Source organism: Nuphar pumila, chromosome 12 (assembly GCF_984573655.1).
Source record: "Nuphar pumila chromosome 12, dmNupPumi1.hap1.1, whole genome shotgun sequence".
Taxonomy (NCBI): Eukaryota; Viridiplantae; Streptophyta; class Magnoliopsida; order Nymphaeales; family Nymphaeaceae; genus Nuphar; species Nuphar pumila.
This window is the reverse complement of record NC_143260.1, coordinates 31891999-31964087: the sequence shown is the minus strand read 5'-3', so window position 1 is coordinate 31964087 and position 72089 is coordinate 31891999. Positions and strand designations below refer to the sequence as shown.

The 72089-nt window shown below is 38.8% G+C and overlaps 4 protein-coding genes across 4 annotated transcripts; 3 read left to right on the top strand and 1 right to left on the bottom strand.

Annotated features, from left to right (window-relative positions):
• The first annotated feature begins 16008 nt into the window (after nucleotides 1–16008).
• LOC149820554 (fanconi anemia group I-like protein) lies at nucleotides 16009–36616 on the top strand. The gene is made up of 13 exons (XM_089981820.1): nucleotides 16009–16952; nucleotides 17149–17230; nucleotides 17353–17535; nucleotides 17624–17688; nucleotides 31757–31916; nucleotides 32000–32245; nucleotides 32349–32471; nucleotides 32713–32907; nucleotides 33490–33571; nucleotides 33654–34618; nucleotides 35012–35471; nucleotides 35556–35746; nucleotides 36164–36616. The coding sequence occupies exons 1-13, from the start codon at nucleotides 16009–16011 to the stop codon at nucleotides 36614–36616; spliced, it is 4149 nt and encodes a 1382-aa protein (XP_089837946.1).
• Nucleotides 36617–40819: 4203 nt separating this feature from the next.
• LOC149820553 (uncharacterized) lies at nucleotides 40820–45271 on the top strand. The gene is made up of 3 exons (XM_089982919.1): nucleotides 40820–41078; nucleotides 41297–41402; nucleotides 44973–45271. Exons 1-3 carry the CDS (start codon nucleotides 40917–40919, stop codon nucleotides 45053–45055), a joined length of 351 nt encoding a protein of 116 aa, XP_089839045.1. The 5' UTR covers nucleotides 40820–40916; the 3' UTR covers nucleotides 45056–45271.
• A 2354-nt stretch (nucleotides 45272–47625) lies between these two features.
• Nucleotides 47626–64837, top strand: LOC149820552 (uncharacterized). The gene is made up of 8 exons (XM_089983270.1): nucleotides 47626–47731; nucleotides 49467–49548; nucleotides 49630–49697; nucleotides 50626–50723; nucleotides 50957–51093; nucleotides 51242–51309; nucleotides 63917–63980; nucleotides 64598–64837. Exons 1-8 carry the CDS (start codon nucleotides 47721–47723, stop codon nucleotides 64610–64612), a joined length of 543 nt encoding a protein of 180 aa, XP_089839396.1. The 5' UTR covers nucleotides 47626–47720; the 3' UTR covers nucleotides 64613–64837.
• A 2966-nt stretch (nucleotides 64838–67803) lies between these two features.
• On the bottom strand, nucleotides 67804–70221 carry LOC149820551 (MATE efflux family protein). Its single transcript, XM_089981819.1, has 3 exons — nucleotides 69571–70221; nucleotides 69403–69459; nucleotides 67804–68574 (listed from the first exon to the last, which is right to left on the bottom strand). Exons 1-3 carry the CDS (start codon nucleotides 70219–70221, stop codon nucleotides 67804–67806), a joined length of 1479 nt encoding a protein of 492 aa, XP_089837945.1.
• Nucleotides 70222–72089: the final 1868 nt, after the last annotated feature.

Here is a 72089-nt window from a genome sequence, read left to right as displayed (position 1 = left end):
CCATTTTCCAAACTCATTACATGGTCACCTGCTTGCAAATCGTCTCTCTAAAACCTAAAGCCTATAGTTCTACCAGATACCCTCTACCACTCATTTTCCTTATGGAGTTGTTTCAAGATCCTTAACCCATATGCTTCACAAAGACCCACAAAGACCCTCTTTGACGTCAGGCCATGACTGATGAATTTAATGCACTTTTACAAAATGTTGCCTGGAGTCTTATTCCTCCAAAACCCAATTCAAACACCATAGGGTGTAAATGGATCTTCAAAATCAAATGACGTATGGATGGTTCCTTGGAATGCTATAAAGCTTATTTGCTTACCAAAGTACTCCCACTGTATGGTCTGTCTTCACCATTGTTGTCTCTCTGTAATGGTCCATTTGTCAACTTGATGTTCATAATGCATTCTTACATGGAATTTTGAACGAGAAAGTGTACATGACACAACAACAAGGTTTTGCGGACTCTAGATTCCTTGATCATGTGTATAAATTGCATAAAGCTCATTATGGACTCAAAGAGGCGCCTCAGGCCTGGTTCCAACATCTTAGCTTGTTTTTCCTTAGCATTGGTTTTGTTGGATCTCTAGTACACACTTCATTATTTGTTCCTTATAATGACGTTCTTATGGTATATGTCCTGATTTATATGGATGGCATTATTATTGCAGAAAGTTTTTCTGGTTATTTGACTCACATTATTGAGAGATTGGGATCTAAATTTGCTCTAAAAAACATAAGTGAACTATGTTTTTTTTTTCTCGTCATCGAGTCCACTGCTTACTCCTTTGGTCTGTTCTTATCTCAACAAAAGTACATGGTAGATTTGTTGGACCAAACCAATATGACTAGGGTCAAGCTAGTCACAACCCCTCTAGCAACAAAGTTTGGTAGTCTGTCAGTGATGACCCCACCAAACTGACTCATGATGATGGTGAACCTCTGGCTGATGTGACCTAGTATCGCCAAGTGGTGGGTGAATCATAGCACCTGACTCTGACCAGACCAAACCTTGCATATGTAGTCAACAAAGTTTGCCAATATATGCATCAGCCCACTAGTGTTCATTGGATAGTGGTTAAACGAATACTGCAGTATATCAAGCATACTGTGGGCTATGGCTCGCTCATCCCTAAATGCACCAAATTGCAAATTTTTGCCTTCTCTAATGTTGATTGGGCTTGCAATATATATGTTTGAGAGTTGACATGGGGGATTTGTTGTTGTTTTCAATCCACTGTGGTTTGCTCCAGTATAGAAGCTGAATATAGTTTTTTGTCAAATATTGTTGCAGAGGTCATGTGGCTCACGTTTTTACTAAAGGACCTTCACCTTCCTTGCATGGTCCCACCTGTCCTCTGGTGTGATAATATTGGTGTCTCTTATATGCCTGCCAACCCTGTCTTCCATTATCATACCAAGCATATTGATATCGACATGCTTTTCATTCAGGATCGCATTGCCAATAATCGTTTACAGGTCAAGTATATCTCTTCTGTTAATCAGCTGGTAAACCTCATGACTAAATCACTTTTCAGCTCCAGGTTTGCATTGCTCCGGGACAAGCTCAACACCCTACTCAGGCCGTTGAGCTTGAGGGGGGCTATTAAGGTAGATAATGATCTACTTCATATCCAAATGAATCCATGTCAAAACCAAATGAATCTAGTAGTGCAAGTTTACATATTGAATCCAACTACTCAGATGACTCAAGACACCCAAGAAAACAAGACTCTCAAAACTAATGGACTCTGCGAGATAGCTAATGGAGACGAGGTCAGGGTGGACATAGTCCTACCTGAAGAAAGCAATCCTAATGAGATTAAGAAGTATATACTCCTACCTAGAGATCCTTTTAAGGATGGGATGCCCCGTGCTAGAAGGTTCCAAGATGAGCATGATTATCGCTCATTAAGGAGACCCGGTCTCCTAAATTCTTGTAACTAATAATTTATTTAAAGGGAACCTCCTCATCTCTGCTAGGTGTGTAAAGAGTATTCATGGACATAGACCACATTGGGCTAACCATGCTAAATCTGGTGTTCTTGTGTGTGTGTGAGAGAGTGTGTTAAATCAATTTAACAACCTCAATCCGTATTAGGTTTAGTGTTTCCAAATTTTCTTTATTATTTGCTATACATATTCTTTGCAACGAAGATAAGATGAGCTTGTGAATGATTATAAATGATTTTTAGTTATTTTTCTTGCAATTTCAGTTATTTTTCATTAAATTTTGTTTTCGTAGGCAATTCAATTTTTAGCTATGTATTAATTTTGCAAGGCACATGGGCAGTCCTCCTAATCACTACATCATCTTACTAACCCTAATACACCACATCCCATCATAAAGCAGAAGTTAGACATGCTTTGGTGAGAGTACCGGGATCAGTGAGCTCTTGAGAAGTCATCGTATTGCACCTTTTTTAGGCATATAAAGGCTCCACACACTTGACTAGGTGGATTTGGGTCGACTTAAGGCATCAAATCTAAAGGAAGTTGAGACTTGAGAGTTTGATACTTGGGACGTGTGATCAAGGGGTTTCGGGTTCAAATCCCAGATCAAGTTCAAATCCCCCGTGAGTTGTCTCACGCTTGCCCAATAGAAAAATGATAGACTCGTGTAGAACAACTGGTTGAAGTACTTGGCTTGCAATTGTAGGTTTAGAGTTAAAGCCCTATTATTGCTTCTAGCTTTGAAACCATATATTTCTGCCATTGTCACAAATGTGGGTCATTTTTTGAAAATCTTGTGAATTTATCACAAGATTTTGAAAACCAATATAATATTAAAATCATATATTTTCAGAATATTGTCTATTTTGAAAATATAGTGTTTTTTATCATGATATTATTGTGCTATTAACTTGATATTTATTTGTTGATCTATTTTATATTTTTAATGTATCTTCTTATATTTTATATAGTTTCTTGTATACTTTTAAAATTTAAATATAGTGATATTTTCTCAAGAATTTCTCAAAGAAAACAATTTTTTATTTATTGCAAGATTTTTACTTTTGCCAAAAAAAATCCAGACAAGAGACTTGTCTTGCCTATCAACCAAATAAAAAATAAACAGGAAAAGAAACCCAAAGACTCGCGCAATATCCCACTTTATCCCATATTCAACCTTGTAAAGGGGTAAAAAGCCAATAAGTCAACATCCTGAACATGCAAATATCCACTTTATCCCATTAACTAAGATTCCTTCCCTAAAACACCCATTCACTGTTTTTTTTTTTTTCAAGCTGGGGGATTAAGGCAGATCCCCAAACAGTTAATATTCAACGTACACCACTGGAGTTTGAACCTGCAACATCGCACCACTGATAGCTCCTGCCCATCACGCGGAGCCCCCGTTGGTTAAAATACACCCGCCACTATTGATATGAACAAAAACAAACTCCAACTTAGACAACAAACACTCCCCAAAAAATAATTAGCTACATTTACCCCTGTATTAACCTTCACCCAAAACAAACTTCTCCATCGGTTCAGTGTCAAGGCAAAATTTCTTCCAGGGCATTTTAGTCATATGAAAACTATCACAGAGTATCCAACGTCTCATTGCGTTTCATTGACTACCAATAGGGAATGACCACGTGTCATCTGAAAGGTAGGCCCCCTGCCCCCCTCTTTATTTCACACTCTCGTCCTTTAACTCAAAATAGTTCTTTGCATGCATGGTGTGACAACAATAAAATCCCTCCTCATTTGCAAAATTCATTCACCTCTATTTGTCACTAACACCATTTCCATCATCATCAACACCACCACCACCACCACCACCACCAGCAGCAAGAAGAAGAATGGCATCCCAAGGCAACCAGGAGGTAGACATGAAGCATGACGGAGTATGCGCCGAGCTGAGCGAACTCGTCCCAACCGAGGCCAACAAGCCGAGGGTCGTTAGATCGAAAAGGACACCCCGGCCTGCGCGGCAGGGCAAATTTCTGCATGCATGTCTCCTGTGCAACAAGCGACTTGTGCCCAGAAAAGATGATGTGTTCATGTACCTGGGAGAGCACGCATTCTGCAGCCCAGAGTGCAGGAGCATCCACATCTGCTGGCACGCAAAAGATAACAAGCTAGCATGATAAAGATGATGCTTGAATGGTTTTCTTTGCACTTCTATTTCAGATGTTGGTCAGGGCTTAATAGATAAGATGAACAGATAAAACCACATATTTATAAGAAAATATTTCTTGCATATTGCTTTTCCTTTCTCCTTTTTTTTCATTTCTTATATATTTTCTAATTTCTAAAAGAAGATGATAGTAGATATGATACAGTGATATAGTAGAGTCTTATAACCTGATCAATCCTGCTTGGCGCCATCTTGAGTTTTATCTTACTCTAGACAAGTTGAAACCATGCATCCAGCTCTCTCTCTCTCTCTCTCTCTCTCTCTCTCTCTATATATATATATATATATATATATATATATATATATATATTTCAGAGAGAGAGAGAAACACATGCAACAGCAGGTTTGGTATGAATGAAATTGCTGTGTTTGACAGTCCTGTATTGAATGTGCTTACTTTGTTTTGGGTCTGGTTATGGTTTGCAAGCTAAATCCAGTTAGACCCTTTTTACATGTAGGTTTATAATTGATAATGGTGGGGGTTTACGGTTATGTATATGGTATCCCCAAGTCAGTCATAGTCTATATCCATCACTGCTGCATTACACTAGATTGGATATTTGTTTATACATAGACCAGAATCAAATCGAACACATTTATGTTCACGAAGAATAATAGCACAAGATTCGACAAATGCAATTGTCAGTATTTATAATAGACATGGATCGAACTAATGAGAACATTTAGTTGAGTAGGAAGCTTGAATTTATTTTTCCTTCTTTGGAAGGTGATCTTGGGGCCCAGTAGTTCAATTCGAACCGAGCTACGTGTATGGAATCGCGGAGATTGCGTCCGATGCATCTGATTTGTTTTCGTCGATGACGTGGAAGGACGACAAACATATGGGTTGTCCATGCAGCTCTGCTTCATGCATGATTAGGGCGTTCATTATGGAATGAGACATATCATAAGATTTCATGTAATCAATTTATCATACAGATTGCTGTAGACATGAATTAACATTTGCAATTATAGAATTCCAAAATCGTTATTGGCTGAAGGTGTTGTTAGTATGGTTTAATAAATCAGTACATAAGATTTCATGTTAACAATCAGATTGTTGTATCCTTAGGCATGTACCTGCATTTGCAGTTATATATAGAATCCTAAGTCATTATTGGCTAGATATATATATGCTTAGTGCATATAAAAAAAAGCGATGCTTGGTATGGTAAAATAAACTATCACTATGATGAAAACTCTGGTTTTCTTAATGTTGTTTATATTGGAAAAACTGGTTTTCTGAATACCTGGTTTTGGATATATGGCTTTGGATTCATAATTTGAAATTAAATGCAAAACACACAATTCTCGTGTCTGGGATAAGCACTGTTTAGTGTAAGGGCCCTTGTCCTATTTGTGTCTGGCTGCTTTAAATTTACACCTTTATGAAAATGTCCTAAAGCTATTTATGATTCATTAAAAGCAAAACGGTCCCTGCTGCAAAAGACCAGAAATGAATCAAATGATTGGAGGGTGCATGGACTAGACTGCCCAACTCTGAAAATGGGTGTAGACCCACTTGGAAGGTGCAGAGTCTAGGGGCTGTTAGAGTCTAGACAAATGAACCCAAAATTTTGGTCAAATCAGATTTACTGAGCTTAGTGCGTGCCATGTAGCAAACATGAGCATCTCTCTAGAAAAAATCCTTATTAAACTAAAGATACCCCAAATAAGTTTTCCCAACGCACCCTTCTACAAGGGCAGGTCATATGGTATATAATGGGTCATCTATTATATTCAATCCCCAACCACACATCTCACCTGCAAACTGTGAGAGTGGGCCCACATATACCTTTATCCAGAGAGATGTACAGTGGGGATGAATATAACCAATGAATCGGTTGTGTACAATATGACCTGATCCCTTCTCTCCTTCTAGATAGTGAGTTCCCAACAAGAACTTCCCCAAACACAAACCCTCAATTAAGGGTGGGCATCAACGGCCCGGCCCATTTACTTTTGGGGCGGGTTTTGGCCCGATTTTCCAATGTGAAGCAGACCAGGTTCGGGCAGGCCCAAATAAGATGATTCTTACACAAAACAATCATAACCAAATGTGTGTGCAATTAATGTGATTTGGTGTAATTAATTATTTTTTCTTAAAATTAATATAATTAATTAAGTAATTAAAAGTAATTAACAAATTCTCATGTACTTAAATTACTATGTAATTTTTAGTTTCTATAAAAATTAATTTAAAATTTTTTTTTTTATAACTCAAGCCCATCGGGCTGGCCCGGGCTCGGGCCACTGCCCAGGCCTAAAATCGTGGCCCAAACACGAACAAGTTGCTTAAAAGGAAATTAAGCCCCAATGATTCAATGGGGGAGAAGAAAATATGGAAATAATCATATGCACTTCTCTCTGTCTCCCCCTCCTTATCTTACGTCTGCATGCGTTTCAGGTAACACCAATGGAAAATTGCCACCTCACACTGCAGGTGGTAGGGCCCACACCCTCCTTGAATTCACCCAGGTCCTTTTAACTCAAAATTGTTTCTCCATGCATGTTGATAGTAATGAGTCCCTCTTTTTGTCGCTCTACATTGCCACATTCATTCACCGTTTCATTGTATCACCATCACCAACGCACAAGGAGAGGGTTCCGAGGAAGACAGGAAGGAGGAAATGGAGCACACAGTAGGCCGTGCTATGCCGAGCACCGTCTCTCTGCCCGACGATGACAAACCACAAATCAACGAGCCTGTGGAGACGCATCGGTATTTTCAGCCATTGTCAGCGTCCCGCGTCGTCGATAGGTACTTTTTGTACACATGTTTACTGTGCAACAAGCAGCTACTGCCCGGAAAAGATGACTTGTTCATGTACATGGGCAACCGCCCATTCTGCAGCACAATGTGCAGGAGCATCTTCATATATTTTGACACCAAAAGAGATAACAATCATGTTGAAAGTGATGGTTGATTTATGTTAAAGAGCAAATACATGAAACAAGGCATAATCATGTGCAGAAGTCTTATTCTCCCTTTGTCTTTTTTTTCTCTTTGCATTGTTTGGATGAAATTGTGGTAGACTCGGACAATGTTTGCTAGTGGGAAAGGTGTGAGAACATTCTGTAAGAAGCGAGGACAAAGAAATATCTTCCCATGTACTTCAGACAGTTTTTTTCTGATATATGAAAGATTTTCTTGTCCTAGTGCGGTTTTGCCAACTGCACGTATGAAAAGCTTCTCTACCTAAGGAAGTGGAGAAATGACGGAGAAATTCTTCATAGTGGTGAATCACATCCTTTTCAAATGATATGACTAATCAATTTTCCTAGGAAAAGTTTTACCACCTCCAAACACAGGACCTATGCTTGTTGTTGCAGCAGGCCTAGATGGTTCCCAAAAAAGTGGCTGAGATTTACTCAATCAGCACAAAAGGTTGGACCATGAGTTTATCTGGAATTCCATATACTTGGTTTAACTCAATATTATTCACGGGTCAGGTATGTGAACACAGGGCCTAGATATCCAGATAAAGTTCGTTCGGTCAAGTTTTGCCACCCATATCAGATTCCTTTAGGTATTTAATTGACAGGTTTTCAAAACTCAGTCCAATTAGACTAAACATACAGGGGATAATTGAGTTCATATTATGTAGAGAGCCAGCAAACCTAATTCCAATTCAGAGTAACTTGTAAGAGCATGTTCGGTTCGTTCCAACATGATAGCTTTCTCAGGGAAACCTGAGAAAGCGATTCTACAAGCCCTGAAATCTCATGTTCTTCCAAATATGAGATTTCAGGCAGCCACTGATTCGAAATCACAGCAACCCATGAGATTTCAAATCTTACGGGTTGCCCTGGGATTTGGAATCATAAATATAAGAAATCATTCTGATTCCAAATCCCGTCCAAGTTGAGGCACACGAACATACCCCAAGTTTATGGGATGTCATGAGTTCGAAACACACGGTTGCACGTCCTTCACCATGAGGGCTAAAGCTGGGTGTAGTCTCTGTGCAGCAAGGATGACATGAAGTTCTATGTGAATGAACTTGGTGAACGAAGCAGTTTTTCGCTAGTTATCCAAAAAACCTAAATCAACCCGTTCCCTGGTTTACAGCGGGGCGGGCTCCGGTTGGTTTGTTACGAGCAGCTATTTCAAGTCACCTTGTGTTGGGACGTTGCAAGTTCAAATCCCAATGGTATCGTTGTATAACTGCTAGGAGTCTGCCTACATGCCTTGAGCGCACATTAGGTCCAAGAAACACTAGGTAGAAAACTGTCCAAGGCACCTTAGATGCTATCTATCACCAATATGAATGACACTCAAACCCATTGAAAAAGACTGGCTGCCACCTAGATGGGCTCCGCAAGAATTTTCAGTTATGTTCAATATGTAATTGAATCACATTAAAGGTTGAAGTTGGATGGCCAAAATTCGTGGAGAAATGAAGCCTTTGGCAAGTTTTTGGGTGTGGTTTATCTTGATGATGAATGCCATCCAAGGTGCCTTGAACTGTTTTCTTTTAAAGGCTCTCGGACCTGATGCTCTCGCCTCTCCAATAATTTGATAGAAACCATGTAAGTAATGACTCAACCTTGAAGATTGAATGTTGTACATCTGATTAAGAGGTCTAGATATTGATGAATGCTGTGTGGACTGGTCTAAATTAAAAAAAAAAAAAAAACTTTTTTAATTAATAGGTACAAGGACTCCAAGTTATCTTGTCGGATGACCTGTGAATATCACCAAGTTGACATGGAGTTGGAAACCCATGGGTGGCATCCCTTGCTGCAATGATGAAGATAGGTGTACTACAGTGTTGCCATGGGGACTTCAAGGGTTTTTACCAATTGGAGGCCAGCCAATGTGTGATCAGTGTTTTTGGGGAGTGGGGATATAATACGAACCTAATTCAGTGTCACAAGCCTATTTCTTAAATAAGCCAGTGCGACGCAATGGTCTTTTCTTACCGCCTCAAGTCTTTTTTGGTCGCTCGCTTGCCGTTGTGAAAGCTTTGAATATAGAGAGTACAAGAGTGCGAAAGAGAAAAGATAGAGAAATCACAATCACTTGAAGGTAATCACAACAAGAGTGAACAAAAATAGTTCAATGTATTTGCAGCCATTCACTATTTTGCCCACAGGCTCATTACAGTTTAGATCTACGAGCTAACCCTTTAGGGTATTGATCAACCTGAACCAAAGTACAAGGGTGGTCCGAAGAAAGTTATAAGTGACTCAAGACTTACATCATGACTCAACCAAAGCAAAATAACTCTGGACGCAATTATACAAAGTAGGTCACAAGGAAACATGTTTCTTCCTTCAAATTACGTGCCGCCCTCGGCACCATCTGTTTCATGGTAAGCCTTGACTTAATCTGGATAGCGGCTCTTTATCCAGAATGATGGCTCTCACATCGGTTTCACTGTCTCTTCCCATTGCACAAAATACTTCTTCGTTTTACCCAAGTAGTTGACCTTGTGACGAATGGTCTTGCTGAGACATTTCTTGGCCCGTTGTATTATCGGGGCCCTCTGTAGAATAGGAGCACATTTGTGGTACGCTACATTCTGGATTTTCCTCATTCGCATAAAACAGTTCTAGGTTACACACGTGAAACATCGGGCGCACCTTGAAGTCTGAGGGCAAGTCTAGCTTGTACACTAGGTTGCCCACTTTCTTGGTGATGGTGAATAGATCCTCGTACTTTTTGATAAGTCTACGATGTCATCCATGAAAGATGCTTGTGTGATATGGGTAAAGCTTCACCAACACCTGGTCCCCAACACGGAATTCAGCAAGCCGGCGATGCTTGTCCACCCACTTCTTCATCATCTTTGCCACCTTGTGCAGAAATGCCTTCATAAGCTCGGTCTGCTCATGCCAGTCTCAAACAAATTGATAGGCGAATGATGGCCTTCTCTTCTCCTGTGCGGTTAGAGTATGTTGAGTCAGCAATTGCTACCCCATAGCTATCTCGAACGGGTTGCGGCCAGAATACTCACTCTTCTGAAGATTGTAGTAGAATTGAGCTACATCCAAGAGCTTCACCCAGTCTTTCTAATTGGCACTAACAAAGTGCCAGAGGTACTGCTCCAATAGTTCGTTGATGCACTATGTCTGCTCATCCGTCTGTGGGTGGAAACTTGTTAAAAATAGCATATAAGAGTTGAGTAGCCAAAATACTTCATGTCAAAATTTGCTCATGAAACGAGCATCGCGATCACTCACAATGCTTCTTGGTATACCTCGGTGCTTCACAACATGCTTGACGAATAACTCTACAGTCTTCTCTATAGGGCACTCCTTGAAAGCTGCGATGAAGGTGTCATTATTAGAGAAATGATCCACCACCCCCAGGATGGAGTTAAAGCTATCTACCTTTGTCAAACTAATAATAAAGTTCATAGAAATGCTTTCTCAAAAACGTTCTAGAATAAATAGAGGCTCAAGGAGTCCAGCAGTCTTGTGGTTGGTCCCCTTGTCTTGTAGGCAGATGAGGCATATTCGCACATATCCCTCCACATCGTCTCTCATATGCAACCAATAATAGCTGCATTCAATGAGTGTTAAGGTTTGCTCTTGACCTGGATGATCAGCCCATAATGTATCATGCATGCTTTAAGCAATTCGTAGCGAATGCTTTCACATCGCGACATGAAGATGCGTCCTCCTTTAGTCACAAGGAGGTCATCCTGTAGCCAAAATCATTGAGCATTTCCCGCTTGCACCAGAGTGATAATGTGTTGCACCATTGTACTTTGTTGCATTCTTTCGCGAATGTGATCCAGCAATGCACCCTCAAAGTGAACTTCAGAAGGCTTTGCCTACACAACCGCCAGTTCAGCCTTACCGCTCAGGGTGTCAATAATAACATTGGTCTTCCCCACCTTTTGCTCTAAAGAGAAGTCAAACTCAGGTAGGAATATTTGTCATCGAGCATGCTTGGGTGTCAACTTTTTATGCGTTTGGAAATAGCTCGTGGCGACATTGTTCATCTTGATGATGAACTAGGCACCCAGAAGCTAGTGCTGCCATGTCCTGAGGCAGTGCACGATGGTCGTCATCTCATGCTTGTGCACAGCGTAGAGCCTCTCTCCATCCTTTACCTTTTGACTCTCGTAAGCAATCGGGTGTCCTTTATGCATGATAACTTTGCCGATGGCGAAGTTTGAAGCATCTGTGTGGACTTTAAAGGGTCTTGTGTAGTTCGACTACTACAACACTGGCTCCTACACTAAAGCCTTCTTCAAGCCATCAAAAACATCTTGGCAAGCTCCTGTCCAGAGTCGTATCTGATTCTTCTTCAACAAATCCATGAGGGGTGCAACAATGAGTGAGTAGCCTTCGATGAACTGTCAATAATAGCTTGCCAAGCCAAGGAATAATCATAACTCTGACACTTTGGTTGGTGGACTTTATTCTTGAATGACTCCTGTTTTCTGCCCGTCCATGCACAACACAACACACCCTACAATGTGGCCAAGGAAGTTGATTTCATCTTGGCCAAAGAGACACTTATCTCGCTTGACACAAAGGCCATTCTCTTTCAGCACCTGAAATATTGTTCGCAAGTTCCATACATGATCCTCCATGTTGCTACTGTAAATCACAATGTCATCAAGATAAACTACCACAAACGTGTCAAAGTAAGAATATAGGCTCTTGTTCATCAATATCATGATTGTGGTCAAAGTATTGGTCAACCCGAATTGCATCACCAAAAAATCATAGGCACCATAGCGAGTGACACAAGTTGTCTTTAGCTCATCATCGTTAGCAATCCTCACTTGTCGGTAACCTGATCGCATATCTAGCTTCAAAAAGATACGAGCACTGCCTAGCTGATCAAACAAGTCCGCTATCAATAGCAGCAAATACTTATTTTTCATTGTGACCTTGTTCAACGCATGGTAATCTATACATAGCCTTTTGGAACGATCATGTTTCACCTAAAATAGCATAAGGGAACAAAATGGTGTTTTCAAAGAACGAACGATGTCTGCTTCTAACATCTTGTCCAACTGCCTATACAACTCCTTTAATTCATCTGGTCTCATGTGATAAGGGACCATGGAAAGAGACTTTGCTCCCTGAGTCAACTCTATTTTGTGGTCGACCTCACGTCTCGGCGGCAGACACTTCAGCAATTCTAGGGGCATCACTCATCGAAATTCCACTAACAGTAGGGAAAGGGTCAATGACACTACTGCTTCCATCTTTTCTTTTTCGCTGCCAGAACTACTAGTAATGTCTGCTCTCTCTGCTTGACACCCTTGTTTAATTGCATGGCAGATAGCATTGAAGACTTGCCTTCAATAGTAAGGCATTACACCATATGCAAAGAGTTTTGCCCCATGATCGTCAGCGAGTTAAACTTCGACAACAACATCATATTCTGACTACAAACAAACTTCATACCCGGAATCATTCAAAAATCATTCAGGGTCACCACTAAGAAGTTGGCTTTGTCGGCTTAACTCCTAATTTGGATAGCCACATCCTTTGCTTCTCCATGGATGTGCTTGGCCTCAGAGTTCATCGTCTTGATGGTCCTCTACTTTCGCTTGGGCTTCAAGCCCAACCCCTCCGCCTCTTCTTGCGAGACAAAGTTATGCGTGGTCTCAGAGTCTACCATTACCGTAGTAGATTCTTTGTTTGCAATGACTTATAGTTATAAGATTTCTTTGCTAACCGGTATGCTTTGGATTGCACAACTTCTTACTGCATTAGCTCCCATCTTTGATTGCATGGCCTCGTTGTCGCTATGCTCTGCCTGTACTGCATTGGCTTGTCTGTCATCCTTCATGAGGTGCTTAGGACATTGCCTTGCGATATGCCTATCGCCACAGAATCAATAAGTCACAACCCACCCTTTGTCGTCATTTTTATACTTCTTGTAATTATGCTTTTTGTTGAAGTGGTGTTGGATCGACGTCTCACCCTTGTTGTCATGCTGATCCTCTTTCTTGCCTTCGTGGTCTGGTTTCTTTTCGACCTTTGTCGATAGAGTGAAGGGCTTGCACTGAGTATTCACTAGGCGCTCGGTTGTCATATACGCATCTTCCAAAGTCTTGAGATTGTTTCTTTCCACTTCAGATTGTGCACACAGTTATAGTCTCACAATAAACCAGTTGAGTTTGTTTTCATTTGGCATATTGAGTGCCTCTATTATGAGTTTTTCGAATGTTTTGACATGGTCTTACAATGATCCAATGTGCTTAAGTTCTGACACCATCCGATAAGCTCGCTTCTATGTGTTCCTTGGCATAAAGTAGGTGCGTAGTTCATTTTTTAAGGCCTCAAAAGTATTAATTACATAATGCCCTCTTTTCATGTCGTTATGTTTCCTTCTCCACCAGCTTATAGCATCTCCATTAAGTAGAGTTGCTGTTGCCTTTATCATGAGGTCATCGGCCAATACATTCTAAATGTCCAAATAGTCTTTCACCTAAAACAAAAAGTTCTCCATGACCTTGTTGTCTTTTAAACCATTGAACTTCGTTGGCCTCAACACATCTATCCCTAATGGCCTATCACAATTTCTGCCATTTAGTGTCACTGTCCGCTGCAAAGTGCGGTTCTTCAACTGAAGCTCTCCTACTTCAGTCTGCAGAGTGGTTACTATCGTATTTAGCAAAGTAACATGTTCCATCAACAAGTTTATCTGCTCTTGCAGGCTATTAATCTTGTCGTTCAGTCCATCAAACGACTCAAATGCACATGAAATTGCTTTCTCATGTGAAGTCACATCAGTCACCAGTCTATTGACAGACTCAACCATTTGCTCTTGGACCTGAAGTGAACCCATCTCCTCGGTCTCATCGTCTGCCTTACCTTTGGTGCTACGCAAATTGTATTGGGGTGCCATGATGTCGTGTTCACAAATTTGGGCTTGTCGGCAATTCTCTCGACACCAACTCTGAAGTACCTTCTTCAACTCAAGAACGAGCTCTTACTACTTGTCACAAGCTTATTTTTTCAATAAGCCAGTGCGACGCGATGATCCTTCCTTAGTATCGCAAGCTTTTTCGATCGCTCGCTTGCCACTACGAAAGCTTTGAGTATAGAGAGTGCAAGAGAGTGAAAGAGAAGAGAATGAGAGGAATTGCAATCACTTGAAGGTAATCATAACGAGGGTGAACAAAGAAAGCTCAATGCATTTGCATTCATTCACTATTTTGCCTACATACTTCTCACAGTTCAAATCCACAGGCTAATTATTTAGGGTATTAGTCAACCTGAACAAAAGTACAAGGATGGTGTGGATAAAGTTACAAGTGACTCAATACTTATACCATGACTCAACCAAAGTAAAACAGACTCGACACACAACTGTACAAAGTAAGTCACAAGAGAACATCCAAAACCCTTAATTATAATAGTGCGACCTAGTCATCTAACTATCTCATTTGACCATAGTCTAACCAACATGTGGGATGGCAAATGATTGTCAAAATGTAAGGACATGATACTTAAAGATTTGTGAGAATTCAAGCTAATTTATTTCAGTTATAGTTTTATACAATTAAAGGCAGCAATGATTTAGGCTAGTTTGGATACAGGGGAAATTGTGAGAAATTGAATTCTAATTACCTTCCACTTCAATTTCACTTGTTTGGATCTGTTTGTAGGTTGGGTAATTAGAACTATCAATCTCTTAAAATCTTTAATGGTGTGTTTGGATAACTTGGAGGAGAAGTCTTATGGAAAGTGAATTCTTATCCTAGAGATATATTAAGAAGGAGAAATCTAAATCTTTAAATTTGTCTTATTTGGATAATTCATGCATACTTAAAGAATTCCTTTATGAATTTCATGAGACTACATGACAAATGTTCCCTTATTTGAAAAAGTTTGAGACCATGATGCCGTTCACTAATTGCGCAGACCCTTCATATCTGAACACTTTTTTTTAAAGGCAAGCTGGCGTTAGGTAGACCCCCACTAATTACTATTCAATGTACCACTAGGGTTTGAACCTGCAACGTGCCACTACAAGGAGACGTCCACTGACAACTCCTACCAACCATGCGGAGCCCCCATTGGTGCATCACCGACCACTCTCTAACAACAACATTCCAAATTCCACATAGCATACACGTCAACAATTGCATTACCAAAAATACCAGTGAAAAATTCCAGTTTTAACAAAAAATGAATGGATTTATTATTATAGGACATTTATAAAAAGTTTGCAATCAAATTTAGCATGGTAACGAGGGTATGGGCATCAACGGGTTGGGTACAGTGACAAATAAGAATACTCGATTAAGAGCAGAGTCCAGACCCAAAGGTTCCATTAATACATGGATCCCGATATAGTTTGTAAAATTTTACACCAGACTCAGGCCCAACCCAAGTTTCAATTAAGACTCACAAATTTTCAATGTAAAAATGTCAAAAAATATTATTTTACCGGGTATGGTCTAGGTCTGGTTCATGTAGTTTTTATCGGGTCCAAATATGATTTCTCTTATAGTTGACCCGATACCATTCCTGAAAACCTGAACCAAGTATGGTTCCACCTGGGTCCGCACCAAACTAGACCTGTTGACACCCCTAATTGAGAGTGAGTTCGCCCATTAGGTACGAGTCAGACTCGGCTATGATGGCTTTGAAGGTATGAGTCGGATTGGGCTATGACTAAGAAGGGGGTAGGCTGAATAGTCTGAATGACTACGACCATTGACCAAGTGTGAGGTTGAAAGATAAAATTATAAAACTAGCATCTAAATATAATAACAAAATTTTTAACCAGCTTATCTTAAATATCTGATAATTTAGGAGGTTTTAGATAAAATTTAGTAAAAGAAAACTGGCGGGAAAGCCTGTGTTCCAAACGAAACCATATAAATTCTCACCGCCTTCTCTCTGAACTTAACGGGAGACTGTACTGAATGCCGCCAATGGAGGAGGAGGAGGAAGAGGTGTCGTCAGAGCCACCACTTCCGCCGCTCGCCGACGACGAGGTCCTCCACCACGGCCGGTCTCCATCCGCCCTCTCCTCCTTTCTCTCCGCCTCTCCTCAAAACCCTAACCTCCACCTCTCCTTCCTCTTCTCCTACCTCCGTCTCTTCTTCTCCCGCCGGATTCCCCCAAATCCCCAAACCCTCTCCCTTCTCTCCCAATTCCTCCTCCCCTCGCTCCCCAGACACCTCCTCCCCTCCCTCGCCGAAACCCTCCTCTCCCTTCTCCGCGACACCCCGATCGCCGACCCCGACCTCGCCCTCCCTCTCGATCTCCTCCCCGTCTCCCTCCACGTCCTGCAATCCGCTCCTTCCCTCAGAATTCCCGGACGCCGCGACGCACTCTCTGGTGCGGAGTACGTGGACTCCGTGCTCGATCGGATCCTTGAGTTGGAGTGGTCGCACGCCTTCCTGTCGAAGATCACGCCTCTGCTTCGCGAGTTCCCGTTTGGCGACGGGAAGAATTCGCGGTCGTCCGAGTTCCTGCGGAAGGTTTTTAGTGTTATGGAGGGCGTTGATCCTCAGGACGTGCCTTCTCTTGTTTACCAGCTTCTGGTATTGGCTTCAAAGGGGTTCGACAGGAAGGCTGTCGCGGAGGGGATTGTTGGGTTTTTCGGTGCTGGGAAGGAGTGGTCGGCGATGATCCGCAGACAGGTGGAGGGGACAGTGCTGCTGCATCTGAATTTCGCGGTGAAGCAGGATCCCATGCTGGGGCAGCAGTTGCTGAGCTACCTGAAGTCGAATTTGGCGGCAATGTCACATTTTGGAGTTGCTGTGTTGCTCTCTGTTGGGAGGATCCGGAGGTTTAATGAAGGTTCCATGAATGTTCTGCGGATGGCAGTCGTCAATTCTCACCGTGACCATCGGTTTGCAAGGTTTCTGGGTTTAATTTTAATGTGTTCATCGTTTTTTCACAAGGCTTTTGTTTCCAGTTGCTGTGATTATTGTTTCTTACGAGGTCTATGTTTTTTATTTAATCGTTTTTTCTTTCATGAATCTCTGTCCGGTTGCTTCTGCTTTAGGGCGTCTTATTTATTATCGTACATTCTATCTCAAGTTTCAATCTTGCAGAGATTGCAAATGGCTTCCGAATAGTGTGAAGGAAGAGTGTTTAAAGACAGTTAAAATGGTAGAGCAGGCCATACTGAGAGTGGTAAGTCTCTCTTGACATCTCTTCTTATACATCTATGCAATGTTTATGAACACAAGACGGTAATTGTTTCCTGAACTTCTATTTCTTCTTCTTCTTTCTAAGTTCTTTATTTAATCTTTTAGACCCATGAAAGCAACTGTGGTAGGGAGCACACTACCCCCAGTATTGTGCAGTTTGGGTTCATTTTGTTAGAATCAGCTGTTGGTTGTGGTGATGGGAAAGACGATGGTTTGTTGGGTATTGAAGAATTGGGCATTCAGTCTCTCAAGTCATTGTTCGAGCTACATGACATGGCAAGAAATGAGGTTTGTAGGCATATTTTAGTTTCTAATGTATCAATCTAAATCTTAGGTGATATAATGCTATTTTCCTTTTGTGAATATGCGGCTGCAGGTAATTGAGCAATGCAAATTTCGGATACTTTCTCAAAAGCCTCATCAGTCCGCACCCATAATCAAGTAATTTTAACCACGAGTCTCTTAAGAATCATGCATCTTTTCATGTGTAGTTTGCTGTTGCTATCATTCTATATGTACTCTTAATTTGATAATCAGTATTATAGTTATTGTTTACTAGTCAAACTGGGCTTGGAAAGGTCACCAACTAGAGATGAAACAAAACAATCATGCACGGCTAACATAGAATTCACGGAATAGCAAATATGTACTTTACACTAGAATTATCTTTGTAACAACTCTGATCACCTGAATAACACCAACTTTTCAGGCCATCAGTTTGATCATTCTTGTTTACACTTGAATGCTTGAAATCGAGACCACACTGATTGAAAATGTTTTGAATTATTGTAAGCTCCTCATGTCTGAAAGAGTGCCCTTCGCAAAAGAAAAAGGGCTCTTTGTAACATGTTCGTTCTCACAACATAATGCTTGAAATTGAGACATCAGCTATTGAGAACCTTCTGAATTATTGGAAACTCTTGTATCTGAAGGGTGCCCTGTGTATTGCTTTTGAAAGAAAAGACCTGATTTTAGCATCTTCTCTGGAAACGTGCCATTTCCTATGAAAATCGTGGATCTAGTGTAATATGTGTTCGTTTCACACGGTGGGAAATGGCCATTTTCTCACTATTTTGGTTGAAACAAAGACATTATTTCCGGCAAGCCAAAGTTCAAAGGGAGTTTTTTTTCTTAAGGTTTGGTCAAACCGTCTAGAAATTTGGCGCAACCATTGTTACCAAGGTATCAATGTGAAAAAAACATCTTGCCATCAATTTTTGGCTGCAGCAAAGCTGGATTGTTGGAATAGGTCCGTTGCCCTTCAAGATGGTGCCAACCACACCAGTTTCTATCATTAAGATGGGCAGAAACAGTCTTTCTTTATACATACCATAGCCCAAAGTTGTCCATGGGAAAAGGCATGCTACCACCAGTTTTCTGATTGCAGCAAGGCTGGACATTCGAACAGGGACTATTGCCTTTCAAGATGGTGCCATTCCCACCAGTTTCCAGCATTGAGATGGGCATAAACAGTTATATGTGTGTATGTATATTGTTTCCACTATTTTTAACACAATATCTGTTTCAAACATATGAAACAATTCTCCTAGTGTGTGTGTATGTATAGCGTTAGTGCGTTACTACTATTTTTAACACAATATCTGTTTCAAACATATGAACCAATTCTCCTTCTGCAATATACTTGAATGCTGGTATTATCGTCTTTAAATGAAGACTGCACTGTCATAGAATTTGTATTTTACAAAGTGCAAGCTTGGCAATGCTACCACACTAGTGTAATGAAACCAAATGTGCACACATACAATGCCACTAAGGGCTACAAAGAGTGCACAAACACAAAAGCCTCTAATGAAAAAAATACAATAAGCCATAAGGCTATTGTTTGATGGATACTAAGGCAATTAATGTCCTAACACTAGTCATCCTATCAACAAAGGCAAATGTTTCATCATAATCAATACCATACTCCTACGAATATCCCTTTGCAACTAGACTAACTTTATATCTTTCTAAAGAGCCATCACTTTTGATTTTTACTTTATAAACCCATTGACACCTAATAACATTTTTTTTCTAATGATAGATTTACTTCTTCACATGTGTTGGCTTTGCTAAGAGCTTCTAATTTTAATTTCACATCTACTTAATGTGAATGTTTTGCTTCATGGAAGTTAGAGGGTTCATGATAAGCATGGAGCATCATCAAACAAGCCCTATATCTCGGGGAAAAAGATTTGTAGGACACAAACCTTTGAGGAAGCCTAAAAATCCTAAGAGTTTTTCTAGGTAAAGATTCTTGTAGATGTTCTTTTAATGGAAGATTTTGTGAATAAGTTTTAAAAGCATTTTGCTTTTCCCTTCACGTTGGTATATACATGAACTTCATTGGAATTTTCATTAAGGGAGTTATCCCGATCAAATGAATGATCCTTATCAATATCAAGAGAGACACTCTCATCACCACAATGAATTGATGCTTCAAAATTATTTTTAGGTAATAAGTCAAAAAGAAATGAGCAATCAACTTCCTCCTTAGGTTCATTTTGATCAAATACATTTTGATCTTCTAGAAATGTCTCATTTCTTGAAATGTAGAGTTTGTTATTTTTTAAATCATAACATCTATATCCATTTTGATTTTCACCGTACCCTATAAAAGAACATTCAAGAGCTTTTGGTGAAAGTTTATCCTTTACTTGAAAAAGAACAAAACATTTTGTACCAAAAAACTCTTAATCTTTTGAAAACTGAGGATATATTAAACAAATTTTCAATGGGTGAAATATCTTTTTAGAGAAGACAACATACTATTGATAAGATATAAAGCGGCTTCGGCTCAAAAACATTTTGCAACATTTTTTGAAATGAGAAGTGTTCTAGTTGTTTCAACAATGTGCTTATGTTTCATTTTCGCAAGATCATTTTGTTGAGGAGTTTTTAGGCAAGATCTTTGGTGGATAATTCCATTTTTTCTAAAATAATTTTGAAATTCATGACATATATTCACTACCCAAATCGGATATAAAAATAAATACATTAGTTTGAAATTGATTTTTGACAAGAACATGAAATTCTTTAACGATTGAAAAAACATTGGACTTGAACCAAAGGAAGTACATCCAAGTGAACCTAGTATATATGAAGAATCCTTGCAAACAATAAAGTTTTCAAATAACTTGATACTTCAAATACTCTAGACACAAAATAAATGCATAGTGTTTATGATGCAGAGCAGGACCCGATTGGGTCTATACCACGTGACCCAGACTTGGCCCGGGAGCCCGATCTACTTTCAAGAATGGACGATCGGACCCAGGAGCGGGATCCAATCACAGGTAAGGTGACCCGAGATGTGCTGCACACCTATTCCAGACGTGCGCAGGCCCGAACGACCCAGATCCAACAACACTCATAAGTTGTCTCGGGTCCGGGACCGGACCCGAGACCCGGATCCAGCTGAAGCCTTTTAAATACCCAGGGTTGCATGCAGGCTATTGAATTCTGGAAAAGCTTCTTGTATTTTGGCAGCAGCCGCACGTTCCTTACTTTGTTTTTTGTCATTCCTATTTTCATTTTATTCCTTCTTTCATTTCATTCCATCTGTTATTTTTCCTTTCAGCCTATGTTTCTGTTACTGTTAATTTATCGTGTAAGCATTGCTATTCCATTAATATATTGAGCTGGGATCATTGATCCAAGCTTTGTTGCTCCAACGTGGTCGTTGTATCTGTGTACTGCATGATCGAACAATGCAAAGAACCTCATACGTCTGCTCATTAACGGGATCCATCGTTCTCCTTCACTGCATCAGCGACCATCAACATTAGCACTCTCGCGTGACCATTGCGATCCCACTCCCGCTGCATCAGTTTATAAGCTTTACACCACAAAAGAAGTGTAATAAATGCACAATGTTTATAAGCTTTACACCACAAAAGAAGTGCAATAAATGCACAATGTTTATAAGCTTAAGGAGACAACTCCTTAATGTAATACTTACATTCAACGGGCTCACATAACCCTTATTTATAAGCACACTTAAAGAGTCGTTAGGTTATTCCCAACGACTCTTATTAAAGACGTTGGGAATCGGCCCAACGTCTATCTTTTTAAACTGATAAGCACACTTAAAGAGTCGTTAGGTTATTCCCAACGACTCTTATTAAAGACGTTGGGAATCGGCCCAACGTCTATCTTTTTAAACTGTGTACAACAGTTGGTGGTTGACTGTTATACACTGTACACAGTCAGCCACTAATTGTGTAAAAAAATATTACATAAAAGAACAAAAATAAGAAATGAAAAAATTACAAAAATAAGAAAAAATAAAAAGGAGAAATTACAATCATATTAAAAAACATGAATACGCATAAAATGTAAAAATGACTAAAATACCCCTATAGCTAATACATTGTCTTATGAATTACAATTTAACACCCCCCTCAAACTTAGGGCAAGATGACCGAAAGTTTGCTAAGAAGGAAATTGAACCGCGAAGCACACAACTTTGGTAAAGAAACCTGCCAACTGATATTCTGAAGTTACATATGGAAGATCTATAACTCCTTTCAAATACGCTTCCCGAACATAGTGACAGTCCATCTCAATGTGTTTAGTCCACTAATGAAAAGTATGATTTTTGGCAATGTATATTGTACTCTTGTTATCACAACATAGCTTGGTGGACCCTTCTATTGAGATCTCCATGTCTTCTAATAGTTGATGAATCCATACAATTTCCTTGGTAGTAGTCGCCATGACACGATATTCAGCTTCTGTTGAGGATATAGACACTTTTTATTGCTTCTTACATCTTCATGAAATCAACGAGTCTCCTAAAAACACACAAAAACCAGTGGCGGAGTGACGGTTATTTGGGTCACCTCCCCGATCAGAGTTAGTATAAACAATTAATTTTATTTCAGAAGAAGAGGATAAGAATACTCTCTTGTTTAGTGTGCCATTTATGTATCTTACAATCTGCAAGATGACACTCATGTGAACTGATGTTGGTGCATGTTGGAACTGACTTGCAGTATGAACTGCGTGAGAGATATTTGGTCTAGTAATACTCAGATACATCAAAGATCCCACAAGCTGTCTGTAGGGGGGTGAGATCGGAGAGAGAAATACCGTCATCAATCTTCATCTTGGCTCATACTATAGCAGGAGTTTCACAAACCTTATCGTCCGTAATACCTAACCTGTCAATAATCTCAAAGGCAAGCTTAGTTTGAGATAAGAAATACCCTCTATGAGAGTATGCTACTTCAATACCCAAAAAATAAGTTAGAAATCTCAAATCAGACATTTCAAACCTATCATTCAAAATTGATTTTATTCTTTTAATCCCTTTAGAATCACTTTTGGTTATAAGCATATCATCCACATATAAGAGCAGAATGACAATTCCTGCATTGGTTTTTCTAACAAATAAGGCAGTATCAGTGAAACAGGAAGAAAAACAATTTTCTAACATTACAGAGTTAAATCTACCATACCAAGTCTTGGGGTCTTGTTTTAAACCATAAAGTGCTTTTCGAAGGCAAAACACTTTCTTTTTGGGAGTCTCTATTCCTGGTGGAGAGCATCCATATATACCTCTTCATTCAGATCACCATTAAGGAAGGCGTTTTTAACATCCATTTGATAGATGTTCCATTTGTTGATTACGACAATGATAATGAGACATCGGACAATGACCATTCGGGCCACAGGGGCAAAAGTTTCTTCATAGTCAATCTCGTATTCTTGACTATATTCCTTTGCAACTAATCAAACCTTATATCTCTCAAGAGATCCATCGCTCTTAGTTTTTACCTTAAATACTATCTACACCCTATGCTTTCTTACCCTTAGGAAGATCTTGGAACTCCCAAGTCTTTGCCCTGATGAGAGCTGAAAGCTCACATTCCATTGCTTTCAGCCATCCATCATTCTTTTTGGCTTCTTCGAAGTTTCTGGGTTCTATATAGGAATGAATGGCGCTAAGGCAGACTCTATGTTTAGGAGTAAACAAATCATATGAAATAAACCTAGAAGACATCTTTCTACTTCTCAGTTCTTCGTAGGTTTTCATTATTTGTTGAATTGGACCCACTAGGTTCACTGAATTTTTTAATTGCACTCCTAAAACTGTTTCTATCTCTATGGGTATATGTTATAGGATCTCTCAATACTCCTTCATTTCTATGTTGGGAGATAGGTGGATGGGAAGAGCCTTCTTATTTATCATTGACGTCATTATGAATGAAATCGTCATCACCACTATCATCATCACGTGCTAACATTTCAAATAAAAAAGAGTAATCCATGTTTTCTTGAAAGGGTTCACTCCTTTCAAAACCATTAACATTTTTCAGAAAACTCACATTTCTGGAAACATATAGCTTGTCATTCTTAATATCATAACAACGAAACCCTTTTTGGGTTTCGGAATATCCAAGAAAAGCGTAAGCAATGGCTTTTGGTGAAAGCTTGTCGTTTTTGTCAGTAAGAACGAAGCATTTACAACCGACAATTCTCAAGCGACTATAGTCGGGTTCTTTGGTATACAATTTTTCAAAAGGCGAGATATTGTTCAAGTTTTTAGAAGGTAGCCGATTTATCAGATAGACAAATGATAAAGCCTCTTCAGCCCAAAAACCTTTTGGGATATTTTGAGAAACAAGTAATGTTCGAGTTGTCTCTATTATATGTCTATGCTTTCTTTCGGCTAATCCATTTTGTTGAGGGGTTTTCGGACAAGATCTTGGTGAAGAATAGCATGACTTTCAAGATAGTTTTTGAATTTGCTTGAAAGGTATTCTCAACCAGAGTTCGTTGTAAAAATTTTTAGATTCCCATTAAATTGATTTTTAATCATCATATGATAGGTTTTAAAAATCGAGAAAACTTCATATTTGTGTTTAAGAAAATAAATCCAACAATATCTCGTGTAGTCGTAAAAAAAATGACATAATATGCAAAACCTCATTTTGATAGGACGGGTGCCGGTTCCCATACATCCGAATGGATAATTTCAAACGGTCTTGTTGTAAACATAGATCTTTGACAAAAAAATAAATTTTTTATTTTCCCTAGAATACAACCGTTACAAGTGAAATCACTTTTACATAGACTTTTAACAAAAGGTAAATTAGAAAATTTTGCAATATTTGGATGTCCAAGTCTCTTGTGTCGCACATTAATATCCTTTTGTTGGACAACATTACAAAACATGTTCTTTGGAATTTAAAGGGAATCAAGATAGTGTAGATCATCCTTCCTAGAGCCTTCCCCAATCAATCTTCCAGACCGGCGATCCTGTATCCAACACTTGTTAGATGAAAACTTTATATCATACCCATGATCCGAGAGTTGAGAAACGAAAAGAAATTTAAGTTTAATTTGGATATAAATCTAATTTTTAGAATAAAGAACCCTTATTTTTCAAAATTTCCTATTCCTTTTACTTCAAGAGATGTTCCATCTGCGGTTGAAACAAAAGATGGAGAGATTTTTTGAGTATTCGAAAAAAGAACTAAAACTTGGGGTAATGCTTAAAGAAGCATCCGAATCTAAAAGCCAAGAGGTCTTACCGGGAGGAGAAGACGTTGACATGACGACTCTGAAAATATCCCCTTTTAGAAGAGGTTGAAGTGCATCCACGATTTGTTGCAATGAGAGAACTTCATTTGAAGATGACGAGCGCTCTTCCTTTTGAGGTTGGGATGTAGTAGCTATGTCCAGTAACTTTTTCACTTTGGGCAAATAGGCTTGATATGCTCTGGTTCTTTACAAAAATGACATAAAAGCTTGCTATAATCCTTCTTCCTTTCTTGACCACTTGAGTTTTGATTCTTAAAGTTAGGAGGCTTGTAGGTCCTTAAGTTGCTCTCCGGTCTTGAGACGACATTAACTCATTCATTTTCTTTATTATTGGAAGGTGTAACTGGAACACTTGGGTTGTTCTTGCTTATACCCATACGAGTCTCTTCCCCACTTAGTTTAGTAATTACATCTTTAAGAGAGGGAGAAGTGAAGGCGGATAAAAGAGAAAACCGGATTTGTTCAAATTCAGGCCTAAGCCCATTCAAATAATTAAAAAATCTATCTTCTTCCAATTGTTTATGATGAAGCTTTATGACTTCTCCACTCCATTTGAGTTCGAACATAGTAAGCTCATCCCAAATAGAAGAGAGTTCGACAAAATACTCCCTTATAGTCATCTCTCCTTGATAAAGAGTTAGCGCCCTCTTTTGGAGGTAATATTTATGGGACAAGTCCCTAGAGGTGTACATCTTCTCAAGGCACTCCCACGCTTGAGAAGCCTTCTTAAACTTGATAATATTGGTGCTAATTCTTGTTTCTACGGATGAGAAAATCCATTAGAGGATTTTAAAATTTCTCATCTCCCATTCTTCATGTTTTTTTGGTGTAGTCTTCAAGAGCCTTGACTCTTTCTTCGCCTTCAAGGATTTTATTTCTCCTTTCTCCATCATGGTTATCTTTAGCTCCGGTTTGAGAATCGAGCTTGACATAGCCTCAAAGCCCTTTCCCTTTAATATGAGCCTTCATGTTTCCGGCCCAAACGTGATAGTTGGACCCATTGAGTTTAAAGCCGAGAGAAAAATGAATCTTTTTCACCCATTAGAGAGGAGAGATGATGAAAAAGAATACGTACCACAAAGGATTTTTAGACCTTTCTTGATAGAAGAGTCTTCTAAAATATTGGATGAACAAGCGGATCCACTCAAATCACCAAAAAATTGAAGGCACACTTTTTGAGGCACCCGAAAAAGTGAGAATCCACACGATTTTTCTTTCTCCAACTTGCTCTGATACCATGTGAAGAATCCTTGCAAACAATCAAGTTTTCAAATAACTTGATACTTCAAATACTCAAGACACAAAATAAATACACAATGTTTATAAGCTTTACACCACAAAGGAAGTGCAATAAATGCACAATGTTTATAAGCTTTACACTATAAAAGAAGTGCAATAAATGTACAATGTTTATAAGCTTAAGGAGACAACTCCTTACTGTGATACTTACATTCAATGGGCTCACATAGCTCTTATTTATAAGTACACTTAAAGAGTCGTTGGGCTATTCCCAATGACTCTTATTAGAGACGTTGGGAATCAACCTAACGTCTATCTTTTTAAACTGTGTACAACAGTCAGCCACTGACTGTTGAACAATGTACATAGTCACCCACTGACTGCGTACAAAAATATTACATAAAAGAACAAAAATAAGAAATGAAAAAAATTACAAAAATAAGAAAAAATAAAAAGGAGAAATTACAATCATATTAAAAAACATGAATATGCGTAAAATATAGAAATGGCTAAAATACCCCTACAACTAATACATTGTCTTATGAATTAGAATTTAACAATATAGTCATCAACAAAAATAACATATTAAGAAATTAGGAATAACATCTTTTTTATATGACCGACGCTCGTCTCCATACATCCGAGTGCACCAACTCAAAAGGTTTTTTTTAAAATAAAGTTACTATTAGGAAAATGAGAAGGTTGTATTTTGCAAGAATACAATCATTGCAAGTAAATTCTTTTTCATTACAAAATTTTTTCAAGAATGAAGAGTTATAATTTAGAGGCACTTTGGATGACAATACAAAAAGATTTGTAAGGTAAAGACAAAAATTTCATATTGTAGATGTCCCCTCTCCTATGACCTTGCTCAATCAGCTTCTCAGACCAGAGATTCTGCACACAGCAATCCATAGATGAACAAGAGACTCTACAAGTATGATCAGATATTTGAGAAACCGCAAAAAAAATTAAGTTAAGTTTTGGAATAATTCTAATTTTTGGAACAAACAATTCTTTTGATTTGCTCAAAATTTTTCAAGGTTTCCTATTTCTTTACCATCGACGGTAGAAACAAATAATTTAAAAGAGTTGGTGCTTTGTTCGGATAAAAGGGAGGCATTCAGAGTCATATGTAAAGAAGCTTGTGAGTCAAGAATCCGAGAAGACATATCGGGAGATGCTGACTTCGCACCAGAAATAGATGGAGTAGAAGAGTTCTTTATAAATTGTTTGAGAGTTTCCATAAGGTGAGCAATAGAAGCTTTAATGTCTCCATCCCTCTTTGATTTTTCATTGTCTTTGAATGTTTTCTCTCTAATGGAAGCTACTTTCTACTTAAGCTTGGGACAATTGGGTCTGATATATCCCTGCTCATTGCAAAAATTACACAAATTTTCTTCCTCCATAGTTATTCTTTCCAAAATGAGGATGCTTATATGTTTTTACATTGTTGCCTGGTCTAAAAATCACATGTACTTCATCAACTCCCTTGTTCATTGAAAGACGAGTCTCTTCTTGTCAAAGTTGAGCAAATGCTTCATTAAGAGGAGGAGAGGTTCTATGGAGCAAAGATCCTCTTACTTGCTCAAATTCAGGATAAAGGCCGTGAAGAAATTGAAAGAAGTTTTCTTTCTCCATTTGATGTTGTCTCATCTCAATTGCTTCTTTAACCCATTGAGGTTCAACAAGAGCAAGTTCATCTCACAATGTAGATAAGGTGCTACAATAGTCTCGACTAAACATATCTCCTTGCTTTGTAGATCTTATTTTTTCTTGTAAGAAAAAATGCTTAGCAAGGTCTTTTTGTGTGTAAATACCTTTCATAAAAAACCAAGTTTCGTTGGCTTTTTTAAACTTTGCAAGATTTACACAAATTTTAAGTTCAACGTTGCTCATGAACCATATCTAGGGGTGGCAAAATCTGACCCGACCCGCCAACTCGCTTCTTAGCCGGGTTAGGGTTTGGCTTAAACGGGTTTGTGTCGTAAACGGGTCGACCCGCCTAACCCGTTTATTAAATGGGTCGTGTTTGTGTTAGGGGTATGCCAACCCGTCAACCTGCTGACCCGTTTATATATATATATATATAACTTATCTAACCCTAACTCTGACTTGCCAACCCGTTTGACCCGTTTAATAAACGGGTTAGGCGGGTGGGTCAACCCGTTTACACGAACCTGCCGACCTGTTTATATATATATTAACTTATCTAACCCTAACTTCGACCCGCCAACCCGTTTAATAAATGGGTCGCCATGTCGTGTAATCTGTCAACCTGACCCGTTTATTAAACGGGTTAACTGTGTCGTGTCGGGTTCCCCGTTTAATAAATGGGCCGTGTTCGTGTTTGCCACATCCGACCCGTTTAATAAATGGGTCATGTTCGTGTTGAGGTATTCTGACCCGCCAACCTGACCCGATTGCCACCCCTAACCATATCAATATCCTAGTATTGTCACTTTTTCAATCCTCCATTTTGGATTGGTATTCTTGAATAACCTTTCATTTTCTTCTTCATTTAGAGCTCTCTTTTGACCTCCTTTATTACACGTGAGCTTCAAATTTGACTCGGGAGCCGTGTCACTCACATAACCCAAAGTTTCCTTCCTTTGAGGTGGTTCTCCATATCGTCCATCCACATCATGTAGTTGGTTTCATTCAAGTTGAATGAAAGATCGATTTGTATCTTTGTCGGCCATGACTAGAATGAGAGACAAGAGAGATGAAGAAAAGAGATTTGCTTGCGGAGTATATCCTTCAAAAGTACTTCAGTCAATAAGGCCCATGAGTGTAGACACCTAGGGGCTTTGATACCATGTAAAGAAACCAAATGTGCACTAATACAATGCTACTATGGGCTATAAGGAGTGCACAAACACAAAAGCCTCCAATGGGCAAAATACAATAAATCACAATGGCTAGCACAATCAACTCACAAAGAGTATAAGAGAGAGAACACAAAATATAAAAAATAATATCTATTAAAAATGCTTGAGACAACCATAAAATGCCCCTAGAGGACAATACTAATTACATCATAATATATAATATATATACATATACATGTATATTCATATATAAATATGTATATATTTTAACAACTAGGCTTGCTGCTGCATGCTTCATGTATTTTGTTCTATAGCTAAATGCTGAAAAAGAATCCTACCTGTTGAAATAAGTATTTTTAGCCAAGGTTGTAAGTATCGTATTGTTATCCGTATCGATTGTGCCCAAAGTAACACCGTATTGTGTCATATATTAAACGTATCATAGATTTTTAATAAAAAAATTTCAAAAATTCTAAAAAAATAAAAAATTCTAAAAAAAATATAAATTTTCTAAAAAAACCACGTCACATAAAACAATGATGAATTGCACAAAATACAACCATAAAATCACATATGAATACAACTACATAATTTAAATTAATAACAAACCATGCAATTGATAACTGACAATGTAAATAAAAGGCAACTACAACATTTAAATTTTAAACACAATTAAAGCCTTAACTGACAATATTAAGTTCACATTCAAGTCATACTAAAATGTCATAAGTCATAACTAAACTACAAAGAGTTAATGATAACTAAAAACATTACATTTAACCAACGTCTTACATGCCAATCTTCATCTTTTAAGTTCTAAACTATAAAGACCCTAAAACTATACTATCTTCTAGAGCCTATTTGCCAAACATTAGGACAATATTTTCTTAGTGGTGTGTCCAATTGTTGTGTGATAATCTCTTTATCTTTAACCATTTTTTTGACAATTGGGTCATCATCATCATCTTCAGACTTTGGAATAATGGTTGGAAATCATTTTTTGCAACCTTCTTCTTTCAATTGCTTGTAGCTCAACAATAACATAAGTGCAAAAAGTGGTAGGAATAGATGAATAATCATATGAACATACTTTTTGACGAAAACCTGCAATATGTTGCTTAAATTTATGCAGCCCACCTCTAACAATAATATCACAAAACAAACATATCAAATTCAATGGTGACCCCAGTCGTGGTACATCATCAATGCTTCTACCGTTCTACGTATTGCCATACAGGATCATCTCTATGGCATGAATGTGAAAACAACATCGAAGGATCTAAAATAAAACATAACCTATAAAAAAACTCAAGAAGAAGCAAATAATAAGAAACACCAGGCACACTTTTCCCCAAAAACACTCAATAAGAAGCAAAGAATAGTGATTTTGTACCTTAACCCACTTTTTTGAGTAAAAAAATGGTGGAAATGCACTCCTACTTGATAAAATTGCAAAAGCGCTCTCCCTTGCTCACGAATCGGTCCTCATATCGATCTCACGGAACCTAGGGTGTGTGGGTTCCTTTCTAACGGACTCTAGACAAATGGAGAACTCGGTCCTCAAGAGGTCTTTTGATGCAGAGGAGAACCGGGTCCAGTCTCTACAAAATGACCCAGGCCAACACCAATGGGATGGTGGAGACTCATCAAAACGAAGGTCTGAAGCATGCACACGCACGTCAACAATGTTCCAGCTCGACAGCATTTCAACACGTCAGCAGTATTGGGTTTGTCTCAGGTTCAAGGATTGGACCCGAGATCCAGATCCGTTAGCAACCTTTTAAATACCCTATTCTAGGGTTGCGTGAGGGGGAGAAAATATCAATACTGCAACAACCTTTTCCTTTATGTTTTTTTTTGCTGAGTTTCTTTCTTTAACGCACAGTCAACAATAGCCTTTGTCTTCCTTTTCTGTTTCTTTACTACTTTCCTGTCAGCCTTTTCATTACTTTAAAGATTTGTCAGTTTTGATATTGTTTTCTTTCCTGCAGTTTTCCTTTTGGTTCCTTCATTACGCTCATTGTTATTACTCTGTTTCGATTTCTTTATTTGTTACTCTCTGTCATGTCAGTTTCATTTTGCTTTCTGCAGTGTCCTATTTCCCTGTACGCAGACTATTGAATTGGAAAAAGCTTGCCCTGCTTCTTTTGCTTCAACCGCACGTTCTTACTGCATTTTCATTTCTTCCGTCAGTTTCATTACTTTGTTGTTAGTCGTGGTTTTCCATTTCACTTCATGCATTAGGAAGATCATCCAACATCAATCAATAACAGGACAACACCAGCTTCCTCCCTGCATTCGTAGCCCTCAACGTCAGCCCCAAGAGCGGACATCATCCATTCCGTCGTTGTTTCAAAGAGCACCAACGTCGCCAACCATCTCAGCAAACAGGAACATCACAACCGACCTTCCACACAACATCAGTTGGTAGGTCTGCCCTGTGACAGTCCCTTAACATGGCTGTTTGGGAGTTCTTACGTGACAGCAAAGAGCAGCCCCATCAGATTCAAAATATCGTGAAGGCTTCATCGTGCCCTCCATTGCATCACCTTTAAAACCCAAAATAAATAAAAAAACTTTCAGCCTTTTTTATGTGCGTCAATACTGCATTGTATCATACAATACAATACGATACATGGATGTATCGTACGATACATGGATGTATCGTACGATACACTGATACAGGTATGATACACACTTGTATCACAAAATCCAAAAGTAACAATACATATCGTATTCGTACCGTATCGTACGATACAGTACAATACGATACTTATAACCATGTTTTTAGTAATTATTACAGTTTCTTTTTCCTGTTTTATATTTACTAGTGCATCAGTGATGTTATTCAGGTGACTAAAATATTCTTGAGATCTCTGGTTCTGCAGGCTTCTCAGCTGTTTGATTCAAAGTTATCCTTACCCACTGCTGGAGCATGTTTCTCACCTCAAACAGCTGTTAGACTATTTCACCTTCATGCATTGCCAAACTGCTTTAAGTCTTCTTACTGCACTTTTGCCCCTCATTAAACTCAGTCGTGATCTTCAGGTCTTTTCCCTTTGATCTTTTCACATGCAACCATAATGAGTGAAAGCTACATGTATGCCTGATTATGCAATGTTGAATGACAGAGTTATATGATTCTGGTTGTGCGGAAGGCTATGTTTAAAAGGGAAGTTAAAGTACGTGTAGCTGCAACTAGTGCAATTATCCATCTGATTCTATCAGAACAAAAATCTGGAAAAACGGACCCTGATTCTTTAACAGAGATATCTAGCCAAGCTAGTTGCAGCCAGCAAGCTGAACTAAACTGTGGGATGGGGGTAACTCTCCTCCAAGAGCTAAAAGGAGTACTAAGGAGGTGTCTGTCTCAGCAGGTACCCCATTATCTTTTTTGTTCTCTCTTTCTCTCTCTTGTAAAACTTATGCTGATTATCTTATATTAGTAAATGGTACGTCACATTAATTTCTGCACTGCAGGCACCAGTTAAAGAGACCTTGTACCAGGGCCTTGTGAAACTTGTTCTGTTTGATCCATCTCTTTCTTCCTTTATACTGGATTTCCTTTTGCCTCATTTCCTCAAATTCACTGTATCTCAAGAGGTAATTTTGGTTTGCCTCCTCTTTCATGCTGATGTTATGCTAATTAGCACGTATGAGATCAGTGATCTTATATCACATCCTCGCTTTTCTCATCTGACATTTATGCATTATGTTTATGGAATATATAATGCTGACTATGATTCCAAACTAGTTTCCTTGTTTTTGCTTATTTGTTTGTTTCAGCTCGTAGTTACAATGTCATTTTGAACCAGTGCTTAATATTGAAACTTTGTTTTAGCAGGATTCAGATTTCCATCTTAATTTAGATGATTGCATTAAAGTAGAGGTCGGGAAAGCCTATCTTGATGAACCTTTTGGTTGTCTATTGTCATCTGCATGTTGGCTTCTTCTTCTTCAGCCACAAAGTAAAACTAGACAGTCAATGGATCACTCGTGGTCTTGCTTTGGCTTTTCTCTTTCCCAGGAGAATGAGGTAGTTTCTGCATCTTTACTGCCAACTAATTAAAAAAGTCTTTCTGCAAGTTGATATTAAATTGTAATTCATATATATCTATATATCTTGTAATACCCGCTAGGGGTAAAATAGTCTTTTCACCATTTCATGCATATTCATTTTTTAATATGCTTTTTATTCTTTTTGTATTCTTTTATTTTTATTTTTTATTTTTTTTGTCTTTTAGGCATTGAGGGGCCCACCATACAGACGTTGGGCCCCTCCAATGGTCATAAATATATGACCGTTGGAGGGGTTCTAACGCCTATATGGGAGCCCCTCTTTGGGTCCTCTCACTTGTATATATATGGGGTTATCCCCCTTGTAAATCCATCCCTTTTGAAAAGGCTCTCTCACTCATTCAATAAATTCGTTCTTTATTTTTCATGCCTTTGTGCATTTGTACTCTTTTACGAGTGTTCATTTTGTGCCTTTGTGCGCATATTGTCTATTGAGAATCTAGTGCCTTTGTGCACATAGCTTTATTCTTGAAGATATTTTCACAGTTGAGGTATTCATCATCACTGTTCCAGCTGATCATCTGTAGCTAATGCATTAATGCAGCCTGGAAGGGTCTCCTCTGGCGAGGCATTTACAAATGCCATATTGCAGATACGGAAGTATTTCAGGAATGTAATATTGGAAGGTATGGTATATTGCTTTCTTTAATCATTCTCTGCAGAAGATTCCTTGTTTTTGGTTGTTGACTAAGTTTTGCATTGCTTCAGATGTATTAGGTAAAAATGCGGATGTAGATGTCCAATCTCTGGAAGGTCAAAAGGCTGGTTACCGTGCATTTATTTTATTGGGAATTCTTGAGGTGTTGGTAAATGCAGTGGCAACTGACTTGGACAAAGCAAGAGATAAAGAAAAAGATGAATACAAAAAAGAACTTTATGATTTCCTTGATTTGTATGATTCCATTGAGAAGATTTATTTCTCTAAGCCGCAAAATGGTTTGAGGAGAGGGATAATGAAAGCTACTTCCTGTGACGTATTGAATATCTCTGATCATGACTGCAAAGAGAGCCCCCATGATGATCTACATAAGCTTATGCAGACAAGGATCCCTTTTCTGTCAACTCTAAGTATTAAACGTTTGTTCATGATTGTAATGCAAAATGATGATGAAAGTCACAATTGCCATACTGTCTCTCAGAGTCACAGTCAAACATCTCAATGCAAACCATCTACTTGTCATTCTAAACTTACTTCTTTTGTCCTGAAGGCTTGTCTTTGCCAGATAAAAACTTATTCCATTGCATCTGAGGACCCATTGAAGGCTTTGATCTATGGAGATATCAAGGTCTTAGGACTTCCGTTGTTACAGGTGGTGTTGCTGCTTGAATCACACCTGAACATGGACAAAATACAAAAGAGGAAGGAAACAAAAGGAAGAAGAGGTGCTGATGATGGAGAGGGAACACTCCACTTGTCACTAACTTGCTTGAGTGAGCTGTTTAAAATAACTCTATCAGGGTCTCATGTTGCTGATATGCTGAATGAAATGATCTCTGCTTGCAAACATGGGTTTAGTTCAGGTGAGAGTGCATGGACTGAAGAAAATGAAGTGTGTTTGACTGATTCATCTGTGGGAGATCAAAACATGTTGACAGTGCATCTGTTTCTTAAAGCAGTGATACGGCCGTTATTCTGTAAACTTCTATCTCTTACTCAGTGTCGAGAATGTGAGGCAAGTATTCTTATTTCTGATCGTCTACCTTTCTAGCAATTCAACATTGATGTTTAAATGCTGGGGTTTGCAGAAGTGCCAGATTCCTTTTTTCTTCAGTGTTTTTAGTTCTTCTTTCTCCTCTCTGAAGTAACCATCATAATTTTATATTTTGTTGATCAGTTATCAGGCAGTCATGCTTAAAAAAATGATCTGTTAAGTAATTCTACACTCTTCATCATTCTTTAGTAATGTAACTTCTGGATAGTTTTACTTCTCCCATGTCTTTGGATTTGGAAGCATAGCTCTGGAAATTGGACCAAGCATGAGCACGTCTAATTCTCCTAGTGTTGCCAAGGGTTTGCCTTCTGAAATAATTTAGTGCTTGAATAATGATATAATTCTTTTTTCCAGGTTCTCTTAGATATTGCTTTGTTGTTGGGGAAGAATTTATCTTGCAGTTTGGCTAACTCTAGTGGAGCATGGGCTAATCATATATGTGGAAGCACAATTATAGAGAATGCAAGAACTGCACAGAGTGTGGCAGCATTGTCTATCTATTTAAGCTCACCTCCTACTGATCTAGCTACTGCCTGTGCAATGGCATCTGAACTTCTGAAAGTCATAGGTACTGAGGAAAGAGAGCCGATCAAGCAGTCTGAAACTTATCCTATCATGAATCATTTGACAGCAAGTGCAATAACTACTGTTTTGCTGCGCTTCATGGAGACTTCTGTTGTTGATTTAGAGTGGGCTGTGTTGAAATTAAGGACTCTTTCAAGGGAGTCCAGCCTGGACATAGAAGCAGCACTCTGTACCAGGTCAGAAGCTGTTGTGAGCTTGGCCTCCCAATTTGCTGAGATGAGTCTGAAAGGTTGAGAAACATAAACTGAACTCGATTTGATATTATGCTGGTAATTCTGTTGAATTAACTTATCTGTTTCTGTGATGTATTTAGATCCTCAGGCAGAACAATTTTTAAAATTGGCTGCAAGGATTTACAAGCATTTGGCTCGTATAGCGAAATTTTGGATTGCTCCCAAAGGTCACAAACAGACTACTCCATCTCATAAGTTCCAGACACTTGTAGAAGTTACTTGCAGAAAACTCACGTGTCCTCTGTACAATTTTGTGGCCCTAATTCATAGTGTAATTTCAGTTCCCTCTGTTTCAATTTAAATGTTTTACAATAATATTTTTCATCATCATCAATGTCATGAAGCCTCTTCCTGTCTCTACTCATTGCTGTTGAATATAATAGGACCAGCTCCATGGGATTGGCAAATGTTTCAGAGCTGTCTGCCTGATGGGCAGAAAACCCTTCTATGTCTGGCTTGGGTTGGTGTTGGGCCGTCGGCAGATGGCTGAGTTTCTTTTTGATCTTCTCATATAAATTTTGTTCTGACTATAGATTGGGACTATTGGACCAGAGAAACTTTTGTCAATCATGCCTGGAAAAAGCTGGATGGCATTCAAATGTACATCAGTCTTTAACTGGTTTCAGACACAAAAGAATGTTTCCTTATCATATTAATGTGATATTGTATATTTATCATGAAAATGCAGGATCAGCAGGAAAGTTTGCAGAAGGGTGTCGCTAATAAGATAAAAAGGGAAGCCAAATGCATTCCCAACCTCATTTTTCAGATTGAAGATTATGAGAAATATCTCATTCAACTTAGCAGACTGACAAAAGTGAACTTGCTGAGACATGCCAAGCGCAGCACAGCGAGGGATTTCAAGATATTGGATATTAGGGGTGCTAGAAAACACAGCGCATCTGATCGCAAATCAGACCAGCCTAGTCATGCTGCATCTCAAAATGGATCACACAATGAATCAGAAAAGGAGAGAGAAGATGAAGTTTCCCAGGATGAAAATGAGTCTGAGCAGTCACCTGAATCTGCTGATGACAAAGAAGAGCAAGAACAAGAAAATGATGATGAGGAACACGTGGTATTGAGAACCAAAAGGGCTAAAAGAAACATAGTTAATGACTCAGAAGACAATTCTGAGTAGGTAGACATGTGAAGGCTCTCATTGGATGAGCTGTTGAAAGATTGCTGAATTGAAAACATTGGGGAGAAGGATAGCTTTGATCTCCATAATTCTTGAGAAATTATGAGTGGTTGAAGCACAATATGACCCGGGCTGCTTGCCTGCAGTGAGCTGGTTTGGACATGGAGATCTGTAGATAGTTCTTTGTCTAGTGGGAAAAGAAAGAGAAGAAAAGAACTAAACCTGATTCAAGTGTGTGGCAGCAGTTTTGACCATCTGACTTGGTTTCTTTTTGGTAATGATTGTTCAATTGAAAATCTGCAAGACTAGAGGAGATAAGAAACGAAGAAGGAAAAAGAAAAGAAAAGTTTTGGCTCATTAGAATTTGTTAACACAGTACATCTCTTGCTGTCCACTGTCAAATTATCCAATGCAATTGGATTATGACCCACATGTGCATTGGCAGTTAAGCACCCAGGTTTTCATGTCAGGAATCTCTACACCTTTTTTTGATGGTTGAAGCTCATGTTTCATGCTGCAGGTGAGCCACAAGTAGCGAAGGCAAAATCAAAACTATTGTCCATCTCTTCAAAGCATTTCGAAGGACATCCTGTCTCTCTGGGCATAACTAGAATGCAATAATTTGCTACTAACATCTGTGAGTCATATCAATTGGATGGTCAGGGTCTTGTTGATGAAGGATTTGAATCAAAAGCTTGTTGGATATGACTAGGGTCTTGTTCATATGATTTCATTTTTTTTTTATATTTACGCAGAGAAACTGCTCTCAGGATTAAAGACCTAGCCGTCTGCCATCCTTATGGTAACTGTCCTGACAACTTAAAACTCCGTGGGCTTACCTCTTGTCATGAATGGATGGGTAGCTTCCAGTGATTAGACCAATTACCTTGCAATGTACTTAGTCTGATCGCTTGTGTTGGCTTAATTAGCCCAGTAGAACATGTATTTTTTGGAGCATAAGATTGAGGACTCTTGTCCCACATATTAAAATAAGCGACTCCCCTAGTCATTGAATCCTTATTGAAATTATTTCTGTTGATCAGTTTTACTACCATGTTACTTCTTTTGTCACCTTTGTTTTTGTGTCCTTTGAGCTCTGATGCTCTGATGAACTGATGGGTCAAATTTTTGTGTCCTAGGCTCGTGAGAGGATGGGACCAGAAGTGAATAATCTGGTACTCTAGATTCTCCACATGATATTTACTTTTTTTGTTATTAGCCCCCTCCTTTTGTTTGAAATTCAGAATGGGTAGAGGAATGAAGGGCTTTGTTAGCTTTTTGCCTCCTTAATTGTGGGGCTGATGAGTCGGATTTGGGCTCGATCCTGCCAGATCTGAATCCGAATCTGAAGTGCAAACATTAGATCCGGATCTGAATATGATCCGAAGAAGTTTGATTGAATCCGAATCTGAAATACATATTGTAATACTGGAACCAGAAAAAAATAGAACAAAACATGCCATTTACATATAAAAAATGCATTTGGGTTGGATTTTGATTTCGATCAACTCTATATTCAACTTAAAATGCTGATCTGCATTAGTCCTGAATCCAAAATTGATCGGATTGAACAGGTCTGAATCCTCCTTCGTATTTTACTTAAAAGATCCATATCCAAAAAAAATATGTTGGATTTAGATTTGATATCTGACCATATCTGATCCTTTTGCAGCCCTATGAACAAGCCATAACGAACTGCAAAAAAACTAAAAAGAAACCCATGTTTGCATCATTACATGCCTACGAGAAAGCATTCAACTTTATAATACCAGTTTTATCCTAAAAAAAAAAGTTTGTAATACCAGTTTAGTAGACTACCAGTCTCAAGCAGTGTTGTTAAAATCAATCTTAATCAACCAATTTGGATCAAACCGAACCTCCTCCGAAAACTTTCAGGGGACGATTCAGTTTTTTTGGAAACACGATTAGCTTAGTGAACCAATTTTATCAAGTTGCTCTCAAATTCTCGTTTACTTTTTTTTTTTTTTTGGATATTTACATGGACAAACCACTCCAGGATCAAAGAGCTAGCTGCGCTGGTTCTGCCAGCTTTATTTACTATCACTGTTCTGGCCGCGTAAAACTCTGTAGGTTTACCCAAAGGAGGGGAGGGGACTCATTTACCTTAAAAAGCCCTTGGTCCTTTCCATACACTGCCAATACCAATAATACATGGTCAGCCTCCACTCCAGTAACCAGTCTGCCCTAAATAAAGTGATGTGAGGGTCCACTTTCTTAACTGACCTTAAGGGCTTGTGAGGTGTCATGTACTGTGAATCTGTGATTCATGTGCTGGTACACGTACGTTTAGTCAGGTTTCTTTGTCTTAATATTTAGATGGGTACCGGTGCGCAGAAATCGTGTGATGGAACGCTTATTCGGGAAAAATTCATGCTCGTGAGTGTTGTTTGTTGGCCATCACAGTACAAGACCAGATGAACCTATTCCATTACTCGGGTCATCTTCGACCTAGGCAGATGGGTCCATATTTCATCGGATCCACCACTTTTTCTGTGGTAGCTTTGTTCATGATTAGAATACAAACCATTGGCTTCGTTTGTATTTAGCTCTACAATCTCTAAATACCTAGAAGGAATGAAATCAATTGGTGCACCGAATTCAGATCCAATTTGGGGTTGAATGGATCAAGCAAAACCAGTGATGTGATTCCTGTATTCTCTGGAGGGAGATAAGAACAAGGTCCAGCATCTGTTCCTACTTCCTAGTGGGCATGGAAGATTAGATCTGGATCCAATCTATGGGCAGCTCTATGAAACACAGGGAAGCCAGCTCCTGCAGGATAACTGATGTAAATCTGTAGCCGGATTCACGAAGAAAATCTTGACAACTATGAGATTATTTTAAAACAACAACAACAAGAAATTACAAGAAAGTACAGGAAATAAAAGAAAATAAATTAACTGAAAAATTAAGGAAAGAAGTAAACTGATTTAATATCCAACTTTAACTTTTAACTTTTCTGTAATGAGCATTTACAGGAAAACATGAGAAACCTTAGGCCTATTTTGGATCTAAGATACATCCAATACATTAAAAAATCAAAATATAAATAAAAGCTTAAACTAAAACAAGATCCAAATGAATCTCTTAGACCCATCAATAATGCAAGCTTGCATGTGCTACCCTTGCATCCACATCTCAATAGTAAAAAAAGGTCATTTTTTATCCAACAACATTGCAGCTCCACTGCTGATGACCATCCACCCCAACATTTGTCAAAATGGACACAACACTCATCTCGATAAATGTCTTGGGTGGCTGTCAAGCAGGTCACTGCGTGCACTGAATATAATGTGAAGTCTATGAAAAATCATGGTATTTTTAGAATTTTAAATTTGTATATTGCTCTTAGTAAAAAAAAAATTGCTAGTGCACATCACCTTGTGTTGGGATGCTGCAAGTTCAAACCCCAATGATATTGTTGTATAACTATTAGGGGTCGGCCTAACCCCAGCTTGCCTTTCAAAAAATTTTTGTTTTGCTCGGGCTCGTACATGACCCTAACCAACAAAAAGATATGAATTTTATTTGTCTTCAATTATTATTATTATTATTAGATAATCGGACTAGGGGTGGCCTCCAATAGGATTCTAATTTGAAAACCCTGACATATCAGTCAACCAAACTATGCTATTCCATCCTTTTATCTTCACCTTTTAACTACAATAGCTAGATTTAGATTTCACTTTTTATCTCCCTTCCCATTTTTATATTTGGATAAATGGGTAAAAGCCAAACAAGCTAAACTTTTGGGATATTCTTTTTCACCATTTTGTTTAATCAATTCCAAACGATATAAAACGGTAACCATTTGTTGCAATAGCGTATTAATTTTTAGTTTCAGCATAGAGAGATGAAAAATCGAAATATGACATCTGCTTTGGTTTATGCAATTATTTGTTATCTTACGAAAATTTTGATTTCAATCCATTCTTTGTTTCCTAAATAAAAGAGAACAGTTATTTTTGAAAAATTTAAGCGCTAATTTTAAAAAACGATGGGCGCTGAAAGAGACCAAAATACCCTTATTTTTTGAGCGTCATCTCCAAAGACCTTGTGTTATAGATGAGATTGGTTATGTGCATTTGAGTAATTTGTGGATTCCGAATAGAGAGAGAGAGAGAGCCCCTTATTTATCTCACTCTTCCTTCACGCTTCCGTGTCCTGCATCACAGAAAAGAGCCGAGAGAGAGAGAGAGAGTGCCCCTTATTTATCTCACTCTTCCTTCACGCTTCCGTGTCCTGCATCACAGAAAAGAGCCGAGAGAGAGAGAGAGAGATGACGGAGGAGAGCAGGGATAAGAAGGGCGCGATCGTCGTGGCGAAGGATCGCCACCACGGCGGGAAGGATGAGAAGCGGCAGCAGCAGGCCAAGATCACCATCAAGAGCGCCGATATGAAGGAGGAGATGCAGAAGGAGGCCATCGATCGTGCCCTTTCCGTACGGAACGTCAACCCCATCTTTTCTCCCAAAAATTTCCTTTATTTTCCGTTTTTTTCTTGTCCCCACAAATCCGTTTCCTTCTTTGTTGCTTGCATTTCTTCTTCTTCTCGAAGTTTTCTTCCCTTTTTTCGCTCGGATTTTCGAGGTGAGAAGGCCAAAAAATACGGGGAAAAATCTCTTTCACTTCTTCATTATCTTCTCTTTTGTGGTTTCAGGCATTCGAGAAGTATAGTGTGGAAAAGGACGTTGCTGCGTACATCAAGAAGGAATTCGATAAGATGTACGGCCCCTCCTGGCATTGCATCGTCGGGCGCAATTTCGGTATTCTCTCTCTCAATTCACCCACGAATGATTCTCGCTTCTTTTAGCGATGTTGGCGTTTTTCCTTTCTTTCTTTCTCCATTTCTTGTACATTTTCTTCTTCGTTTTTAGACTGGATTAGGGGCTTTGCTTTCTGTTTATGGTAATTGGTACTTGGGGGATTGTGTTCAATGATGGGTCTATCTCCTTACCAGTTGCGCCGTGGTGGTGTTCTTCAAAGTTTTCACTTTGGTGAATCTGGAGCGCCATTGTGGAACATTTCGGTTTTAGAGCTGTTTTGGTGCTGCCCAATTTGGGATTTAGTGATTGGTAGTTAGTTGACGAGGAACGCTGCTAGAAAGAGCGGAGATGATTTTGTTGGCGTAGCTTTATTTCTCGAGGGTTATGGATTGTTTTATGTTATGTCGTTGAGAAACCAGTTGCGCCGTCGTGGTGTTCTTCAAAGTTTTCACTTTGGTGAATCCGGACGGCCATTGTGGAACATTTGGGTTTTAGAGTGGTTTTGGTGCTGCCCAACTTGGGATTTAGTGATTGGTAGTTGATGAGGAACGCCGCTAGAAAGAGTGGAGATGATTTTGTTGGCGTAGCTTTGTTTCTTGAGGGTTATGGATGTTTTATGTTATGTCGTTGAGAAGCCAGCATTCCTTTATGTGGGGTTATAATAGCATCACTAAAGGAACTGGGAAAAGAGGAAGACCACTGAAGACTTTGAAGGAGGCAGTTAGAGGTGACATGAAGGATTGTACAGTGACCAAAGTTGTAGGTTTAGATAGACAGGAATGGAGAAATAGGACTCGCAAAACCAACCCCATGTAGTTGGGATAAGTCTTGATGATGCTGATACTAAGATCTAGATAGTTCTAGCGAGGATTGATTTGGTGAAAGAAGATGTTTGGGGAAGAGATTGATGTCTTGCTTCTAAATTATTTAGTTGATTATGTTCTCTTCCTTGCTGACCATACATAGACTGCCTAGAACGTTTGACAAGCAGAATATCTATCTATAAACTGAAACAAGAAGCATTCGGACGATATCTAAACTGAAAAGTATAAGTTTTTGCTAATGGCGCTTTTAGATAGATTTGGCTTATAATCACAAAGCACACTATATCTTTAGATGGGAACACTAATAGTGTGTTTTGGTTTGTGGAATCCAAGCCTATTCTCCCTAATTTCTCTTTTCTGTGGACTGTGGAGTTGTGTCAAACAAACCATATGATAGTAGTCAGTTAGTCACTTTCAATTTTCATGAATCAAGCTGGCATTTTAGGTGTTTCTTTTTGTTCATGCCTTTAATTGTAAAATTGAGGAAGCTCTTGTGCAAAAACAATACTAATGTTGGTTAATTGCTGTTTTCTAAATGCTAAAGAAGAAAATTTGAGTGATGGTGATAAAGGTAAAACCAAAATGCTTATGGCCTCTTCTGACAATGGCAATTTTCCTGGGATCTTGTGGGCAGTGGGTGAGAAAAGGAGGAACATCTTGATTGTATTTCTTACAAACTAAGTCACACGGACTCGGCTAAAAGGTCGACGCACCCGCGTCAACACGCCCCGACACGGGTGCGGCTTCGAACACGGGGCAGACGCAGACATGGTCAACTAAGTGTCAGACTCGGTCAACGCACTGGGGCCGTGTCCGTCCACATTTTGACTCGGTCAACTTTGACCGAGTCTTATTTTGTCCATTTATTAAAATTAATTTGGACTCGAGTCGGGTCCAGATCCAAGGCGGTATCGGGGTCGGATCTTATATATATATAGCCGTGTCCAAATTTTTTGAAATTGCTCCCCCTCCGTACCCGCACCCATGTGACATAGCTTACAAAGATTGATTTGGTCATGGTGGAGTGACACAAATATCCACAGGAAACCAAGTTCATGTGGAAAGGAGCTAAAATTTAAAGGTGGGATGTGAAACAACACTCCTAAAGGATAGAACCTTATAGGAATGCCGATAGCAACTATTCGAATATTCAAATGACATGTCCAAATACTGTTTGTGACTTATTCCAATATTCTCGTTTTACTTTATACAAATGTTTATATGTTTTCTGCCATACTTTTTCCAACCTTTATTCATATCATGTTGGATGCCTCTAAAAGGTTTTATGTTGCCCAACCAAATACAAATGTAATCCACCTTTTTCAAACTTGGTAGTTAGAAAATTTTGCATGATTATAACTAGCCACTTTCATTTTTTTTTTATTTCCACTGTATAATGCCTTATTGATGCATAACTAGGGCTCAGTTTGGAACTCGGTAATATGAAATCAAGGTAGTTGCTGAATCAACCAGATGACCCAGACCAACTTATAATAGGCACTAAATAACTAATTCAGTCATGTCATTCCTTGACCAGATTGAGTTGCTCTATGACTAGCTGGGTTCCTTGTCTTGAGACTCATTATGATTCCAATAGTATTTGTCGCTGGTAAATGAACTTAGTTGTTTGTAAAATGTGCTTATTGTCCTTCAAACACGCTTGAGCTCTTTAAGAATAATGTGCTGAGTAGCGACTATGGTCCACTCACGTGGGTTGGCTTGGCTCGGTTGTGCTCATTAAGAATAAAGCACTGAGTGACAAATATATCATCAGCCATATTGTGTGGTAGTTGGCTGAGGCACATGGCTTGCATGGAAGATGTCTAGTGTTAGCATTGCTTTGAAATTTTAGATATGTAGGTTGTAACCTGTTGCTCGACTGCTTTGTCTGATTAGTACTTGGTCTTGAGAAAGTTCCTTGTGCATCAATATTCTTTGGGATGTTAATGCTGATTTTCCTACTTCTCTTGTGCCTTAATGGCCATTGCCCAATATTATGCTAGTGCAAGAAGTAGAAGTGGTTCTATGGTAAGTAGGGCCAGTTGCTTTCACTCCAGCTCATTTGCCCATCATTTTCTTGCAGATATGAGTATTGTTCTGTCTTCCCAATCTCTGCTTGGATGCCATCTATAATTGTTCTTGACATGACCTTTTTGCAATTATTGGAAGCACATGGTTGTTCAGCCTCCACTCAACCACTTAATTCAGCAGTAGTAGTATTTTGATGGAGTTATTGTCTATACCTTAGTTTCTCTCTTTCTTTTGGAGTCCCTTATTGCCATCTTTTTGAGTTACATTTTTTCATTAATAGTTTTAGGATGGGTGTTTAATACTGTAATGCAAGGACTTGCTCAACTTATTGATATCACCTTCCTGCTCCCAGTGTATTTTTTTAGTGCCTGCTATGTAAAATTGTGAACGCCCAGGTCCCCGCCCATGCTTCGTGACTCCATCAATTGACAGCATGGACTGTGCCTTATACCAAAAATGTTAAATTTTTTAAAGGTAAAATAACTTTTATTAAGAATCAGGGTGACAAAAATGGCAATCTTCTTAAGTGTTTTTTACTGCTGTTAACTTCATTCTGGCCAACTCCTTCACTAGTGTAACGTATCAGCATAACTAATTTTCGTTGCAGCAACTGCCGAAGTTGTCCATGTTGCAAGAGGATGATGGCGACATATTTCTTTCATTTCTTTCTTATGTAAAATAACATTTCACAAATTTATCTGCATGTTCTGTGCAGGATCTTATGTCACTCATGAAACAAACCATTTTGTATACTTCTATTTGGATCAGAAGGCAATTTTACTATTCAAGTCTGGATGAGAAAAGCTGCAGCTTTTTGCTATGACAATGATTGTGATGATGTTGGCAACAATGGCGATGAGCATTGCGAGGATGATGGTGATTTTGCTTAGTAATTGAGTTCGTGTTCTTCCTTTGGAGAACTGTGGAATGCAAAATTGCATGTAGGATATTTGAATGTCACCTGTATATTTCTGATACTGTACTTGTTAATAATTTGTTTTCTAGCTGTAGATTCATGTCTTTTTTATTTGAGAGCTACCAGTAGATTAATGTCCTAATGCCCTTGTTTTTTTCAAGACAGCATTTTTTCCCTCGAGGATACAATTATCATTCTTTTACTATGCCTTTTTCTTCTCCAACACTTTTCACCATTACCAATGGGGGATTCCGCTTGTCTGGTAGGGGACGTCACCTTGTGTTGGGACCTACGTTGCAGGTTCAAAACCCAATGGTATAGTTGTATAACTGGTAGGGGTCTGCCTAACCCAGCTTGCCTTTTTAAAAAAATGTAATGAGAGAGAGTGTGAACCACCAAGTTTCTCCAACGTGCTGGAATTTGCTGGGTCACTTATAAAACCTTTCACAACTGATGGCAGATCAGATCCAGTCTAATCACATTGCACACTTTGAGTGTGTTGCTGCACCTTGCTGCTTCCGTCTGCTTTCGAGCTTCACACACACTTAGGGCACATTTGGAAAAGATAAAAACTCTCATAGGAAGAGAAAGGTTTGCCTATGAGAGTTTTTGATATGAGAAGCTTTTCAAAAGAAAGCTTTTCGCTTGTTTGTTTATTATGAGAAAACAGTGGTAAAATGTGAAAAAATGAGAGAGAGGAGGGTGGGGCGATGGATGGTGGTGGTGATGGTGGGAGGCAGTGAGATGGGTGGTGGGGAGTGTAAAAATAAATTTTCTATTGGTATAAAACATTCCTCCACCTCTCCTATAAAGGAATGTTTTCTATAAAAAAGATACTTTTTTAGAAAAACTCAGTAAAAAAGTCTCTTGTTTTGACGATTTTTTCATTTTGCATTACTTTTCCTACATCTCTCTCGCTTTCAAACCTGTCCTTAAAGTGTGGAATGTGATTGCACCTGATCACCTGTCCTTGCACCTGATCCACCAAGGGTCTCTTAGCACACCTACCTAACCAGATGTACTGAAGACATTGTGTAACAAAAGATGCTCAATCACTGGTATTTCTTTGGGAGTATCATTTGGTCTGAGCTGGTAATGCCAGGATGGAGGTTTTGCTATTTTTAGCTATTTTGGATTAGACTCCTCGTGTATTTACCCATTTTGGATCTGACCCATTTGCATCCCTAGTCATCTTGCATTGTTTGTGACACACTCGCCAAGCGATCATGTTTTTGTTTTGTCCTACTAGGTGCATGGTTCATAGCCTCATGGACTCTAACGTGAGAAAAATAAGGGCTTGACCAAGTTTGTCCTACCCAATTTAAGTTGGATTCGTTACCTAGTTGGACCGACCCTTATCGGGTCCGAAATCATGGATGTGTCTGACGCCTTCCTCAATGTATTATGGACCAAACCCAGCCTGATTGCAATCGTGCTTAGACCATTCAAAGTAGCCCTAGTGAGCTCAGCAGGGCGGATTGGCAAATAGATGTATATTTAGATCTGACTCAATATTAACATAGATCAGAACCATTTTACATGGGATTTGGGTGAAAGGGCTTGTCTCCAACTCTCATAATGTTTTTTTGATAATCAAGCTGGAGATTGCTGCCAATAGGATTTGAACCCAAGAACTCTTGGTTAAGATCAATGCCGCAAATCTTGGTTATCAAGTTTCTTGATCCTCGTGGGTCAACCTAGACAGCTACTAGATCGGATTTGGTTAGACCTCTGGTCCGAATCCAATCCTTTATTTATATAAGGATACAAGTTTCTTAAAGTAGGATCGAAAAGGATACTCAGATCAGATTCAGATTTACTCATACAATTTATTTTTTGGGTTCAGATCAGATTTAGATCAATGTTTTAAGTTGGATCTATGCTGAGGTTCAAATATGGTCTGATCCGTCATGCACATCTTACGGTTGTTTTTCTGTTCGCTCTTCTCTTACCTGATCCGGTATTACGACACATATTTGGATCCCGATTCGAATTTGCATCATCAGATCTCATTTGGTTCCAGACCCAAACTTGGATCTATTGTGCAAAATCTGGATTCAGATTCAGATGAGGAAGAATCCAGCCCATATCCTATCCGTTCTGGACCCTACTAGTCTCGGACTTGCCCTAGGCAGGTCTGATTGGACCCAAAACCCAGACACAAGGTGCTTGGTAGTCGGACTCGGACCCAGGTCCAGCAGCACGAACCGCCTCTTTCAGTATAATGCATGGTCATCTCTAAGAAGAGTTAAAAATCAAGCTCCAAATGCCAACATGTAGATAAACGCATTACATTCCCAAAAATACGACTTCCTTTTCTCTTAATGACCAGCGTACCAGTACGTGGCAAATTTCTATTTGTAGCTTTTTTCTTATATTATTATGATAGTAACTTTATGCAAGTTCGTCTTTTGCTTGAAGACCACGCGTGTCCTCCGTGCTCCCCATCCCACCGACGGCGCATCTTCAAGATTAGCTCTTCTTCCTCTGCGCGATTCACACTCGAGGAGTCGTCCCCACGATCTTAATCGAAGTTGCTTGTCGAGAATGTTCAAGAAGTATGCTCTCTCCCTCCTCCCCCATTTGATTTACATCGTCTCTCTTGATTGTGTTTTGATGAATTTCGTGTACCATCCTTCGTTTGTTCTACTGAACGCATGGTTGGTATTGCTTTCTTAACGATTTCGATGGTGGGTATTCGTTTTCTGAATCAATGATGATGGTGTCGATCTATTGTTGCTATTGAATCCCATTTTGGTCCTTCCTTTCTTCTTCTGTATTGGTGCTGTTTAGTGTTAGATACAGGGCATTTGATTCATGGTTATCTTCTGTTCTCTTTACTTCGCTACTTTTATGTTTAACTGAATCGTGAATAACTGTTTCTGGTTTAGGTATAATTTTTTTGTTGGTAGGACTCCAATAAGGAAGGTTGACACGATGCAAATGGAAGGGATTAGGAAAAGAGGAGGATCAATGATGACCTGGAGGGAAGCAGGGGGATGTGATAGAAAGGATGGTAAGGTGATTTATAGTTCTAGAAAGGAAGGAATGGAGAAACAATATGTGGTTCGGGTATGGCTTGATGATGATGGTGATGATGATATTGATGAATCGATGAAGTTGAGAGATGAGATATTTGCCAAAAAAAAAATCAGCCATTTTGGCAACAATGATTTGTAAATGCATTTTGGATCGTGTTATTCTTGTTTCTGTTATGGGTGGTGTTGGTCAATCTATACGTTTGTTTTTGCAATGTTGGCCTCCTGCCGTCTTTTCAGTAACTCATAGCTAGCCACAGCATCTCAAGGGTGATTAACTGATTATCCGAATTAATGGCTGATAAGTGTGTCACACAGGTTGGTAGGTTTATCGCCTTTATGTTCTGAAGTGAGTTAACAGTATACTTTGCATAATACATCAGGGCGTGGCTTGCATTCTGCTGAAATGTCAGCGATATGCCTAATCCTTTATGATTAAGTTAATGAAGAATTTTATTGAATTTCCTCGATCTGTTGCCTGTGATGATGGTGACCCCTTGCAAGCCAAAACTTATGGAAAGGAAACAATGAACTGGTTTATTAGCTGTCAACAGAGGATCTGGGAGTCTGTTCATTGAAGAATGATTTAGTATTCTTTTTACCTTTTCTTTTCTGTGAGCTCACTTTACAAATTCCCAGTAGGCTTTTCAACTTCCATATGTAGTTTCTAATGCTTACGTTATGCATTTCTCCATCAATCTATTGACAGGCTTTATAGTTGAGGGACAAACAATGTAGTTGTGTGGAATGTATAACTGATTGCTTATTTACTTTGCACAATACCATAAGAACAAACCGGCATGTGCTGTTGTTTTGTAATTTCTGTGTACCTTGCCAAAGAAGCGATCCTTCCTTCCTTCTGGATACAGCTGAGGATACAGGGATACAACCATTTTTATGAAGTTTTCAATCTAACTAAGATATAAAGGGGCGTGATACAAGGCCCAAAATTTAGTATCCCTGTGACATAGGTGCTTTGTGTACAACCATGGGGAAGTGACATTTTTTTTCTAGTCATTCTAGTACATTGATAAATAAATATTTATCCCTCTTTTGCTGCATTAAATAGTCATCTCTAATCTTGGTGTTCTGGTCATAGTGGAGATAAAGAAGGCTTTCTGCCATTGGGTGTAAAAAAGTTAAAAACTCTTCTTATGATACATTTATATCATGCCAGAGTATCTGCATTTTTTATTGTCGACTATGAATGCTTTTCTTTTCATTTATTTTCATTTCATGTGATAAACTTCTACAGGTTCTCATCAGAAGATGTTTCTTCACAAAATCAAGTAAAGGCATCTGTGCAGCGCAAGATCCGGCAAAGTATTGCTGATGAGGTATCATATTTTGTTGTTTCATGTTCACCTATGGATTCAGCATGGTGGTATAATTTATTATTATCTTTGCTCAATTTGCAGTATCCAGGTCTTCAACAAATGTTGGATGACTTGCTTCCAAAGAAGTCACCCCTCATAGTTGCAAAATGGTTTGTCAACATATTTCTCTTAATGTGCTTGCCTTTGTGATTTGTTTAACATTTGTATGGAGTAATCCTATAATTTCTTCTACACTGTATCTCTGAACTGCAATGCAACTAGACCCAAAAGTTCCATTAAAATATTGCCACTACTCAATGTGGCTTAGAGTTTGGACTATGTTAGTCAAGAATCCATCAGGATTCATGTGGGAACTGTTTATACTTTACACCCTTTTTTGGTTGCAAGAGGAACAGGTTTTACATAAAAAAGACAAAAGAAACTAATTTATTGAGGGAAGGAATTCTAATGAAGTATCACAATTCACAAAGCCCAACCACAAAATAAGAACAATGATTCTTTTAGCCTTCATCATTTTTAGACTCTTCTTTCTGACTTTTTCTTCACACAGAGATATAATTATTTATATGGTACATATGCCTTGTCATAAGAGGCCAATCCCATAAAAAACAATAACAACAAAAGAGTACAACGATTGCGTGGAACTCGACACGTTGCCTACCATGTTGTCAAGAAATCAACCTAGGCATCTTTGATTATTACTGCAGCCATTGCCCCATGCAGCTCTTTATTATATTCATCTATAGAAAGTCTCAGGAATATTTATTTCTTTATCTTCTGTTATATTTCCAATGCGTGCATAATTTGCGAGCTATTCAGTTTGGTTTCAAGCATACTGAGTTTTTTTTTTAAATTTCTTAAATTCAACATCCATAAAAAACCTAATTATTCATTATTATAAGGTGAGCAAATTTTGTAGCTTCTGAAGTCCACTTAGTGCATTAAATGCATTTATCGCACATGATATGTGTTCTCAACTATTTTGTGTTTGGCTATTCACTGTTCTAGTATCATTGCCTTTGCCAGATTTCATGTGAACCTACTGTTTCTAATGCTTTTCTGTCTTATTTTTTCTAGTCAAAATCATCTGAATTTGGTTCTGGTGAACAATGTGCCTTTGTTCTTCAATGTGCGGGATGGACCTTATATGCCAACACTTCGGCTTCTTCACCAATGTAAAGTGTTTCTGCAGTTTATCTGGTTCTTCATGCAGTAAAACTAAAGATTCAAAAACAAGCTAATTCTTCTTCATTAGGTGTTATTGTTGGTGGATGCTGCCTTATTTATTCTTTTTTACTGTCTTCTAGAGAAATAGGGAAGGCTGCCCAAAATGTTTACAATCTAAATGCTTTTATCTTCTTTTTTGAAGACAAAAACCTTGCTATCGAATTCTTCTTTTTTTCTTTAGATCCAGACATAATGAAGAAATTTCAAGTGGATAGGGGTGCAATCAAGTTTGTTCTTGCTGGTGCAAACATAATGTGTCCTGGTCTTACTTCCCCTGGTGGTGCTTTGGACAATGATGTATTGGAAGAAACTCCTGTGGTATGGAATTCATTTTTTTCCTAAGGCTCATAAAACCTAGATTGACAATTGTCAAATTTTGGTCAATTTCTAAAGTATAAGCTTCAACGCATGCTGAAGCTAAATTTTGTGGTATGGTGTTTAATTTGGTGACCTGGATGGTTGACAGGTTATAATGGCTGAAGGAAAGCAACATGCTCTTGCAATTGGCTTTACAAAAATGTCTGCAAAAGACATGTGAGTTCTACTAATAACCGTATTGAACATGTTTTTCTTTTTTCTTTTTCTCAACAAAGAGAACATATGCTTTCTTTTTCTCATGTAGCTAAATCACAACCTAGTAAGCATGCTATTCTATGCTTCTTGCTAAGTACAAATCAGGTTTTTCACTTGATTTTGTTAATTGCATGAATGATTATCTTAGATAATGTAGGTTTTGTTCATTCTATCACTGGTTCAAAAGTTTAATCTAGGAGAGGCAGCTCTGAGTATAGCCTTCGTGATAACAAGCTCTGCATGATTGATATGCACTTTTAGTATTCAATGCTTAGACTGTAAAAAACTAATTCTGCTTCCATGGTTATAAGAAGCTGTAGGCACGTGTTGTTGACCTCAACTGTTTGACTAGAGCATGCTTTGATGTGAACCATCTAACTTGTTACATCAATCTAAAGCATAGTCACATATATTGGCAATATTTTCAAAATATCGCAATATTAGCGCTGTATTTTCGGCAAGCGATATTATAGATAAAATATCATGATATTTAGAAAATATCACGATATTATCAATTATTGTTACTGTTCTTATTTATTTTGTACATCTTAAATGTGTTTTTCTTCTTTATTTTGCATCTTTTGCTTATTTCTTTTATTATATATGTATTTTATTATCTAAACATGGTACTTTCTTACTTATTATATATATATATTGTTGAAGCCGACTAGGTTTTCTAGCAAATCAGAGAGAGAGAGAGAGAGAGAGAGAGTCATACTATCATATTAGGGTTAATCTCTTCTTAAATAGAGATTAACCATGAGCACCAAATTACAAAAAGACTCATACCAAATGTACATTAATACGAAAGCCCACAAGACCCTTATAAACACGTCTCAACACTCCCTCTCAAGCTGGAGCATAGATATCAATCATGCTTAGCTTGTCACAACAATGAGAGAAACTAGGTCTCGCGAGAGCCTTGGTGAAGACATCAACAACTTGATCATCGGAAGATACATGATCTGTGCAAATATAACCAGTCTGAACCAAGTCACGTACGTAGTGACAGTCAATTTCAATATGTTTAGTTCTTTCATGAAAAACTGGGTTGTTGGCAATATATGTAGCAACCCTATTGTCACACATTATCAACATAGGTAGGGATACTTTCACTTGAAGGTCGGTCAAAACTGATTTTACCCACATAATCTCAGCTGCGGTCTGAGCCATAGCTCGGTATTCCGATTCAGCACTCGACCTGGCTACAACAGTTTGTTTCTTACTCCTCCAGGCAACAATATTTCCTCTCACAAAAACACAGAACCCAGTTGTTGACTTTCTATCTTCAATAGACCCCGCATAATCTGCATCAGTGTAAGCAACAACGTCCAAGGAAGAATTTTGTTTAAACAACAGTCCTTTACCAGGAGATGACTTCAAGTACCTGAGAACCATCATAGCTGCATCCCAGTGAACTTTGGTAGGTTTATTCATGAACTGACTGATTTTACTCACGATTAATGAAATATCAGGTCTAGTAACGGTCACATATAACAACTTACCCACCAAGGATCTAAAACTTGCACTATCCACATATTCAGACTTCTCATCGAACATATGAGTTTTGGGATCCATCAGAATGTTAGCTGGCTTCGCTCCTAGCATTCCAGTCTCTTTTAATAAATCCAACACATACTTTCTTTGTGACAAAACTGAGCCCACTTTGTTTCTTGCAACCTCGATACCCAGAAAATATCGGAGGGAACCAAGATCTTTAGTAACAAAATGTTTTTGAAGATGATCCTTTGTTGCAGAAATATCTTGGTCACTGCTCCTTGTCAATATGATGTCATCGACATGTACCACCATAACAACAATTCCAACACTAGTTTTCTTGATAAATAAGAAATGGTCTGAAGTTGACCTGACAAATCCAAAACCCGACATTACCTCAAATAATTTGTGAAACCATGCTCGAGGGCTCTGCTTCAGGCCATAAATAGCCTTCTTCAACTTGCACATCTTCTGACACTCCCTCTGAATCTCAAAGCCTGGGGTTGTTGCATGTCGACTGTTTCATGCAAATCCCCATACAAAAAGGCATTTTTGACATCCAACTGAAACAAGGGCCATCCACAGTGCACAACAACAGAAAGAACGAGACGAATAGTGCCAAGACGAGCAACTGGGGAAAAAATTTCAAAAAAGTCAACATCATAAGTCTGAGTATAGCCTTTTGCAACCAACTGGGCTTTGTACCGTTCAATTGACCCATCCGAGTTATATTTAATGGTATATACTAGAGTTACCGGAAGCACCTAGGCATATGGGGAAGCGCGCTTCCCCGATACGCGCTTCGGAAGTGCGAAACATCGTGCTTTCGAAACGCGTGTGGAAGCATCCCCCTTTTTTGGGAAGCGCACTTCCCTTTTATGGGAAACACACTTTCCCCTTGCTTCTCCATTTTTTTCATTTTTTTCGCTTCCCCCTCTCTTCCGGTTCACTTCCGGTTCGCTTCCTATTAGAATATATTAGAATGTGGGCTGGATATGGATCCATTCAATAAATGACCCATATTCGTTCCAGGTTTTGTATTTTAATGTAATATAAGTTACTAATACAGGGGCACTTTTGTCCATGTACACATTATTGTAACCCTATTAATGTTAATAGAGTATTAATGCAGCCTGTGTGAGAAAACAGAGCTGTCGATTCCCAACAACAACAAATCTCTCTCTCTCTCTCTCTCTCTCACACACACACGTCTTTGATTTATGCAGCAATTCTGACATGGTATCAGAGCAGCGGCAGGTCTGGGCATAACACGCTTCCACCTCTTTCAGCCAACTGAGTCATAACACGCTTCTATCTTCTTCAGCCAGCCGAGTCCTTCTCTTTCAGATTCTTCCTTTTCAGCCGAGTCCTTCAGCCAAGTCATCTTCATCCTCTTCAGCCGAAACAAGTCAAGGATCAGATTCTTCAGCCAAGTCGAGCCTTACATCATCTTCTTCAACAGATCGTCTTTGGTTTTCTCTATTCTTTATTCTTTCTTTCTTTCTTTTATTCCCACTTTTATTTTCTGTTTCACGACAGATCTGGGTTCCTTTCAGATCTGGTTTCTTTTATTCCTGCTTTTAATCTACTTCTTATTACCATTTATTCTTTTTCTTTAAGGATAGATCTGACGTGCTGCCTCTGATCACGTCAGATCTGGTGTTGTTTCTCTGGTGCCTCTTTCTGTTCAAAGAACAGGTCTGATCTGACGTGCTGTCTTCTGTCTAAAGAACACATCACGTCAGATCTGGGGCTGTTTACTGTTATCTCTAGTTTCTGTCTCTCTTTCTAGTTTCTGTCGTGATATTGATCTGCCTGTGTGATATTGATTAGTCTGTGATATTCTCATTTATTTTCCTATGATACATATAAATATTCTTTTGTTTTCTGTTGATACATTTAAAATCTATTCTTTTAATCCCTTATTCATCTTCTGTCAATCTTCCATACACTTAAAAAGGGGGTATATATATAAATATATATAGAGCTCCCATTTCTCTTGTCGTGACATTGTGCCGATTTCTGTCAACTGTGTCAGTTTATGATAAAACAACCAAGTTTCTGCCACTAGTGTTTTTTTTTTTCAAAAAAAAAAGGGGGGAGGTTGTCAATTAGCCTACAAATGGATACTTCAGCTAATTCGGGTCTTTCTTCAAATTTCCTGGGGCAGCTAGTTTCGAAAAAGCTAACTACAAACAATTATCTGACTTGGAAAAGGCAAATTGCTCCTTTCATTCGAAGTCAAGACTTTTCAGGTCACTTGGATGGCTCCACTCCAATGCCTCTAGAATTCATCACAAGCGAAGCCAAAGAGGATGGGGGATTGTCGAATATTGTTCGCAATCCTGCATTTGTTTCTTGGATGAAGCGCGATCAGGCCCTTGTCGCATACATCACTTCCACGTCATCACAAGAAGTACTGATCTCCATTCCTGATTATTGCACATCCAAAGTTTTGTGGGAGAATTTAGCTCAGACCTACTCTCAGATATCGGAGGCCAAAGTGTTGTTTCTCAAACGCGAATTTCAAATGTTAAAGAAAGAGGCAATGAGCATCATTGAATTCTTGAATCAAGTCAAAAGCATTACAGATCAATTAGCCATAGTTGGATATCCAGTGTCAAACAAAGAAAAGGTGCAACAGACACTGAATGCTCTGGGGCCAGAATATCATGTTCTTGTGACGTCTTTATTGTGCCTACCTACACTACTCAGTTTTGAAGAATTACGTGCCAAACTCTTTCAGTACGAAATGACTCTGAAAAGCATGCCTGATGCTTCAGCAGGACAACCATCTACGCATAAGCTTCTTGCCACAGGAATAATAACTGATCGTTCACGAGGTGGACGTGGCAGAGGCAGGGGAACTCTAACCCAGGGTGGACGTGGGTTACTACTTACACCAAGTTCCAATGTCAGTTTTTCAAGGAATGTTCCCACGTGCTACCAGTGTAACAAACGTGGTCATATCAAAGCCAACTGCTGGTTCAATCCACAAAATCGGAATAGAATACAAAATAATAGAAATGCTGCTTCAGGAACTGCAGGTACATTTCGAGTCAGTGATGATGCTAAGGATCTTCTCTTATCTGCGATGACCAACTTGAATCTAAAACAAAATTATGATGGAATATGGTATGTTGATTCTGGGGCAACAACACATGTCACCTGTAATACAGGTAAGTTCTCTACTTTGACTCCTTATCTTGGTAAATCTAATATTGTAACTGGAGATGGGACTCACCACCCTATTTCAAATATAGGCAATGTTCTCATTCCCTTGTTTGAGTCATCTATTCCTTTATCTGATGTTGTTTATGCACCAAATATAAAGAAAAATATCATCTCTGTTTCTAATCTTGTTGACTCTACCAATTCATCTGTGGAATTTACTCCTACTTCTGTCTTTGTCAAAGATCTTCAAACGAAGGAGATGTTCGCTAAAGGAGAGCGACGTGGAAACATGTATGTCTTCGATGAAGATTTAGCCTCCAGTGTCCTGAAGCCCAAGTGTGATCATGTCTCCAAAAGCGTCTTAAGTATATCCAAATGTAATAAGCCAGATCTCTTGCATTCCCGTCTTGGTCATTGTAGTCAAGTCTTTATTGACAAGTTAGTGTCCAATGGTTTTCTTTCAGAGTCTGTTTCACCTTCATTGAAGGATAAAATGTGTCCCAGTTGTCAGGTCTGCAAAAATCATTTACTTCCTTTTCATCAAATAAATAAAAGAGCCTCCATGCCATTTGAAATAATATGTTTTGATGTTTGGGGTCCAACTCCCAATCCTTCCTCTTCGGGAAGCAAATATTATGTATCTTTTATTGATAATTTTTCTCGTTTTACCTGGTTATTCTTTATGAAACACAAATAAGAGGTTTTTCCCATCTTCCGTCACTTTCATGCCTATGTTAAAACTCAATTCTCCCAAAACATTCAAATTCTTCAATGTGATGGAGGTGGTGAGTATTCTTCCAAAGAATTTTTAGATTTTCTTCAAGATAATGGGATACATCGTAGAGTTTCTTGCCCGTACACTCCGCAACAAAATGAAATTGCTGAACGTAAACATAGACATATTGTGGAAAGCACAATGAATATGATGCATGGTTGTAATTTGCTTATTAGTCTTTCGACAAAAGCTTTTCATACTGCCACTCATGTGATAAATCGTCTCCCTATGCCTATCTTTGAAGATCTGTCTCCCTATTATGTTCTCTTTGGTGAACATCCTAATTATGATGAGTTACGAGTTTGAGTTTTTGGATGCACATGTTATGTACACATTGACAAATCCATGAGAACTAAATTTCAGGACAAAGCCTCTATATGCCGATTTGTTGGTTATGCAGATGAACATAAGGGTTACAGGTGCTATGACCCTACCAATAAGAAGATTAAAATTTCCAGAAATGTTGTTTTTGATGAAAATAGTTTTCTGGAAAGTAAAACAAATCACAATCAAGAACATGATGACGCAGCTGGTAATTGGTATGATCCATGGCTTAGTGCTGAACTTATTTCACATGCTGCCGAAGATACTATTTTGATTCCTGAGGGCATACATGTTGAGACGGTTTTAGATGATGCATCACAAACAACGTGTCTGAGATACAAAGGTAATGTGTACACTAGGAGACCCAGAGAGCAAACGAATGCCCCAGCTGAAGAACACGTTGCATTGCCTGATAACAGAGAAGTACCAAGAAGATAAGGCAGGATAAGACATCCTATTGAAAAATGGGTTAGTTATGACAACTTTTCTATGGACTTTCAAATGTTTCTATTCAAGATTGAGAAACATGATGAACCACGCGGTTTTCATCAAGCAGTTCAATCCAACAAATGGATTGAAGTGATGAATGAGGAGATCGAGGCACTTCATGAGTGTCAAACATGAGAGATAGTTGGTCGTCCTCCAGATAAGAATGTTGTTGGTTCCAAATGGGTATATAAAATTAAATATAAACCGGATGGTAGCATTGAACGGTACAAGGAACGTCTTGTAGCCAAGGGTTTAACTCAATAATACGGTCAGGATTACGATGAGACATTCAGCCTAGTGGTGAAAATGGGTACTATTCGCATCATACTTGGCTTGACAATTGAACATGGTTGGATCCTTAGTCAGCTTGATGTTAAAAATGCATTCCTTCATGGAAACTTAAAGGAAGAAGTCTACATGGAGCAGCCTCAAGGTTACACAGAAGGAGACCCAAAGGATTATGTATGCAAATTAACCAGAGCCTTGTATGGTTTGAAGCAAGCTTCTAGGTCATGGTTCGAAAGCTTCTCCTTAGAGATTCAGAAGCATGGTTTCTTTCGTTCCCAACTAGATCATTCTCTGTTTATATACAGGAATGATACCACCCTGGTTTTCTTACTTATATATGTTGATGATATTGTGATCACTGGTAATGCTCCTGACCACATTCAACGAATTAAAGCTTTATTGAGTATGCAGTTCAAAATGAAAGACCTTGGGGAACTGAGATACTTTCTTGGTGTAGAGGTGGACAGACGAGATAGCAAAATGTCATTAACTCAACACAAATACACTCTTGATCTTCTGGCTAAAGCAGGAATGACAGATTGTAAACCTCTATCCACACCCAGTGTTGTCAACCAAAGGCTCAATATTTGTGATGGTGAGTTATATCCTGATGCAGTCCAGTATCGCAGTTTAGTGGGTATGTTGCAATATCTTACCTTTACTAGACCAGGCATTGTATATTCTGTTAATCAAGTATCTCAGTTCATGCATGAACCAAAGACTGGTCACATGTATGCTGTCAAGCGCATCCTCCGCTATCTAAAAGGCTCGATAGGTGATGGACTTACATATACTCAATCTTCATGGAAGTCGCCAAAACATAACATACTGGCCTATACAGATGCAGACTGGACAGGGGATCCAGATGAGAGGAGGTCTGTTTCAGGGTACTGTATTTTTATTGGAAGAAATTTTGTCTCATGGAGTAGCAGAAAACAAAAGGCTGTAGTAAGGTCTAGCACAAAGGCAAAATATAGATCTATGGCAGCCACTACTGTAGAAGTAACCTGGATTAGGCATCTACTTATATAGATGTGGGAGGATATATCAAATTTGACACTTATGTGTGATAATAAAAGTGCTATAAAAATTGCATTCAATCCCATTCATCACAGTCGCACTAAGCATATCGAGATTGATCAACATTTCATCAAACAAAAGATAGCAGACAAAGAGATTGAACCGGTTTATGTGCCTTCAGAAGACCAAGTTGCTGATCTATTTACAAAAGGTCTTACAAGTCAACATTTTTGGTATCTGAAGAACAAGTTGCACATGGTTCATTCCCATGCTCAACTTGAGGGAGGGTATTAGAATATATTAGAATGTGGGCTGGATATGGATCAATTCAATAAAGGACCCATATTCGTTCCAGGTTTTGTATTTTAATGTAATATAAGTTACTAATAAGGGGCACTTTTGTCCATGTACACATTATTGTAACCCTATTAATGTTAATAGAGTATTAACGCAGCCTGTGTGAGAAAACAGAGCTGCCGATTCCCAACAACAGCAAATCTCTTTCTCTCTCTCTCTCCCTCTCTCACATGTCTTTGATTTATGCAACAATTCTGACACTTCCGAGACGGTTTGTAATTTTCTTCTAAGTGGTCCCACACTTCCCCACTTCCTAAATTTTTGAAAGTGCCTCGCTTCCCGCTCCCGCTTCCCGTATCGCTTCCCGCTCCCGCTTTCTCGACTAGTAACTCTGGTATATACCCATTTGCAACCAACAATATCTGCATCAGTAGGACGATCAACGAAGTCCCAAGTACCCCGAGAGCATAGGGCATCCATCTCATCCCGTATAGCCTGCATCCATTTGGGGTCGAATAACGCTTGACTGTGATGAAGCGGACCAGAGGAGGCAGACAGAGCCAAAATAAAATTCTTCATAGATGCCCCCAAGATTAACTTCTGAAACAAACTGAGAAATGGGATGGAGGGTGCACTGTCTTTTTCCTTTGCGCAGAGCAATAGGAAGATCATCATCAAGAGCAGAAACTTCAGGATGTTTAGAGATGCTTACCTTAGGAGAAGGAGATAATGGGGGCATGGAGGTAGGTGGTAACCTGTGAGTATATACTATAGGAGGGTTTCAGTTGCGAGACTCACCAAAGGATGAAGCCAATGACTGTGGAGAAAACAACTCTAACGGAAAAGGAGGAATCAACAGATGAAGGACATCACCATGGCTCTCCTGTAACCTTGGAGTAGTTCTCGAAAAATATGGAATAGACTCAAAGAAGGTAAGGTCCGCACTGACATACTCTTTATGGGATATAGGGTCATAGCAACGATATTCTTTTTTATTCTTAAGATACCCAAGGAAAACATATTTAATAGACTGCGAAGCAAGTTTATCGCGATCAGGACCCAGCTTATGCACAAAACACACACTTCCAAAAACTTTAGGAGGGATAGGAAAGAGAGGAACCTCTAGATGAAGAATTTGAATTGGGATCTGGTCTTCTACAGAACTTGAAGGCATGCGATTTATAAGAAAGCCGACAGTCAAAACCGCATCGCCCCAGTATGACGCAGGCATATTGGATTGAATCATTAGGCACCGAGCGACATTAAGAATTTGTCTATGTTTCCTCTTAGCTACACCATTTTGCTGGGATGTATGGGGACATGTAAACTGAGGTTGAATCCCATTGACAGAATAGAATTGAAGCAAGTCTTTGGATTTGAACTCAAGAGCATTATCAGTGCGAACAATTTTAACACACACGTCAAATTGAGTCTTTATTTCAGCAATTAAAGATTTAAGAATGACAGGGCCTTGAGACCGATCTTTTAACAGAAACACCCACGATAACCTTGAGAAGTCATCAACAATAACCAAATAATAACGACACTGAGTCATACTAGGAATCCTACTTGGACCCCATACATCGACATGAAGAAGATCAAACACTCTTTGATTCGGCGGACTCTGACTAGAGGGAAAGGAGCTTCGACAATGTTTTCCCAATTGACATGTTTCACACTGAAAAGAAACAGAAGGAGGTATATGAGGAATGACATGACGAAGTTTTGGCACTGGAAGGTGACCCAGACGATGATGCCACAATAGAGGACTTGAGGATGATGTAACAGCAGAATAGACCGAACCCACTGGTTGATGTAGATAATACACACCACCTTCCTCATAGCCGCCACCAATTTTCTTCTCCGTCAGCAAGTCCTGAAAAGTGCAACCCATAGGATCAAAAATCACCCTACAATTCAGCTCTTTTGTCATTCGACTGACAGATAATAGATTCTGTGGAAAAGGAGTATGAAAAACATTTGACAATTGAAGAGTAGGGGAAATAAACATGTTTCCCTGCCCTACAATTGGGGAAGAACTTCCATCAGCAAAAACAACTTCTTTATGATAAGGTATAGGTTTTAAACTTAAAAAGTTACACAAATTTCTACACAAGTGTCTAGATGTTCTTGAATCAATGATCCACCTACCACCTTGGCCAAATAGGCCATCACCTGCCGAGTACGCAACCTTGGCCATAGGAGAATTCAAAGTAGATAGGCGTAAGGCTAGAAGCTCGTCATATTCAGCCCTGCTAAGAGTAACAGTATCATTGGAATAATCAACACCTGGTTTAGCCACTTGAGCCAAGAGATTAGAGAATGCTTTATAATCTGACGACCCATATGCTTTCTGCTCCCCTTTTCGTGAATCAGCCATTACTACGACTATTTAATATAAGCAATCTTTCACGACGATCAGATATGAGCAGACCAAAAAGGTAGTATGCATGTTCACAAAAAATTTAATATTCACTACACTCGGATCTGTGATCAGATCTCAAAAAAAAATTCAGATCCACGACTAAAATATGTATTTAATCTCTTACCCACTTCACAACTTCAACACAAAACTCATACCTGTATCCGCGACCATTTGATTTTGACCTACACTGATCAGTTTTCTACAGATTTTCTCATGTAAAATCTGATTTCAGATTTGGATTTTCAACGATTGACAGATCCCTGCGACTTCTGTTAGATCTGACTCCAGATCTGTGTCAACAACATCAACAGTCAGCCAACAGCAGAATCCACAAGCGTGATGATCTGAATTAGGCAGATCACGATCCACGATCTGACAAGTGATCTGTATAGCAATCCATGACAGCACGAAGACTGTTGCTCGGCGGAAACACTAATGACCCCCTCACATCCACAACGGATCAGATCTGATCCACTACATTAACAGATTTGTTCTGAAGACAGATCTGATTAACACCATGTGACAGACACTAAATCGACAGATGCAACAACAAAGTACGCATCAATGCCACGATATCAGCATGCTGCCTCCAACCTGCCAAATCACGACACACCATCTTCGACAAATTTTAGGGTTTTCGACTCCATGATGAGCAACAACAAGAACTCGGCTTCCACTGCGCACACCAGTCGTTGTAGACGCTGTCAACGATCACCACCCGATCTGCGTTTCTGCTACTACTACACACACAACACACGCCCGATCAGCTTTCTGCTGGAGAGGCTGATCGCTGTTCACGTTGTTACACAGCGCCACCCGATCACGTTCCTGCTGGATCCATACTCTGCACACAGCGATAGTTGTAGTCGCTGTACACAGCGATCAACTTTATCGTTGTTCGGATCGCTCTTCATGATGTACACAGTGCCACCCGATCGATCAGCGTGTGGATCAATCAAGTCAGACGCCCAGAGTTATGTCCTGCTCTGATAGCATGTTGAAGCTGACTAGGGTTTCTAGCAAATCAGAGAGAGAGAGAGAGAGAGAGAGAGAGAGAGAGAGAGAGAGAGAGAGAGAGAGAGAGAGAGAGAGAGAGAGAGAGAGAATCATACTATCATATTAGGGTTAATCTCTTCTTAAATAGAGATTAACCACGAGCACCAAATTACAAAAAGACCCATACCAAATGGACATTAATACGAAAGCCCACAAGACCCTTATAAACACGTCTCAACTCTCAACATATATATATATATATATATATATAGCCCCGAGATTTTTTCGAGATTTATCACCAAACCTATAATATCACGAGAAATAGCATCACTGAGACATAGCCGATACCGATATTTGTGACTATGATCTAAAGTTACATCATGACCAGCTGTAGGGACCTAAAGTTGTATTGAAGTGCACAACTGGATACCTCATATTTATTGGATTGTGTGATCTTTTGTTACCAAGGAACATCCATCAAATCAAGCTGCAATGCTGAAGCTAAATATCTAGATACACTGAGACTTGCCAGAAATCTTGCTGAATCCACTTCTCTTTGATCCCACCATTATGGTATAAAGATGTTACCACTGTGTAGATAGCATCAACAGGCCTGTATTTTATTATCTAAACATGGTACTTTCTTACTTATTTTATATATACCCCGAGATTTATCACCAAACCTATAATATCACGAGAAATAGCATCACCGAGATATAGCCGATACCGATATTTGTGACTATGATCTAAAGTTACATCATGACCAACTGTAGGGACCTAAAGTTGTATTGAAGTGCACAACTAGATACTTCATATTTATTGGATTGTGTGATCTTTTGTTAGCAAGGAACATCCATCAAATCAAGCTGCAATGCTGAAGCTAAATATCTAGATACACTGAGACTTGCCAGAAATCTTGCTGAATCCACTTCTCTTTGATCCCCACCATTATGGTATAAAGATGTTACCGCTGTGTAGATAGCATCAACAAGCCTGTGGGCCAGGTTATGGCTGTTTAACAATTAGAATATTCATGTATGTATTCCGTACATATAGATCAGAATTTGTAATTGACACACTGGGCCATCTTGTGTTCTGCATTTGTTTAAAAGTGCAAGATATTCATCATAATGTTTTGCTGTTATTTGGATTTTTGATCAAAATGAATTGAAGAATTTAAGTTTGGGGTTTGTTATGTAAATATTCCATTGTGATACTATTATGATTTCTCAGTAATTAGCTTCTAATGATGGTTAAATTAAGCAATCTATTTGATGTTGCAGAAGGGCTATAAACAAGGGTATCGGTGTGGATAACATGCATTACTTGAATGATGGACTTTGGAAGGTAATTGAGTGAATCCATCCCTCTCTTTACACTTGTGGTTGATGTACTATTTATTCTCTCTGTGAACATGAATCCCACTACATGGACATTGGATTTTTTCATCTTTGAGCAAGGGTTTATGTTTAGAATTAAAAATAAATTTGTCCATAAGGCTCAGTAGTCAGTACAGTCTGCAACCACTCAGCTGATGATTCTCCAGAGCTTGTAGGGTCTGATCGTGTGTCCTTAAACACACCGTATCCCTGCAGTTGTTAACTTGGATGCGTTGGATTAGCTAAATTTGCCGATTGACCAGTGAACATCAGTCTCATTCTCTATTTAATTGAAAATTTCTTATTTGCTTCTAACTTCCTACCAGTATTTGAATGTGTGTAAGAATTTTTTCATGTCTTATGTTATTGCATTGCATCACATGAAGTTCTCTATCATAGCGTACGTACAAGTCTGATGATCTGGGGATGAGGTCCCAGCTTGGGGTCATGTACTCCAATCACTGAACAACTTGCATAGTCAAGTTGTTTTTGAACTTTCTACAAGCATTTTTCATTTTATCATGTATCCCTTGTATTTGAAATGTAAAGCTTGATATCATGAGTTTCATGTGTGTCCTCTTGCAGATGGAACGACTGTAATAATGCATTTAAGATTGAAGGAGTGCAGTTAGCCAATGAATATGGTTGATGAATGAAATGGCTGTGGCCAGGTATCATTGGTTCTTAACTTTCCCAAGTAAATGCTTCTTCACTTTTGTAACTAACAAATGAGAAAAGAATTATATAAAACATAATTGAGAGCTATCTTATTGACACCATTGAACATCTTATTGTGGTATTAAGGAAAGAAAAAATTCAAAGTTCTGTTTCTGTTTGGCAAACAAGATGGTCTCTCTCTCTCTCTCAAATGCACACACGCACATCCATTCGTATGATGATGTCAATATCCATTTGCTATATCCGTGAATATCAACCCTTAAAAGAAAAAATGAGCATGCTAGGATCCATCTCTTGAAGCTATACTGGTATCCAGTCCATCAATCTTTTGCCCTCTTCAAAAGGCAATCTTCAGCACCCTATGTCTAAGATTTAGTTCATATCCAGTGCTAAGGAACTAGTTTATATTTCATATAATATTTTCTTAATGAAAGTATGCACTATTTTCTCATACCAAGTACATGCAAAAAAAAGTATTAATTCGGTTGCCTATGAACACACGCTAACACGCACAATGAGGTGCACCCATTAGAGAGGGTATGAGTGCCATTGTCTGTGGCAGTTTTATTGTGTTGCTGTTGAGCTAGTTTTGCATTGAACAGATTGAGATGCTTTTAATTCCAAAACAAAACGCTAAATTTCAAAGTTGTCCATGTCTTGGTATCAAGGTCTACCAAGACTAGGGAGCACAACCTACCTATAAAGAGGGATCGGTCTTTCCCAGTGGTAAATGTTGTTAGTTCATAAGACAAACAGCTCAGTTTTTCCATTGCCTCATGATATTTGAAGCCCAAGACTCCTTCATGTTAGGACTAGGACTATTGGAGTTATCTGATCGCCACAGAGGATGTAGCAAATTTCTGTTTCCCTGCAAATATCACAGTTAATGACTTTGGTGATGCTTCATGTAATGTTATCTACAGAGAGTCGTTTTAGGAAACATTGGTCTTATTTCAAGCGATGCCCCAGCACACTATCCATTTCTGGCTTGTGTTTTTATCTGTCAAAGGTTACATGAATCATGATACAGTTCTAGTGGTGTTCCTTTTGGGATGCTTGCTGATTTGATCAAGTAGCCAGTGGTTAGGTTGCTTGTCTCAGGACGGACCTGACATTATGGCGACTTCTGGGAAGTTTTGTAGTTTAATCAATTCTATATTAATGGCATGTTTGCTTTGGTAACAGGTGGGAAGAACATTCAGAGCATAGCTGTGATTGTTGGTCACAAAGTACAAGATTCAAAGCAAAAAACAATCACAACTGGCAATCACAACAACTATTTTTCTCATGTTTTACTAACCTTGAAAGCGTTGTGATTGTGATTGTGACTTGCAATCACAGGATCTTGAGAAAATCCAAGAATCACAGGGCATTGCAAACATCATCCAAGTGATCAAACAGCATTCTTGCCTGAAATTTCCGGCTTTGTTTTGTAAAATATTTTTATAAATGGACAACTCGCAATTTCCAGTACACGTCCATCCATTTTATGCAACCATCTAGGCTAGAGTATTGGAAACTGGTAACATTCATTAAATTGGATGGATTGTGGATGGTCTGCTTGTGTGCCATGCGAAACATGACCAAGTTCACAAACTTCATCTCTACTTGGCATATTAGTAATCAAGAACTTGGTCTTTCTGAAATTTTGTGTTGTCGTACTTGCGATTGGAAACATACAATTGACTGACTTTGTTGGTCTGGTCGAGGCCTATGGCTGGCATGTGTACTTGGATATCTCCCTCTCATCAAATATGTGGATTTGACTAGACTGGTTAGCCTTGAAATTTAGTCATGCCTAAGGTTTACAAGAAGTTTGTGGAAAATTACAATCCCATCTTTCTCTCTCTCTCTCTCTCTCTCTCTATATATATATATATATATATATATATATTCATTAGTTTGATCACACCCTATACTGTTAAGAGGTTGTTTTGCAAATTTAGGTGGGAAGGCAATGTGGTTCCCTGTATTTTTGAGAAGATGGTGGGCATATTATTAGATGTTTTGCCCCGAAGGGGTTTAGCGTAGTGGGATTGGGCCTAGGCTGCTAGGCAGGCGGTCTAGGTTCAAATCCCATGGGCACCGTCCCTTGCACAAGCTGAAGAGTGGCGACTGCTCGGGAGCAAGGGGTAAGCCCACTAAGTATTACATTGCTAGGACAGTGATCGTGTAAGTACGGCAGGTAACGCAGCACAGCTAGGTCTCTGATCCTGGGGGTGGTTTCTCCGTGTAAATGTAAAAAAAAAATATTATTCGATGTTTTGGTAAGGCCCTTATTGGTTTTTCTGAAAGTAAATTTTTTTGGTACTATTTCTGGAAAAAGTGAGGTGATCAGTTAAATGGACCTGAGGTCTAAACTGCATATTCCAGACTGGATCTGTATTCACTATTCACACAGATATAAGATTGAAAATTTGTAAGCTTTTGAGCTCAATACGAATATGGCAAAAAGGACTAGTATGTTTTAAGGGCCAAATATTAGTCTGATACTTTAATCTTCACGAGAATCATGTAACGCACGCAGGATCTCATTTACCATAGATCTGGGTAAAAGCAGAAGTGGGGTCAGGTAGGAACTTATAGGGTCCATTATATGGACAGCCCTGTAATGTGTCCCCAAATATGTTATTCAGTTGATTTTTAGGTGATTCAGACAAATTGATCAAACGTAGTCTTTTCAATGCCACCCTTGTCAGGGTGGGTTACAGTTCAGGTGGGTGGGCCCATCAACCAGATTCAAACTCTGATGTATGCCTCGGCATGTGTGCTGTCTTTTTTAGGTACTTATTTTATAAAGTCCTTAATGCTATGCTAGTCCTAAGTAGTTTGGTTAGGATAGAGTTAATTGTGGGCATTAACAAAAAATGGTTTACAAATCATACCAATTCATCATTTTTACCAAGTCTTTACCTACGATGGACAGAGTATGCAAGATAGAACTATTTATAAATTCTTAAAAGATGTATTTATACATCTTTTGAAGGCAGAACAGACTCTCTCTCTCTCTCTCTCTCTCTCTCTTACACACACCCGTGCTAGTAATGTATCAAAAGTGTTGATGTGGAGGAGCCAACCAACTATGTCTCTCATTCTCTTAAGTTTTCACATCTTCATACCTCACAGTCTTCTTTAAAAATGTCTACATCAGCTTTTAATATTTCATCCTCATCTTCACACATGCTTGTCCCTACCAAAAGCTTAGCCTTTTTCATCTCTTCCTCCCAATTGGTCTTCCAAATCACAATGAAAGCCATGAGAGCACAAGCAATTTGTGCTCCAAGAAGACCATAACAAAGACCCAAGAAACCAAACTTGAATGTGAAAGCCAGAAGCAAAGCAATAGGAGAGCCTACAAGGTAGAACGAAAAAAGATTGATACTAGCACCTGTGTTGGGTCTAGCACTGCCTCTAAACACGCCGCATCCTGTAGTTTGTGGACAATTACCCAATTCACATAACCCAATTATAGGCAAAACTTTCATAGTAAGCTTCAAAATTTCTTCATCTGTACTAAAAACTCTTCCCCATAATCTTCTTCCTGCTATGGTCCAAACCAATCCCATAAGAGAGATTACTATAGCCAACACCATGGCCACAAATGCAGCCAAGCGTGCCTTAGTTGGCCTACCAGCACCAAGCTCAGTGCCAACTCGAGTAGATACTGATGCACCAAGTGAAGTTGGAAATGTATACAACAAGGATGTGGTCTGAATGACTATGGCTGCAACTGCAACTGTTACATGTGGATCAGGAAGGTAGCCTGCTGAGAGAGTCATGAATTCGTACCACCACCACTCCAAGCAAACACCTATGCAGCTCGGCACCGCAAACCGCAACAATGTCATCCACTCAACATAGTGATCACCTTTAGAGATGATGGTCTGTCATTCATGACAATTTTGTTTTCAGAGAAAATTAGAATGAATATATGCATGATGTGGTGAAAGAAAACAACTGTCAACTTATGCCACCATAAAAACTGTGATTGATATTTACTAGAGGACCGAATATTGATCTTCTTTTGCAATAGCCATTTCCCTATAAAGTTTTAGAAACAATAGGTGTGTGATAATGTAGAATTGAGGACCAATTATACTATGACCAGTATGATATTGTAGAACTGACGACCAATTATACTAAGACCAGAACCAAGTCCTATTTAAGTTCAAGACCGTGTAGTAGGCCACATATTTTCCTCACCATAATGCAGAATTCGTTTGAAGTATATTTTGTATGTCACGTGTAAAGTGAAACTTCTTACTTGTGGTCTATTGGAATGAGAGATGCTTATTATGTGACGGTTCCTGTTCTTTCATTCTATTTGTCTATATCAGTCAGAATCTAAGTGTCGATATCAGTCAGAATCTAAGTGTCCATGTCAGACTACCAAATTGCACTGGAGCACTCAGAAAAAGAAGTGACAAATAACAACCTTGGTCTAAAAGGTGACAATTGAGATGGACTAGTCAGACTAAATATGTGTACAGAAGTAAACATAACTGAAACGGTATTTTGAATTCTGCATCTTTTACAGGAAATCACCATAGAATGTTACTAACCAAAAAAAATAAAACATTGAAGTTGATTCTATGTCATGGACTCTTCATTGAGAAGATTGATCCACTCATATCTCAATTTGTGGGTGTTTCTGAGCATTGAGCAGTGAATAAAAAATGCAGTCATCTATTCTCTTGACAGGCCACAATTACCCTGAGCAAGCATATAAATGTTGATGTAATGACGAGGAACACATTTTGCAAGTCTTGCTGAGGAAGAGTTATGGGGAGTAAAACATAAATATGCTGATTTGGACTGGGTGTGTCCTCTATTTTTATTTCAGTTGTCGTAAGAATCTATTTTTGGTTTTTGAGAAGTACCTTCTTACGCCGAGTTGGTGGACAAGAACCACTGTAAAGCATGTATATCAGGAGAAAAATAAGTGTGTTAAAGTTGGTGCAACAAGAGGCAATGGCAATGCCAGGGATGCCTAGTTTGAGTACAAAAGCAAGCATGAAGGTCAGGGGGAAGTGAAAGATGACAGCAAAGGTTGTGCTCCACATCAAAGGAGCATTATTTCCTCTACATCTAAGATAGATACGAACGGGATGGAGGAAACTATTAATTATGAGATCAGGCAGGGCAAAAACAGAGTAAAGGCTAGCTATCCTAGTTATAGAAGGGTCTTGCTTAAGGAAAAGCAAGATAGGATGCAAGTTGAGCCATAAAAGGGATACCGGTACTGAAGTAAAGAGCAGTAGGAGAATTGTACGTTGAATAGTGAGATGAACAAGAGTGAGGTTTTGAGAGCCAAAGGCTTGACTGCAAATGGGTTCCATCCCCAAGGCTAAACCAGAGAGGAGTGAGTAGCCAGTGATGTTAGTAAAGCCAATGGCCAGTGCACCACCAGCAAGCTCGAGACTTCCAAGCTTGCCCATGCATAGAACGGAGGCCATGGACCTTATGTAGATTATAAGATTCATGGTGGTGAGGGGGGCAAAGGTCTTCTTGAGTTGCTTTAGCTCCTCCATGATCTGCATGAAATTTGTAATAGAACATATCAGACAGTCATGCATAAAACATGAAATTTTGCGATAGAACATAGCAGACACAGAGTTACTAATGTGTAAAACAGAGGGAACATGGTGATATATTATCATGCATCCTAAGTTATAACTACTGATCTTCTGAGCTAAAAAAAAAAATTAGTGAGGAGTTGATTTATTTGTACTTCTGTCATTGAGGGGCACTGTGGGCTATGGAGATCATCGATTGTGGGCATCTTTTGACCAGAAAAGCTAAGAGAGAGAGAGAGAGAGAGAGAGAGAGAGAGAGAGAGAGAGAGAGAGAGAGAGAGAGAGAGAGAGAGAGAGAGGTGTCCAACTTATAAATGTGAGCAAAGGGACTACATAATGCATGGCTGTCAGTTCTACGTGTGGTAGTCTCTGTTGATGTTTAAGTGAGATGACAGAGTTTATCCCTCTGACAGTTACTAGCGCCCTCTATAGTACATTGGGCTCTTGATATGGTCCCAGCAGACAGAGAACACAATGTCACTTCACTTTAATAAAAAGGAAGAAGAGTTGTTTGATGCAGACATCTTGATTCTTACATTTTATACTTTGCATCTTCAATTTGATGTGAGCTTCTAAAAAAAAATTGATTGAACTTTGTAGTATTTCCATTACACCTCCAGGCTTGTTGGGGTACAAGGATCATGAGAGAGAGAGAGAGAGAGAGAGAGAGAGAGAGAGAGAGAGAGAGAGAGAGAGAGAGAGAGAGAGAGAGAGAGAGACGCTCTGCTATTTTAGAGTTCCTGCACATTTTATAGCATCTAGACTTGCATTCCAAATGCTCTGCTGTTTTTCTTATAGTTTACTTCCATTTCTAGTTTCACCATTGCACTATCTGCGAACAAACTAATATGACATTGTGATTTTGTTACATGATTTATAGCTAAACTAAGCAACTGCAAGCTCCAGGCAAATCCCCTAATATAACCCAATTCAAAGTAATCATCTACACATGGTTGTACTTGTCCTAGCTTTCATATTTCCTTCTATTTCAACATACCCATTTTAGTTGATTTTGCCTAATAACTGTGTAGTGGGTACATCACGAACCTTTTCTATGTTCATGAAAACATATCCAAGATTCCCCATCAACTCTCTTCGTAACTTTCACTGTTTTCAAAAGCCATACGCAAAGTTTCTTCACTCTCCACTAAGTCACTTTAAATGGATGACAGCTTCCTTGTTGAACTTATGATTCCTAAGGCTTAATTCCTTCTAAGTAATTCTTGATTGTGACTGTCCATCTATGGTACTCCTAGTCCCCATCTTAAATGCCACATTATAGAATGGCCAAGATGAAAGCACGACATTAATTCAGTGCCACAGAATGTGCAGCTCCTTAGAAATGAATAGGACTACCATGATCTTGTGTTGTACCACGGGCAAGCTATGACACAGGGTAATGACACGAGTCAGACATGCTGACACGATACCAACATGTTTGTCCATTAATTTAATGTTACTTTAATATGGTTTAATAGTATGTAATAACATTTAAAAAATGCATACACACACACACACACACATATATATATATATATATTAAACTATCAAAAAATAGATTTTTATTGATTAATAAAATTAGAAAAACCACATCTTCATGTTTTATTTTTCAAAATTTCTGAACTTGCAAGTTGAACTTGTGTTGCGAGTTGTGTCATACCCGTATCTTTGTGACAGTGAGCAAAATAATGCAAAAAGAGGAGAGATATTTTGAATACAGATGCGTAAGAAAATATCCTACTGATTTCCCATTTCTTTTCTAAATGAATTTAAAAGTGCCCCCATTGAGCCATGAAAAAGCATGAATGATCGTTACAGTATCT

Coding starts and splice junctions, on each gene's coding strand:
- LOC149820552 (XM_089983270.1), top strand. Junction 49,549..49,629: donor GGCAAAGTATTGCTGATGAG/GTATCATATTTT, acceptor CTCAATTTGCAG/TATCCAGGTCTTCAACAAAT. Junction 49,698..50,625: donor CCCCTCATAGTTGCAAAATG/GTTTGTCAACAT, acceptor TATTTTTTCTAG/TCAAAATCATCTGAATTTGG.
- LOC149820551 (XM_089981819.1), bottom strand. CDS start 70,221: ATGGAGGAGCTAAAGCAACTCAAGAAGACCTTTGCCCCCCTCACCACC. Junction 69,460..69,570: donor CACCAACTCGGCGTAAGAAG/GTACTTCTCAAA, acceptor ACTCTTCCTCAG/CAAGACTTGCAAAATGTGTT. Junction 68,575..69,402: donor CATTTATATGCTTGCTCAGG/GTAATTGTGGCC, acceptor CATGAATGACAG/ACCATCATCTCTAAAGGTGA.
- LOC149820553 (XM_089982919.1), top strand. CDS start 40,917: ATGACGGAGGAGAGCAGGGATAAGAAGGGCGCGATCGTCGTGGCGAAG. Junction 41,079..41,296: donor CCATCGATCGTGCCCTTTCC/GTACGGAACGTC, acceptor TTGTGGTTTCAG/GCATTCGAGAAGTATAGTGT. Junction 41,403..44,972: donor CATCGTCGGGCGCAATTTCG/GTATTCTCTCTC, acceptor TGTTCTGTGCAG/GATCTTATGTCACTCATGAA.
- LOC149820554 (XM_089981820.1), top strand. CDS start 16,009: ATGCCGCCAATGGAGGAGGAGGAGGAAGAGGTGTCGTCAGAGCCACCA. Junction 17,536..17,623: donor ATGACATGGCAAGAAATGAG/GTTTGTAGGCAT, acceptor ATGCGGCTGCAG/GTAATTGAGCAATGCAAATT. Junction 17,689..31,756: donor CAGTCCGCACCCATAATCAA/GTAATTTTAACC, acceptor CTGGTTCTGCAG/GCTTCTCAGCTGTTTGATTC.